Source organism: Myotis myotis, unplaced genomic scaffold (assembly GCF_014108235.1).
Source record: "Myotis myotis isolate mMyoMyo1 unplaced genomic scaffold, mMyoMyo1.p scaffold_m19_p_10, whole genome shotgun sequence".
NCBI lineage: Eukaryota > Metazoa > Chordata > Mammalia > Chiroptera > Vespertilionidae > Myotis > Myotis myotis.
The window spans coordinates 28,218,909-28,282,605 of record NW_023416314.1 but is presented as its reverse complement, the minus strand read 5'-3'; the positions used below and the strand labels follow the sequence as shown (position 1 = coordinate 28,282,605).

Below are 63,697 nucleotides of genomic sequence, written 5' to 3'. Positions count from 1 at the left end.
GGAGTGTCAAGCTGCTGATATGCAGAAGGAATGGGTGATAGTTCTTGCTTTTCATGATGCATGTTTCTGTATGTTAATGATTTGTTGGGTAGTTATTAAGGTCCTCGGATAAATGTGTACAGGGTCCTTTTGTAATAAAACTGGTTATGACTTGAAAAAAAAGATGAGACTTCAGATCCTGAGTTTGAAAATCATACTTTAAATCAGATCCCATTTTGATATACAGTTAGCACATAAGATTTAATCAGAGAGTTAAATGTCTGTCCTACCCAGGACAGTCAGGTATTAGAAGATAAGATAAGAGGAATTTTAAATATCAAAGACAAATCCTGGTTTTGCTACTCATTAGTATAAGTGACCTTGAGCAAGTCACTTAACCTCTCTGGGCCTCTACTTTCTCATCCATTAAATGGGGATAATAAATCCACCTTGGGTTATGGTGCTATATAAGTCGATTGCACATACAGTATTTGTCATAAATTCAATGGCATTCATTTTATTTACCTCTAAAGTGAGAGTATTTGGATTTTTTACTGTATTCAATCTTTTAATAATACCAGCTGTATGGTATTATTATGTAGACACAGCTAAAGTTAGCAGAAGGTATGTCATATTTATGTCAATTATGGGCTATATGCAAAGATGAATTCATAGATGACTCTGCTCAGTCCTTCAATTGTTTCAGGCAAATTATTGGGAAATATCACAATAATCTGTATACCGCAGCGACGGGGAGATGGTTCATGGCAGTGGCTGTGCAGCTTTTAAACGCCACCTTGGTTTCTTCCTGACTTTGGACAAAGGATCTTTTCAGACTCCTTAAAACTTTAAGTAATTCTCAGAGACCCCAATTAAAATCACCAATTAAGTTTGTACAGAAAAACTTTCTTTTTCCCATTGTAATTATAGGGCAGATATTTCAGAATGTATATAGTGATGGTATTTTTTAATAATTTTGTTGAGCCCCTAGGTGGAGTATTTAATCCTGCCCATTCCTTCCAGTTGGGAGTAGAAAAATGGGGAAGGCAGAGTGGAATGACTTCCTCAGCCTTCCTATTTTTCAATAAGGCATTGACCTTTGTCCAAGAAAACACACATACACACGCACATAAACAAGGACTCCCATTTACCTTATTTTCAAATTTAAATTGTAGTATCCGGCCATTCATCTTTGTCAGAGTCCACCAAACAGTTCTGCAAGAACATGCTTCATAAACAAGCTCCCTTTCAGCATCAGCTAGGAAAGTTAAGGTTTAGATCCTGTGTGATAGAAACCCTTTTTGTAATTCTCCCAGAAACAGTCGCTCATCATTAACATCTGTCACCCATTACTAGGCTAAACCTAGACAAAGCTATGTTTTTCTTACACACTCCATCCCAAATTGTTACCAAGTGATTCCTACTCAGACTAATCTTACACAGGGATTGAGAAGGTATTGAGAAGGTATCTTCCTGGACCAAATAGCCCTAGCCCTAGCCCTAGCCCTAGCCCTAGCCCCCCCTGACCCTGGCCCTGGCCCTGGCCCTGGCCCTGTCTTCATGGAAGTCCCACGGGGTATAAATGGCTCCCTCATGCTTTCTCATCCAATGATAGGCTACTATCCTCTCACAGATTGGAAAATTAAAGCTTGACTTCTCTGAACCTTCATCTCCTCACCTCTGAAAGGAGGAAACAACGCTCACCTCTTCGAGTGCCCAAGAGCATCTATGTACATTGCCTGGTGGTAGCAGGAACTTTTCCATGGTCATTTCCTTGTGGCCTGGGTTGAGGACTAGGAAGTGGTAAGAACTCAAACCCTGGTGTCCTGCCCATTAGCTCACACATGTTCAGGGGTGTCACTGGACTGCCAGGCACACCCAGCAGACAAAGGACACCTCATAAGCCCAGCTGAGCTGCCACCATGTTTGCAATGTGAGGCTGGGAGGCATATGTCCCTCACCCTTCAACAGCCACCAACCTCAACAAACCCTGGCCCAGCCTGAAGGGATTCCCTTCCCAACCCGCACACTCCGCCTGCAGGAGCAGAGAGGGGAACCAGCAAGTCCAGGGAAAAAGATTACCCCAAGGAGGCCTCAGCCATGAAATAGATTGGGAGGGGAAACTAATGACAAGTGACGCTAAAAAAAAATATGGTTTTTTAAAAGATGTTTTTACTTGTCTTAAAAAATAAATTACAAAGGCAAATCAGATAACCAAAGAATGCATGGTCTGTGAGGGAGAAAAGTAGGAAATTGAGTTAGAAAAGGGAAGGGGCTGACCAAACAACACTTTGAAAATGGAGATGCTTCTAAATCAATGGGCCCTAAGCACGTGTTTCCTGAGATACTTGTAGCCAAACATACTCCTTTCACTGAGAATCAACTTACAACTGGAACCTTAAAACCTGACTTATTGTTTCCTCTGCAAAAACTCCCTGGCAGACACTTCGTGCCTGGTTCCCGGGTCTATGGGCCGCATTCTGCCTCCCAGGAAGAGGAGGTGAAATGCATGGGCCCACGTTGTGCCCCGCTTCCGTGCCCACCTCGACATAGAGTTTGAAAAAGCAAGTTGCCCAAGATACAGTGCAGGTAAGCCAGATACCCAACGACTCAGGCTCTGAACTGTGTTTTTCCTCAATGTATGTCTGATCCATCCTACACACAGCATTCACAGGTATTTGTTCATGAAGGCGCTCACACTATTTCCCTGCTTCCGTGACTTCCCAGGCCACCCAGGAGGAAACCCACACTCTACCAGGTGCTACGAGGCCCTGCCCGGTCTGTCTCCGAGCCACCTCACCTCACTCATGTTGTGTCACTCTTCACCGTCACTATGCCGCAGCCGTGTTTGCTTTCTGACAGTCTGTAAGTGACATTCTCTTCTGTGGCACCAGCTCACCGTCTATGCAGAGGTTACTCCCTCTGCCTGGGATCTCTTCCCTTGACTCTGCCTAGTGGTGCACAGGCCAAATCTCAGCATCACTGTCTCTTTTTAAAGAGTCCTTCCCTATGTCCCGATCCAAATTAGGTCCACCCCTACTATACACACACAATAGTTCAGTCTTCTCCTATTGACACATTAAAATGCATGGAGTGCCCAGCCAACGTGGCTCAGTGATTGAGGGTCGACCTGTGATCCAGGAGGTCACAGCTCAATTCCCAGTCAGGGCACACGCTCAATCCCCAGTGTGGGTTGTGCAGGACGCAGCTGATCAGTGATTCTCTCTCATCATTGATGTTTCTATCCCTCTCCCTTCCTCTCTGAAATTAATAAATACATATTTTTTTAAAAAAATGTGTGGAGTTAATGTCTATTAGATGGGGGCATTGACCACATCTATTTTATGTGCATTGTATACCAAGAATGTAGCATTGCTCCTGGCTCAGCACAATGAGTGACAAGTGTTTGGAGAATCAATGAATGGCTGGCCTGAAGAGAGCTACCAGATTATTTACTGCAACAGCCAGAGCTGAAAGAGTAAAGGTAACTTCTGATCAAAATCACCTCGCAATGAGATAGCAAATTATTAAAGGTACCTAAGACCAATTGAATTAGAGGCAAATGGTAGGTTATCTTCTCCTTTTGGCCAAGGAACTAAGTTAAAGGGCCACTGGCTTGAAAAGCAAGGAAGAACTTTGAGGAAAAATAAGGTTAACTTTTCAAAACAAGGAAGCCTCTAATCAGAAGTCTCCTGGGGAAGCTGGCCACTCAGATACCTAGTCATACAGTCACTTGTGGAAACGCAGAATTTAAAGTGGACACTTGAAAGGGAAGCAGCTGGACCCTGCAGCCCCTTGCTCACATGGTATAGTGTTTTCCAGTGTTATCCCGAGAAGTGCAGCTGTTCCCATAACTCAAGGCATCTTCCAGTCATTCCTTTGGTTTTCTGCTGATTATCAGATATTCTCATAAAGGCATTGCATGTCAAGCCATGGCCATTTACGAAAGCCAGGACACTTCCAGGAAAGAGTCGACAGAGAAACCCATGACTCATGTCTGTCTCCCTCCGCTGAACCAGCACTGGCAGCGCCTTCAAGGCAGAAACTGGATGCTGCGTGTCCTGTTTCCCTGGAGCCCAGAGCAGTGCTGAGCACAAAGCTGATGAGCAATCAAGGTATTGAATGTACACATGAGTAATTGGTAGAGGAGAGTGTGTAACCTCGCCAAGCCTCGGTTTCCTTATTGCCAAGTGATTCATGGAGTTTTCTTTTCACTAAAATGAAGTTGTCCCTCCAGGCATTCATTTAAGAAGATGCTGTGCTTTTAACCAGACACACCTGTGCTCAGAACTATGGGGACATTCCTTACAATCACCAGAGCCCGGCTCTCTCTCTCTCTCTTTTTCTTTTTAATCCTCACCTGTGGATATTTTTCCATTGATTTTTAGAGAGAGTGGAAAGAGAGAGAAATATCGATGTGAAAGAAGCACATTGGTTGCTTCCTGCATGAGCCCTGACCAGGGCCTGGGCCAGGGAGGAGCCTGCAACTGAGGTACGTGCCCTTGACCGGAATAAAACTTGAGACTCTTTGGTCCGCAGGCTGATGCTCTATCCACTGAGCAAAACCGGCTAGGACAGCCCCACTCTCTTTACTCCCAAATTCTGCTCTATTTACACTCAGCCTATCTCCTTACCTTTGACAATGTCTTCCAGCTGGAGTCTTTCCTCCCGTTGGACAAGGCATTTGTACTCAATTTTCTGCTTCCTAAGAACTAGAACTCAGACTATGTCATTCCGTCTTTGCTGACTTGGATAAGAGTCTGTCTTCAAAGCATCAGCCACTCCAGGTCCACCTGCCTTCCCTCAGCCCAAGACCTCCCTGAGATTATAAAGTGTGAATCCCCTAGAAATTGGCTAAGTCAGTTAGCTGCCACCAGATGGCAATCATGATGTCAGAGGCCCAGCTATTAAACTACTGCCAGGTGCAAATAGCTGAGGAGAGAGGTAAATAGGTAATGCCACTACCTATGTTTTGTTTTGTTTTTTTCTAGAAAGAGTAAAGAAAGAAAACCAAAACAATTTAACCCCAAGGCCGTTTTTCAGAAGTGGATATCTGATATCCAGAAGGTCATCTCCAGGAGTGCTGAGAACGGGTTGGGGATGACACCGGATAGAGAGAGCCAGCAGGATGTTATGGTAGGATGTCCACGGAAAAGGGGGGTGAGGGTTCATAGCGGCTGCAATTTGATGGAAAGAAAAGTTCATATTTGAGAGTTCTAGACTCTAAAATTCCAACTGTTTGGGAAAATGACCAGCAATTGAGTCTGGACTAGAATGTCAAGAGTTTCTGGTTAGAGATGCAGGTTGTGGTGAGAGCTGATGGGATGATCTTGGGCCCTATTTTCCTGGGAGAAAATGGGAAGTATGAGAAGGGAAGTGGACCAGGAGCTGGACCCTGGGGCAGAGGCAGAGAGTGATGGGTCAGCTAGATGGCAAAGAAGAATCAGAGAAGGGGCAGCAGGAAAGTCATGCTGGTGACGCTGAGAGCAGAGAGTTGCAAAAAGGAGCATCATTGCCCGGCTGGTGTGACTCAGTGGTTGAGCTTCAACCCATGAACCAAGAGGTCACTGTTCGATTTCGGTCATGGCACATGCCTGAGTTGCAGGTTCGATCCCCAGTAAGGGACATGCAGGAGGCAGCTGATCAATGATTCTCAGCCATCATTGATGTTTCTATCTCTCTCTCCCTCTCCCTTCCTCTCTGAAATCAATAAAAACATTTTTTTAAGGAGTGCTGTCAGTAAGTGATGTCAATAACATCAGGTGCCTCAGGTTATCTGGTAAATTGAGGTCCAGAAAGCTTCCATTGGATCGGTCAGTTGGAAATACGACTGATGTCAGTCAGCATTGGTGACGTGTATGGGATTAGTTTGAATGGAAGGTGGAGAAGCCAGACTGGAGAGTGTTAAAAGGTGAATGGGAACTGAGGAAGTGGGGTTGTTCTGCATCTGTAGATGCCTTCAAAACATTTCACCACGTTTTTCTTGCTTCTTTTCCCACACACAAATTTCCCAATCATGCAGCATATAATTTTTTTTAAGTGTAATTATATTAAGCCATTTTTGTTCCCACTTTTACAGGAACATCCTTGAAAAAAAGTGCCATCTGGTTATGCTTTCAAAAGCATTTAGAAGCAATCGATTGTTAAAAAGGTTATAATGTGTCAGACACTTGCAGTAGTACCCATCAACAACTTTCCCCTCAAATAGTTTATAATTTTACTTCCACTAAAGCTGAGGATCTATGTTAGTAAACACCTCCAGATGGTTGGAATCCCAGGCTGCCAATCACTCGCTATCTGACTCTAATCTCCCTGAGCTACAATTTCCTTGCAGAGAGAATAATAATAACAACAGTAGCAGCTAAGCATGTATATGGTGTTTACTATTTGCCAGGAACTATTCTCAGTTCTTCACACACATAATAATTTAATTATTTTTACAACTCAGCTAGGGACTCTTATTATCTGCACTTAAGATAAGAAAACTGATGTACAGAGAGTTTAAGATACTTACCTGAGCTCGCAGAGCTAATAAGTGGCAGAGCCAGGATTTGAACACACAAATAAGAAACACATTAAGAGAACCAAGATGGCGGCATAAGGTATATACCTGTACGTGCTGCCCCCACAACCACATTAAAACTACAACTAAAAGACAAAACGGCTATCATCCAGAACCACGGGAAAGCTGGCTTAGTGGAAGTTCTACAACTAGAAGGAAAGAAAAAAAGAGCATTGAGACTGGGTAGGAGGTGCGGAGGTGCAAGAGCAGAGCCTAACGTAACAAACTGCTGTTGGGTCAGAGAGCTCCAAAACTTCCAAACCCCAAACAAAGAGGAGAAATCTGCAGATCTCGCTGTAGCTCCTGCTGGGTGGACTCACACAGTGGCTGACTTTGCACCTCCTTGGAGATCCAGGAGCCACTGTACCCAGTGGTCAGATACCAGATTTCAACTCCTCACATCCATAAGTGACACACTCAAGAGGCAGACTCAGTGGGCACCAAAACCCCACTGAAGCGAGTCCTGCCCCATAAGGGTGTCTCCAGCACAGCAGTTCTTCCACTATAGACACAGTGGGTCCTCGCAGTCAATTGGCCTGGAGGTCATTTCCTCTCAGGGATACCAACAGCAATCAAGGCTTAGCTACAACAAGACTGTGCACCCAACCCACAAAGGGGTGCACCAAGAGTGTCCACCTCAGGTGATTGGGGAGGCTGAGCCACTGGGCCCTATAGGACATCTACCACACAAAGCCACTCTATCAACACAGGAAAGCAGCCAAAATGAGGAGACAAAGAAACATGTCACGAATGACAGAAATGGAGGAAAGCAAACTACTGGATATAGAGTTCAAAACCACAGTTATAAGGTTACTTAAGAATCTTCTACAAACCTCTGAGAAACTTAGTGAGACCTCCAAGGAACTTAGTGAGACCTTCAAGGATCTTAATGAGAATGCCAAAAAAATGGAAAAGGACCAGTCAGAAATTAAGCATACACTGACTGAAATAAAGAATAACATCAGACTAGAGGATCCCAAGAATCAAGTCAAAGATTTGAAATATGAGGAAGCAAAAAACACCCAACTGGAAAAGCAAAAAGAAAAAAGAATCCAAAAATATGAAGATAGTGTAAGGAGCCTCTGGGACAACTTCAAACATACCAACATCCAAATTATGGGGGTGCCAGAAGAAGAGAGAGAGCAAGATACTGAACGCCTATTAGAAGAAATCATGACAGAAAACTTCCCCTACCTGATGAAAGAAATAGACTTACAAGTCCAGGAAGCAAAGAAAACCCCAAATAAGAGGAATCTAAAGAGGACCACACCAAGACACATCATAATTAAAATGCCAAGGGCAAAAGACAAAGAGAGAATCTTAAAAGCAGCAAGAGAAAAGCAGTTAGTTACCTATAAGGGAGTACCCATAAGACTGTCAGCTGATTTCTCAACAGAAACCATGCAGGCTAGAAGAGAGTGGCAAGAAATATTCAAAGTGATGAATACCAAGAACCTACAACCAAGATTACTCTACCCAGCAAAGATATCATGTAGAATTGAAGGTCAGATAAAGAGCTTCACAGACAAGAAAAAACTAAAGGAGTTCATCACCACCAAACCAGTATTATATGAAATGCTGAAAGGTATTCTTTAAGAAGAGGAAGAAGAAGAAAAAGGTAAAGATAAAAATTATGAACAACAAAGTGACAATAAATACATATCTATCGACAAGTGAATCTAAAAAATAAGTCAATAAAAACAATCTGATGAACAGAATAAACTGGTGAATATAATAGAAGCAGGGGCATAGAAATGGAGTGGACTGACAATTCTCAGGGGGAAGGGTGCGTGAGCGGTGCGGGAAGAGATTGGACAAAAATCTTACACCTATGGATGAGGACAGTGGCGGGGGGTAAGGGCATGGGGTGGGGTGGGAACCAGGTGGAGGGGAGCTATGGGGGGAAAAAAGAGGAACATCTGTAATAATCTGAACCGTAAAGATTTATTAAGAAACACATTAAATGGCAACTGATGTTGTTATTAGCACAATTTATTCAATCACTCAGCAAGTATTTATTGAGTACACATTCTAAGGCAGGCATTGTAGAAGGACCTGAGCCTACAATAGAGAATAAAAACCTTGTTTTTGTTCTAAAAATTCTAACCTAATCAGAGAAACAAGCAATTAAAAGGTGAACAAACAGCCCTAGCCAGTTTGGCTCAATGGATAGTGCGTCGGCCTGTGGACTGAAGGGTCGCGGGTTTGATTTTGGTCAAGGGCACATGCCTGGATTGCAGGCTTGATCCCCAGTAGGAATCGTGCAGGATGCAGCCAATCAATGATTCTCTCTCATCATTGATGTTTCTCTCTCTCTCTCTCTCTCTCTCTCTCCCTCTTTCTTCCTCTCTGAAATAAATATATATGTATATATTTTTTAAAAAGGTGAATAAACAAATAAATATATAATTGCCACTTACCACAAGTGCTATGAAGAAAGCAAACAAGATATAGTAATAAAGAATAATGGGAAATTGCTTCATCCTGGGTGGCCTCTCTAAGAAGGTAACATTAGGCTGACATTAGGCTGATAAAAATGACCCAGCCATAGGGGGTGTTAGGAAAACTGTACCAGGCACAAGAATCTGCATTGTGAAGGCCCCAAAGGTGGAAGACCTGGGAGGCTGCTTGGGCAAGGAGAGAACTGAGGTAAACTAAGGTTGGAGATATGGGCAGGTGGCCAGATCATACAAGGTCTTGCAGGCCATGGGAAGGAGTTTGAATTCTATTCAACATGTAATGCAAAGTCCTTGAAAGATTTGAAGCGTAGATTTAGCATGGCTCAGGTTACATTTTTAAAAGATCACACTGGTATGATGTGGAGAGTATATTGGGGGAAGGGCAAGAGTTGGAGATCAATTAGGAAACCTCTGAAGTCGTTCAAATGAGAGACAATGGCACCTTGGATTGAGGGGGTGACTGGGACGATGAGTTCTCCCAGGGCAGAAAGCAAGAACCCCTCAATTGCTGGCTGAAGTTGCACCATGAAGAGCTGGTAGAATCTTGCAAGTAGCTGATCACCACCGAGATGGCTGGAGTAAGAAGAGAGGCCAAGATGACTTGAAATTCTGCACAAGAAATATCTACTACAGCCTGACCTTTATCTCAAGGACGATTTGTATCTAGAAATTCTCTAGCAGACTTCCTTTAAATCTCACTGACCACCCCTCACTGGAGGCCAAGAACGTGAGTACCCAGCAACAGAGCTGAGATGCCAGGATGGCCTTAGACCAATCCTGGTTCCATCCTGGTCTGGGCACGTTGTCCCTGAGCAAAATTAAGGCTCTGTGAACTAAGGAAGAGGCAGGGCATGGCTACTGGCCACAGTCAACACCAGACTGGGGAGCAAAACATCAAGGGTTCTGATTTGGATGTAGTAAGTTTCAAAACGTCTGATTATGGGTGTCAATTAGGCTGTTGAATATATAAGACTGGAATTCAAAAGACAAGTTTGAGCTTGGTGGTTTCTTAAAGTTTAGCATCCTGTTTATGCTGTGCTGAGGACACCCAGATCTGAGAAGCTGTTGGGGATCCGAATGGGGCACAAATAACCATGAAGGCTTTGGTGAGTGTGTCAGGATTCAGTTTTACAACGTGGAGACGTGATTAGCCTCGCAGCCCGTCTATCCCAGAACAGCTGAGAAGGAAGGAGGGAGAGAACATGTGGCCCAGCAGTTGGGAACCATCAATCGCATCAGCCCAGCTGCCTGGGAACACACAAATGCAGAGTGTTTAAGCGGAAAGGCTTGGATCTTACTGAGGGACCAGGGTATCCATGGGAACGTGAAAGGAGTGAGACCAGGATTAAGAAGTTTGGACAAAGGAGAGTACAAGAAAACGCCTCCATCTGGGAAGACAGACAAGTCAGCATGGCGTAGAGAGAGCCGAACACACCCAGGGTTTGATGACGATAGGGCTGGCTCAGAGTTCAACTGACTCTGACCTTGGGACAGCTTCTTACCCTCTTTGAATTCCAGTTCCTTCGTTTCTAAAACCCTGATTATGCCTTCTCTGCAGGTTCATGGTGAGGAAATGGGGGAATGTAAGAAAGGAGACCAGAGGTGTCTCTCAGTAAGGCAAGTATTTGCTTAGAGTTGTAATAATATAATACCCAAAAGATGGGGGAAATTTTGAATGTCCAACAAGACCCACTAAATCACAGAGCAACTGCATAATGAAAGTTTATGTAATGACTTATAATTATGTTGTAAAGAATATAATTAATGGGGAATTATTGACCACACAATGTTATGTGAACAAAGCAGGATATAAAATGCATATAATATGATTTAAAAAAAGAAGATAAAACCCAGCTGGTGTGGCTCAGTGGTTGAGCATTGACCTATGAACTAGGAGGTCACGATTCCTGATCAGGGCACATGCCCAGGTTTCAGGCTCGATCCGCAGTGGGGGTTGTGCAGGAGGCAGCCAATCAAATGATTCTCTCTCATCATTGATGTTTCAATCCCTCTCTCTCTCTCTCTCTCTCTCTCTCTCTCTCTCTCTCTCTCTCTCTTCCTCTCTGAAATCAATAAAAATATATTTAAAAACAATAATAAAAAGAAAAAATATATCAAAATGTTAACAGTAGTTGAGAGATTATAGATTTCAGTTTTCTTTTTACAAAAAACACACAAATTTTTGACATTTTTCTGTGAGAATGAATTGCTTTCATAGAACACAAAAATTTAATTGGAGATAATAAATTAACTGTGATTGCTACCCTTATTAGTGTATTGTTCTTATTTGCTGTCCCTCAAATCCACCTCTGGCTTAGCCCCTGGGAAAATGGCAACACTCCAGGGGAACCCAAAAATGTGTGCCTAGAGGAATTAGAGGGATTTTTCCTAATATAATTCTGCTGGTATTGGCTGACTGGGTGTGTCTCATCGTAACAGGAAGTGTTTGTCACCAGAAAAGAATTTAATTCTTTGCAGCAAAATTTAGTGGAGAGAGAAAAACAGCCATGCGTGTTTCTCACGGATTCTGCTGGATTGTGTCAGACCAGCTCTGCTCAGGGCCACTCTGCACAACGGGGCAGGGATGTGCTACAGGGACCTCCCTTGGTCCCTGAGCGCTAAGCCTGGCTTTTTCCCTTGGAAGAACCTCAGCTTGGCAGCTATAAAGCTTTTGTATCAGCTCTCTCCCCCTAGAGAGGGAGCTCCTCTGGGGCCTGGAACGGAGCCTCCTTCCTTCCTATGGTCATAGGGCCCAGGCTCAATTAATGTCTGTTGACTAAGTGACGAAGTTGTATTAAGTGTCTTTTTTAATGTCCCATCCAGGGTTGGCAATTAAATTTGTGAACAGGGCCCTCCAGGGTGTACTCACACACGGTGTTTTATTTCCAGAGGAAAACAGTCTAAAACAAATATGGGGAAATGTTAAGACAGATAAATCTAGATGATGGGTACCTGAATGGAACCACAGAACATCCCTTTTAATCTCCTTGGTTTTTGCTTGCCTCATCTGCATAATAATATCAATCTCACTGTGTTGTTTTAGGGCCTTGAAAGAGAAGCGGTTTGTAAAGTGCTTAGCACATTTGTCTACTCATTAAATGTCCATTTTCTTTCAGCAAAGGGAGTGAAAGGTAGGCCTCATTAATCGGTCTTTTAATTCTAATGGTAACATTGGACTATTTGATTTAAAGAATCTGACCACAGTCATTCTGGCCGCCATCCCACAGAGGCTGCATCCCACAGTGACGGATTTTTCACTGAAGAAGGGATCGCCTCCCATTAGCACAGACATACCATTGATCTCAGCCAGGATCCCATCCAGTGTTGGAAGCCTTCTAGGGTAATTTATGAAGTGTAATTAACTGCCCGTTCATTTACCGAACACCCACCATGTAGTAGGCATTGTACGAGGCACTGGAAATTCTGGGATGAAAAGACAGTCTCTGACCACAAAGAATTCACTGTCCAGTAGAAGAGACAGAGGCAGAAACAAATTATTACCATATAGTGGGCTGAATACCAGATTAACAGCCCAGGGGAGGAAGTGAAACATCCACCTACACTCAGCCACGAAATATAGCTATTTCATATTAGTAATGAGGCTCCTAGGTCTCATAGACCCCTGAAGTTTAAGAAGATTAAGACCTTGCCCACTGAAAATAAAAAGGCATCACTTTCACAAAGGATGATCTCATTTGTGTAGGAAATACAAGAAAACCAAATATGTAGGTGATATATTCATAGATAGAAATGAAGATAAATGCAGACAGAAAGTTCCAGAAGGTACACCGTTGTTGACAGGTTTTACTTGGGAGGAAGAGAAGGTAATAGGAGGGTGGAAAGAGGAATGTTCTCTTGTTACCCATATATTTCTGTATTGTTTGAAATTTTTAGCATTAAGAATGTAGTCATATATTGCTTATATTATAACTAGAGGCCTGGTGCACGAAATTTGTGCACTGCGGGGGGGGGGGGATCCCTCAGCCTGGCCTGCACCCTCTCACAGTCTGGGACCTCTCGCTCCTTACCGCCCGCCTACTCACTCCTTACCATTCAGCTCGCTGCTCCTTAACTCTGCTGCAGAGGCGGGAGAGGCTCCAGCCACCACTGCTGCACTCACCAGCTGTGAGCCCAGCTTCTAGCTGAGCAGTGCTCCCTCTGTGGGAGCTCACTCACCACCAGGGGGCAGCTCCTACGTTGAGTGTCTGCCCCCTGGTGGTCAGTGTGCATCATAGTGACTGGTCGTTCCGGTTCTTCCACCATAACGGTTGCTTAGGCTTTTATTATAGAGATGGAATTACTTGACAGTCAATGTGCCCCCCTGAGAGGTCCTGGATTGCAAGAGGGAGCAGGCTAGGCTGAGGGACCCCACCAGTGCACGATCGGGGCCGAGGAGGGACATGAGAGGGCTCCAGGGCGTATCCAGTCCATCTCGCTCAGTCCCAATCAGCCAGACCCCAGCAGCATGCTAACCTACCAGTCAGAGCGTCTGCCTCCTGGTGGTCAGTGCACATCATAGCGACTGGTCGACCAGTCAACTGTCTGCCCCCTGGTTGTCAGTGCACATCATAGTGAGCAGTTGAGTGTCCTTAGCATATCATTAGCATATTATGCTTTGATTGGTTGAATGGACAACCGGACACTTAGCATATTAGGCTTTTATTATATAAGAAGATTGCATTATTATATAGGCATGGAAAATGGAAGGCAAGGGCCTTTCATCAGATGTTCCCTCATCTGCCTCAGGTTCAAAGATCACTTTTGTGGGGGGTGGGGAGGGTCCAAAGTGAGTCACCCCAAGATGTGCTGTAGTGGTATCCAGCTAAAGGCAATATTAGCTTCAGGCTCAAGAGAAACTTCTGCCCCCACTGCTTAACTACCTAGAAGAATTTGAATGAAAGGCCTTGCCCATAATAAGAAATTATCAGACATAACTTCTTTTGACCTATCTATAGCGCAGGGCGCAGTTCTATTTACTAAATGTTTGTTCTTCGTATCACCCTGCAATGACCCATTGATGCCCCTAAGGGCTTCCCTACCTCAGGATGTCTTATATCCCTGGATCCTCCTTTCAATATCTGGGCTTCTCGTGTGTGCAGCGTCTCTGATTCTCTCGTGGATATGGGGTTCCCATGCATACGATATTAAATTTGATTTTCCCTTGGCAATCTGCCTCCTGCTGATTTGATTATTCGGCCAGCCTAAAGAACCAGAGGAGGGAGAGGAAAATTGTCCCCCTTCCCCACCCTTTTTAAATATCCTACTTCACAGCCTCACCAGCACTCAATTCTCAGTCCCATTCTCTGGTTTATTTACCTTCAAAGCACTTACCACAATCTGACTGACATTCCCTATATTTTGCTTCTTTTTAAAAATTGCGTGCCTGTCTCCCCCAACTGGAACGCAAGCTCTGGGAGAGCCCAGGTTGGTGTGTGGTGTTTCACAACTAGAAACACATGGCAGGTGCCCCGCAGGCCGACTTCTGACCCCGAGCAGCAATGTGTTGACAGCAATGATTTCCGAATGAAGGTATTACAGATCTTTGTGTTTTCTTCTTTCTGCTACTTGGTATCTGAATCTTTGTCCTGAGCTTATATTGATATTTCCTAAGAAAACAATAAAGCTTTTTTAATAAATAAAATAAAAAAGTTGCCCCAGCTGGTTTACCTCTGTGGTTAGAGTGTTGGCCTGCAGACAAAAGGGTCTCGGGTTCGATTCCCAGTCAAGGGAGCAGAGCATATACTTGGGTTGCAGGTTCAATCTCTACCCATGCGGGAGGCAAACCGATCCATGTGTCTCTCTCACATCAATGTTTCTCTCTCTCTCTCTCTCTCTCTCTCCCTTCCCTCCCTCCCTTCCACTTTCTCCAAAAATCAATGGGAAAAATATCCTGAGGTGAGGATTAACAACAACAACAAAGGTTACCTGGGAGACAAGGAAAGGCGATGCCACTAGAAACCAAGATGGGCCAGAAAGGCCTGGTGGCATCAGACCGGGGAGGAGGGGGACCTCCTGAGACACCTGGCGGGGGAGGACAGAGCCCCTCCCTTAGGACTGTCCCGCTGCCTTGTTCTTTCCAGACACTGGAATAAACACCTGGCCTCGGGGTCACTGGCTCACAAAGGGTCTCCTGCCCTGAGCTCCCCATTCCCCAAACAGCAGGGCCCAGAAACATATCCTCGTCCTTCTATTCAGCAAATGTTTTTGTGTTGTGTTTTTTTTTTTTTTTTTTTAATCTGGTTCCTACTTAGGTTTCAGCCAATTCTTTGCTGAAGCAACTTGGCTTCTTGTTTTCTTTGGGAACCAGACCCTTTTTAAGTCGAAGCTACAAAAGGATGAAATCCATTACCTGATCCTTTTTTATTCAGCTATTCAAACCACGGCACGGACGGAGGCCTGGGTGCCACGCTCTCATTGTGAGTGATGGCATCTAAACTGAACACGTTGCATAAGGCACATGTGAAAGTGAATGCCAAGGGTTTTTTCTATTCTCCTTTCTTTCTCCATTTTTTTTCTCTATTCTGTGTCCAATCTAGAGCCATTGTCTTGAGTGAATGACTATAGGGACAGCTCAGTCCTCATCTCCACAAGCCGCCCTGGGAGCCGTGGGGATGGTGGCCATGTTGGTCCCCAAGTTAAGGCACATGAATTCTCATCATTGCTCTGCCACTAACTGGCCTCATGATCTTAACCAAATCGTGTGAACTCTTTGTGCCTCGGTTTCTTCACCTGCAAAATAAGGGTCTTTAAACTGTTTCTGAAATCCCTGCCCAAATCAGGTTTTGTTTAACCGAGGATCAACAGTGACACCTTGTGGTGCCCCCTGAAAGATCTTCATTTTTTTTAGCCTACAACCTAGGCTTTCATTCTGGGGAACCAACTCTCCCTTCCCCACCCACCTACCCCATCAGCTTCACATCTTGTCAGATTCAGGAAAGTGCTTTTCCCTTTGGTTCACAAGCTGTTTCCCAGCCTCAATCCGGCAGATGCTGCTAAAGTCAAGGTCAAAGTATAGATCACAGACCCCAACATGATCGCTTACCGGGAAGTTTTAGGTTTGATAGGACCATGAGGGTTTTAGCCCCAGGGGTCTTGTGGGGTTGGCAGTGCAGCAGTTCTGGACCTGGGAACAGCTAATGGGGTATGACAGGAGACTTAACGGTCCCTCAGGGTTCCTCCTAATCTGTGAAATAACCTAACTCCAAACTGTCCATCAAATAGCTAATGAGCATCTCCCTAGTGCCAAGTTCTGATCACCTGCCTGTGCCAATGACATAACTTTGAGGAGACATGGTCCCTGCCCTACCCTGTTCTTGTGCAGTGAAGAGACAGGAAAGCCTTCCACTGTCACCCAGGAAGATAAGCCTGAAGGCAAACAATGTGCACACAGAACGCATGGGGCCCAGGGCCGGGCTCTCCCTGGGCCTGGGAAAAGGCCTTCTGATAAAGGACGGGGCCCTTACATCTGCGTCTTATAGAGTGAGAAGAGCTTTGCCAGAAGAGGCACTCGGGGAAGGAGGAACAGGGTGAATATGGACACACGAGCATGAGCCAAGTGCCCCATCTGAAAACCAAACACCAAAACTCTCTCAGGTTCCTATTTTATTTTTATTTTTCAATCACAGTTGGCATTCAGTATTATTTTATAAAGAAAGCAAAATTCTCTTGACCCAACCCCATCTTCTTCTCGGTTTCACCTCATTTCTCGGCTGGCTGTTGCCAAACTTTCTGAAAGAGCAAACTTCACACTCTGTCCTCACTTCCCCAATTCTTCCTCAAACTCCACCCCACTCTGCCTCAGCTGCCGCCTCTCAATGACTCACGAATGTCACCAGAAGGCCGTACCCCAATGAGCCTTTCTTATGGTCATTGTCTTCCTTTCCTTCTCAGCAGCATTCCCTGCAGTGAGGCACTCTTCCTTCTTGGAGCACTTTTCCCCCTGGGTGTCCATGGTCCTAGTCCACCATCTGCTCCCTCTCAGCCCCTGTGTCGGCTCCTCTGACTCTATGCAACATGAAATGTCAATGATCTGTGGCCCTCAGTCCTGGACTTTCTTTTCCCTTTTCTACCTAGAGAAGCTCACTCAGGCCCATGGTTTTAAACATGGTGTATCAGCTACTAAATGGTTTTTGTTCCCTATTCTTTTTTATTTCATCATTTTTCCCCTCTATTCTATGTCCAATCTAGAGCCACCATCCTGAGTGAATGACTGTGGAGACAGCTCAGTCCTCATCTCCAGGAGCCGCCTGGGAGCAGTGGCGAAGGTGGTCATGTTGGTCCCCAAGTGAAGGCACGTGAATTCTCATCATTGCTCTGCCACTAACTGGCTACATGACCTTAACCAAAGCGTGTGACCCCTCTGTGCCTCGGTTTCTTCATCTTCAAAATGAGTGTCTTTAAACTGTTTCTGAAGTCCTGACGTCTCAGCCTTTAGGGTCTCACCCTAAATTCTACCTGAGGGTTGGGTGTCCTTCCCTTCTTTACGTCTGCCTCCTGTTAGACTGAGAGCCTCCTATGGGCAGATCCGCCTTTACTTTCTCCAAACCTGTATGTTTAATGATTAGTACAGTGCCCAGTGGACACTCAAAAAGTATTTGTTGACTGAATGGGATATAAATAATCAAATTGTTTCAAATGACAGAATAAACCCGGGGTTTTGACTTTTTTTTTTTCTTTTTTAAATGCTACCGTCAATCCAGTTCAAGTTCAGCCAAGCAAGCCTCTCAGGGTGTCATATGCTCTGTGTTCCAGGATGTGACCTAATTTTGAATTGTTTCTTGATGCAAAGTTTCACCCTATTCTAGGGACTGGTTCCCACGCACACCGTGCTCCTCTAGTGGGAGACTTCCCCATGGGATCACGCTGATGATCTCGAGCAGAACATTGCATTCTCCTTGATCATTCCGGCTTCACAAACTTCTTTGTCTGTGGCCTTAAGGCACTTGCTATTCTTTCAAGAAATACTGTAGCTGCGGCAAGGCCCTGCTCCATTTCGGTAGGGATTCGTGTTCTGGGTGCTTTTTATCAGAACACACAGTTCCCAAGTGGGCAGGAGCCGGAAGCAGAGTGGTCCAGGCTACGGAAAGGGGAAAGCCACTCCCGCCTGGCCCCGCAACACCCCAGCAAAGGCAAGCTGTGCACCACATGCTCAATGGGAAGAAGCGAGGTAAACCCTCCTGGAGGCAAACTGGAGGCTAAGATCCATTTCAACGTGAGGCCTCCAAGGCACAGAGCAGTTCCCAGCAGCTGAGGAACTGAGAAACGGAACATCCTCATCTCTTTGCAGCAAGAGCCTTGGGCAGAGGGGTGGGGGGATGTCGGTCACCCTGATAACTGAGCGGAGGAAAAAGCCCAAGAGATGTAGATATTTCCCCAAAGAATTTTGTTTTTTCTTGACTTGCTCAACCAAACATGGATGAGTAATTCAGCAGCCTAGATGGGGAGTGAGTCTCTACCGTGGGTTACGGTTTGTGGTTTCCTATATCCCTGCTGTGTGTGTTCCTCTTCAGATCCCTGCATTTAATAGCGTGCCTGGCATATGCCACGTGCACAAAATGTTTGCTGAATTGAATTGGGCTTGACCTGCACCGTCCAATACAGTAGCCGCTGGCCACCTTAAGCTCTTGAAATGTGGCTGGTCTCAGTTCATTGTGCTGTACATGCAACATACACACCAGATTGAAGATTTGCATAAATAAAAATGTAAAATATCTCATTAATCATTTTTATATGGATTACCTGAAATGTAATATACTGTATACACTGTGTTAAATAAAACGTTATCAGGGTTAGTTTCACTTGTTTCCTTATTCTTTCATGTGATTACTAAAACTTTTAAAATTGCATGCATGGCTTATATATTGTATTTCTACTGGACAGAGCTGAACTAGACGATAGGCCACCAACTGGCTGAAAGGTCATTGAATGTATCCCAGCCTCCTCTCTGGGCCTCCTCACTTGCAAAGATGTAAAGCTCTATCCAGCATTTCCAGGCCCCCCCATTGTATGGTTTTCTAAACTTCACTACAGTTTCCTAAGCATGAATACATATTAAATTGCTACTGTGAGCCCTGACCAGTTTGGCTCAGTGTCTAGAGCGTTGGCCTGTGGACTGAAGGGTCCGTGGTTCGATTTCGGTCAAGGGCATGCACCTTGGTTGTGGGCACATCCCCAGTAGGGGCTGTGCAGGAGGCAGCTGATCGATGTTTCTCTCTCATCGATGTTTCTAACTCTCTATCCTTCTCCCTTCCTCTCTGTAAAAAATCAATAAAACATATTTAAAAAAATAAAAATAAAATAAATTGCTACTGTGAGCCCCAAAGTCCTAGATACATTGTCATTTAATTTGCAAATTAAATGTAAGAGAGAAGAATGACGCTCCTCATTTTGAAAAATGAAAAAGAAAAAAAGCTGCACAGGTTAAGAGAACTTTGCCCCTCCTCTCTGGTCTTTTGTGAGAATTTCCAGCAGAAAACGTGACTCGGGAGTCGGTGTGGGTGCTTCGGCTCAGTTGTCCCTAAGATGTGTTTTTCCTGGTTTGGAAGAATTCTATGTCATCGGAATCGCTGGAAACATGTACACGAGAGGCTCCTTGCAGAGGAGAGCAAGCCCGGGGCGCCTGTCAGGTTTGGTAGATCATTGACGCCCAGCAGTAAAGTGTTGGGAGGCTTCTGAGGAGAGAGGATTGAGAGCTGCTGGAGGTTAATTGTTCACCAGTCAGAAGACTGGGCTGGGAGGGTCGCCGGGGAGTGAAACATTGACCAGCTCTGATTTAGATGCAGGAATGTGTTAGGGAGGCACGGAAAGGTCAGGGGAGCAGTCGGCACCTGAGACAGCTCCCATGGGCAAAATTCCTCTCCCAGAGACAGGAGAGGGAAGGGGAATGTGCTCCGAAGGGGAGAGAGGGGCCTCTGGCCTCGGAGTGCACTGCTTTTGGCCAGCTCCTGCAGCCACTTCCAAGGCCTGCTGGAGCGAGAAACACCGGTGAGGTCATGTTTGACTTTTTCAACCCCCCAAAACTCCACTAAATTTTGGAGAGCTGGGAGCAGGCAGGGAGGGGTAGGGAAAACAAAGATGAATAAATGAGATACTGCCCTTGCCTCGGAGCCGAACTGGAAAATGCAGTGACGGGGCCTGAAGGCTCTTGGACTCGAGTTCAAGTGTTGGCTCCACCTAGCCGGGCAATCTAGGCAATTTCGTTCCCCTCTGAGTCTCCGTTTACTCAACTGGAAAAGGAAAGTCATAAAGTCTCCCTCTAAGTATTGTTACAGTAATTATATGATGATGAGAAAACTCCTGACTCCCAGTTCAATCAACCTTGAGTTGGAGAATAGAAAAGACAATACTATAATTTAAAACGGTCCGAGGTGGGGTGGGGAAACACACAACACACCATGCAGATGATGGATAAAAATAAAATAAAAATATATAAATAAAAAATAAAATAAAATGGTCCAAGGGCTTCCTAAGGGAAGGTGCCAGCTCCCTTCCCTCTGTGATCTGGCCCCAGCTCATCTCCCAGCTTCCCTCCCTCCCCCACCTCCCCACCTGCACTCTACCCTGGGTTGCTTCCGATCTGTGACACTTTTAGAACCAACATCCAGGATGCTGAGGTTCAGTGTTTCATCCCTTAGCATTTTCTGCCGCCTTTAAGTCACCCAGGGGAGTTGAACCCCAAGGCCCTCCTTTAGCTCAACCCACCTACCAACCCCCGTTCTTTCCTGGGGTGAGCTCTTGGCCCAGAGGGGCTGTGCTTGGTCAGCGTAGACATCACTTGACAAAGAGCACATTGCATTTCTGTCCATTTTTCTTAAAACACAAAACAAAAGTTTGCTGGCTGGCTGCCCGGTTTCTGTTATGTAGCCCAAGATTAAATTTCTCTTGGGCTAGTTCTCAGAGCCCCTGCACGCTGGACTAAGACGTGATTTACATTTTCTTTTGGCAGGGAGTTACCCAAGTGGGAATTGCCTTGAAAAATAACTGTTTGACTGAAATGTGTGTGTATGTGTGTGTGTGTGTGTGTGTGTGTGTGTGTGTGTGCTCCTGGTCTGGTCAGGCTGATAAACTTCGTCTCATTGCTTGATAAGCTTCAGGAGTAAAAAAATCAAGAGTCAGGAAAAAAGGTTTACAATATGACAACCTTAATGGGAACAGGGTTGCCATGACGACGTTTTAAATTTGATTCTGAACTCCAGGTAAAAAGGGCCAGATAATCAGGCAGGTAGCTCTTATGATCAGAAAGGGGGGTCTTTGGGGGAGTGTCGCGAATAGTACAATGGTGCCTACCACTCACTGAGCCCTCATTCTGCAGCAGGAGCACATTTAGTGCTTCCAACAGCCACACAAATTAGGCTTTTCTTTTATGATTGAGCACATTCAGGCTCCCCGAGGTGATGACTTTTGTCAGCCTTCCCAGCCGGTAGATGTTGGAGCCTGGCCCCAGCTCCTACCCCACGCTGTCTTCCCAGCCTGTGACAGACATGTTTTCACAGCAAATATACTACCTTCCAATGAATGTTTGACCTTCAAGTAGAAATTTCAAGACCTTGGGGTTTGTTTGGTGTCTTGTTCAAACCTGAAATGAGTTGACCGAGCTTTGCCACCTCCCTTCGCTTATGAAAATAAGTAAATAAACAAAACTACACACATATTGAGTTCACCATACCAGGCCCCCTATATTCACTCTCTATGAAATTTCACAACGACTGTGTGACTCAGTGTTCGAATAAAGGAGTGTTGGTTACCAGTAACAGGACCCACATGGAAGGATGAAATAAAGGGGGGCATGTCGTTACAAAGAATGCCATGTATCTGAGAGGACTTGACGGCAAAAAGTGGGGCTGGGCTTCAGAAGAGAGACTAGAAGCAGAAGCTAGGGTGTCAGAGCCCAGATAACTAGAGCTTCTTCTCAGGCGAGATTGTCTCTCAGCTCTGCTTCCCTCTGCGTCTCCGTGTCAGGGTGTTTCCAAGTAAGGGGGCTCCATCAGGCTTACACTCCCAGCCTTTGATGGATGGATGTGGGAAAAGGACCAGGCACTCCTGGCTCAGCCCTTTCTCCTCCCCTTTCTTCTTTGGAGGCTCTCAGAAAGCCCCCAATCTCCCACACATCTATGTGAGGCAGCCGCCAGCTGCTGAGGGCTGCCCCTGGAGAGTCTGTCTCACTAGGGGCTCAGCACTGCCCACTGAGCCATGCTTACAAAAACCCATGTGCTGCTCTTCCTCTCCCATAACCGCGGCCACCCCCAATTCCCTCTGAAGCAAGGCAAAGAAAAGGGGCTCATTGGGCCCCCTCAAACTCCAAAAGAGAGTCACACAGGGCTAGCCAATCAGAGTCTTATCCTACTTCCCGAGTCAAGGAATAACAGAGCCTCTGGGTTCTTTCCCAAATTGTGGTTGAGATTCCAATTGACCCACCTTGGGTCAGTCCCACTTGGATCCATTCAGCTCTGCCAGGAGCCTGGGGTCACAAGTGTGAACAGGGAGAAGAGTTGTTGAAGGAAGAGGATCAGGTGAAGCAGAAGGTGTCCATTCGAGGCAGGTGTTGTCATCTACTTGCCTCTTAGGGAGAAGATGGACTCAGCTAATAGCAGGGCTGCGATTCCTACCCAGGGCTGAGTGAGCCCCAAGGCCACGTTTGTGACCAAATACAGAGCTATGAGACCCCAGGAGCTGACCCTGAGCCAGGCGTTCTCCAGTTGGTTTGAATAGAATACCTGGTATCATGTAAGTGATTCTAACAGTAACACTGAGAGCAAGGCTAAGACTTTACCTTTTGCTTTTCAGTGACATCTCCTTTTCTCTCTCCTTCTGGACCCTCCAAGAAATGTGGGGATGCAGAAACCACATTGTACTTGATGCCAGAAAGAAGTCTCCCCTTATGAGCTGTGTGTCCTAAATCATTTCACCTTAACCTCTTCAAGCATTCAGGTTTTTTTTAGCCATTTAACAAATTATATATAATAAAGAGCTAATATGCTAATTAGGCCAGATGGCAGAATGACCTTCTGGAACGACCAGTGGGCGGAGACACGGAGCCTCCAGCCCACGAGGCAGCTGAGGCTGTGAAGGCCTACTCTTGCATGAATTTCATGCATCAGGCCTCATATACATATGCACAGAACATGATATAAATATATTCTGTATAGATACATAATATATATGTTTATTATTATATCACTAGATATATTGGATATTTCCTATATGCCAACACTGTGCTAAGTGACTAAAAACACCACAAATCCTACCAGATGCACAGTTTCTTAAGTAAGAAATACAAACTAAAACTAACTACTCTCAGGTAATAGTTTTCTGCTCTCAGGTCACCAAATGTCTGAATGTTCTGCAACACATATGGGTGAGGCCAAGGTGAAACAGGTACGTTGCAGGTGGGAATACAAAGGTACAACCCCATGGAGGGCAACTTGCCAAACTTTGTTAAAATGCAAACTCATTTACCCTTTGTAGCAGCAGATTGTTTCTAAGCGATTGTCCTTCAGATGTCCTCACACTCATAAAAAGTCATATATAATGACAGTTATCATTGCAGCCTTGTTTATAAATAGCAAAAGATTAAAAATAGTTGAAGGGGTCAACAGGCCTGAGGGAAGCACTGGGATTCGGTGACAAAGAATGAGGAAGCTCTCTACGTTCTGAAATGGGAAATGGCCAAGACATATTGGTGAGTGGGAAAAGCAAAGTGTGGGAGTGTATTAATGTAATACTAATGATAGTGTAACAATACAGATAGAATTGGTTATTGTGTATGCAAAATATTATATAGGCAACTTTAAAAGTCTAGAAAACAAAATTTTAACCATATAAGGGTATTTGTGTGTGTGTGTGTGTGTGTGTGTGTGTGTGTGTGTGTGTGTGTGTTTAATGTAGTTGGGCTCTGGCCAATGTGCTCAGTGGTTAGAGTGCCAGCCTGTGCACCGACGTGTTGCAGGTTCAGTTCCAGTCAAGGGCACATACCTGGGTTACAGGTTCCATCCCCAGCCTAGTCCAGGTTTGTGTGAGAGGCAACCAATCAATGTGTCTCTATCCCATCCATGTTTCTCTATCTCTCCTTCCCTCCCTTCCACTCTCTCTAAAAATCAGTGGAAAAAATACCCTTTTGTGAGAATTAATAAAAAATATATACATATCGTTGGGAAACCTACATTCGCAAATGGGAACAGGGGTGGGAATAAAACTTTCCACTCTATATCTCTTGAGAATTATTAAATCATGTGACTGTAGAACCTATTCAAATAAATATATGTGATTAAGAAGTAATTAAAACAGTGCAATGACTGTTAAGAAGGAGAAGGCCAGGGTGCTACAGGAACTGGTAACAGGGACCTGACTTGGGTGAGAGGAAGTCCCTGAGGAAGTAACTTTTCAATGGAAACTTGATAGATAAATGGGCACAGCGGCAAAGGGGTGAAGAAGGGCTGCCTGGGAAGAGGGAGCCCAGGCACAGCAGCCCTGGGGAGGGAGGGAGCGTCACCACATGCCAAGAATGGACGGAATCCATTCTGTGGCCGGGACGCAGATACCAGGGTGCAGGGAGACCGGGGGAAGCGGTAGCTGAAACAAAGCGGGGGGTCAAATTGCAGGGGCTATGTTACAAAATGTGGACTTTATCCTAAGGACAGTCGGAAGCCATTAAAAGGGCTTAAGCAGAAAAGTGATGGGATCAAGGTTATGTTTTGGAGAGATTTCTCCGGAGCCTACGAGGAGAAGTGACCGGAGGAAGCGTGCGTGGATGTTGACAACTCATATATCTGATAAACTGCTTTGGAGAACTATTTGGTGGTTTCTTATAAAGTTAAACATACACCTACCCTATGACCCGGCTGTTTCATTCCTAGGTATTTATTCAAGTTAAATGAAAACATATGCTCGCAAAAATATTTGTACAAGAATTTTCCTAGCAGCTGTATTTGTCACAGCAAACATCATGGCCCCCAGAAACCCACAAATTTCTATCAGAAGAATTCATAAGCAAGTTGGGGTGTATTTTCTGGAATGGAATTCTACTCAGCAGTAAAAAGGAAGGCACTCCTAATACAGACAACAGGAAAAGCGGCACAGAAGTGTACACGCTGTGTGTTCCCATTGCTGTGAAATGAACTCCACGTGCGGAAAAAGTAATCTGATGTCTATCGTGGTAGACGTCAGAAAGTAGTTGGCTGGGGGAGGAAGGGAAACTGACTAGAAAGAAAAACGAAGGGATGTTCTGGGGTGTTGGGAATGTTTTCTATCTTGCTGCACATGGCAGCTACACAGCGTGTACAGCTGTCAAAATTCATCCAAGTGAACAACCAAGACCAGTGCTTTTCGTTGTATATTAAATGTACTTCAACAAACAAAAAAGAGAAGAGAAAGCGTGGATATTGAGAAAGGTGGGAGGTGTTTACAATAATCCAGGAGAAAGATGATGGTTGCCTGGTGACGATCCTGGGGATCAAATCAAACAACGGGTATAAAGAGGGCAACCCAGAAAGCTCCGTGCAAACCACAGAGCTGTGCACAAACATGGAAAAGTGAGAACTCAGTCTCATGTAACCTGTATCGAGTGTTGGAGTAAATGTGGACATTCGGGATTGCCCCGAGGCAGTCCTGTTTGTTGGCAGGGAAGGGCTTGGGGTGATTAATCATGATCTTCTTGTTGGTTTGTCACCATTTGGCAGGAAATGGATCCAATGGCTGCTGAGATTCATCAGAGCACTTGATCTTGGGGCAAAAAAAAAAAAAAAAAAAAAAAAAAGGCGGGGTCAGGAGCTGCTTTTGCCAGGGATAGTTTTCTGCTGAAAACCGGCCTTTCCCAAACAAAAAAAGCATTCAGCTGCCGGGCTTGAGTCTTGGATTTATTTTTTTTTGAATAATTAGGGTTTGAAGGATTCAGAAGAAAGGAAGCAGACTGTCAGTTCCTCAGGCAGGGACTGTAATGATCAGTGACACGGCCACCCAGAGTTCGGGAGAGTTTGCTGGGAGCCAAGAGTGTGTGGGAAACACACGTGGGCTGCTTGAAGCATCTGCCTGAGTGCAGACAGGTTTGGAGAAACAGCTGTGCAGCAATCAGCCAAGAGCCATCTGAATAGCTGCTCACTCACCATTTAACATATTCATATTTTTATGTGTGTGTGTTTTTTTCAAAGACAATAAATACCTAATTATTTGCTTTAATTTAATGTTGATTCACAGACACACACACACACATACACACACCCATCATGTTCCATGAGCAGACACAGCTGGATCCTTCCCATCCACACCAATGAGTACTAAACATCTGGGCGCCATTCTTGGGCCCTTTGTCCATCCAGAGGAGGCATCCCCGCACAAGGCAGGCTCTTAGATCCCATGAGCTCCAGAGCAATGAAGGTCTTCTTCTGCGCTGCAGTGGACATTTGTCATAGTTTTATTAGTAACATCTGTCATCCAATCCCTCTTTCTTTTTTTTCCCCTTTTTGTGAGAGAAGCATGTTGGTTGGTTGCCTCCTGCACGCACCCTGACCAGAGCCCAAGCTGAGGTACCTGCCCTTGACCAGAATCGAACCCGAGACCTTTGGGTCTGCAGGCCGAAGCTCTATCCACTGAGCCAAACCGGCTACGGTCCTCTTTATTTTTAAGGGCTGGTTTGTCTCAGTGTGATATAGAACCCAACTTCCACATTGTAAGAGGACAGGATCTCTCTCTCTCTCTCTCTCTCTCTCTCTCTCTCTCTCTCTCACACACACACACACACACACACACACACACACACACACACACACACTCAGCCCTGCCACAGTCTGAGCATCGGCACCGGCCTTGGGCTTAGCCCACCCGGTGGTCTTCCCTGAAACTGGGAGTCTCTGGGGAGCCATCGAAGGACGTGCCTGTAGTGGAGGTTCTCCATGGAGACAGCTGGAAGTCATTTGTTCCAAAGCAGCCGAACGGGCACGCTGGCCAAACTGCTCCTGCCCCGGCACCTTGCTGGGACTCCTCTGGCCCCGCCCTCTGACCTCCCCTTCTGGATGGGAAAACGGAGGGCTCAGACTTGGAAGGACAGGTCCATGTTCACACAACAAATTATCACTGGAGTCCAAACTCAAACCCAGACCTTTTCACTGTCCCCCACTGCTTCCTTCCCAGCACAAGAATCTCCCTAATTCCCATGCACTTCTTAGGCTAGTTCTCTCTATCCTCCAATAGCCCTCCAATAAATTCCCTTTCCTATTAGTGATCTAGAGTCTGTTTTCATTGCTGGCACCCAGGACAGACACAGTCATAAAGGAGTGGTTTCATTTTCTTTTCTTTTTTTTAAAATATATTTTATTGATTTTTACAGAGAGAAAGGGAGAGGGATGGAGAGTTAGAAACATTGATGAGAGAGAAACACCAATCAGCTGCCTCCTGCACACCCGCCACTGGGGATGTGCCCGCAACCAAGTACATGCCCTTGACCGGAATCGAACCTGGGACCCTTCAGTCCACAGGCCGACGCTCTATCCACTGAGCCAAACCAGTCAGGGCAGGAGTGGTTTCATTTTCTACCGAAGCCTTCACAGAAATGCTCCCCCATGGTAGCTCAGCCCCAGGCTTAGCTTTGGGGGCCAGGGAAAGACTCCTAAATGGGTGGGTGTGGGGCTGGGTAAGAGGATGAAAAAGAGGAAGGGAGCAGGGAAAGTGCCGTGTGCTCCCCAGCTGGGACTGAGGATACAGCCATGGTCAGCAGAGGGAGAGACTAAAGGCGCCAGGTGACCTGGTGATGGCACTAAGCTCCTGCCCTTGAGGTAACAACACAGGGAGGGAGGTGTTCCCACTCCAGGAGTGGGAAGAGCGAGGGTAGGGGGTGATGTTGAGACCTGCTGGGGTCACACAGCACATGAGTGGCGGAACTGGTCAGAAGCAGATCTCATTTCTAACCAGACCTGCACCGCCACTCTAATAAATGCACTGACCAATGGGAGCGGGGCAGGGGGGAGGCGGGGGGTGGTCCATGTACCTCTTTTCTTTTCATATGATTTCAGATGTGTACCCTGGGTTCACCAGATGAGTTCACCTGGGCCTAGTGATGGGACGAGGTCATTGGATGATGTATTTATTTATTTTAAAAACACAAGGTAGAAAACTGCACTGAGCCCATGAAAAGCAGAGCTGGGGGCGTGTCGAGGCCTGTTTTGATTTAAGTGGAATGGATCCAGCTTGAGCGTAAATTTGAGACTGTGTCTGCTTGTGTTACACTCTATTTCTTCAAATTACTTTCGCGTGTCCCGTCTCATCGATTCCCCCCACTTCTGGATGAGGAAACTGAGGCCTATGACGTGAAATGACATGTCCATGCTCACAGGACATATGACCCGAACCCAAACCCAAGCCCAGACCTTTCCCAGCCCAGGAATTAGCATCGCGCCGATTGAGTTCAATTTAACAAAGTGACTTGGGTTGAGTTGTCCTGATGATTTGAGTTAGCCTCCCGGCATTATTCAGGTAAATATTAGTCCCTGATATTTACTCCCTATATTACTCCCTATCTCCTTCCAAATACATTCGCTCTCTTCCTCTGTCGTTTTCTTCATCTTTCCCCCCGCGTTCCTCCTCTCCTCCCCCTCCCTCCCTTTCTCCATTAATCTCCTTCTCTTCTTTCCTCCCCTCCTCTCCTCCTCTCACAAACACATTTGTTTTCGTACATGGGGATGGTATCGTGTTGATGGGGTAGGTGAAATGAGAAGTCTCTTTTAAGTCCCTGGAAGCAGAATATTTTCTTATGGATTTTTTGATTGTTTGGACTGTTTTGCCAGGCTAATGACAAAAGGCTCCGAGGTCCCCTTATCTCAGGCCCACCAGAGGATGCCTTCAAGCTTTTGTTTTTGTTTCCAAGCTGGTTCCTTACAAATGCGTCCAGAAGGTCACTCTCAGGTCCCCGAGATAGCGGTGGGTGATCAATCACGTGCAGGACATCAGCATCACAGAAGATAACCCATGAATGGGAGGACTGGGGGAAGGAGAACGGACCCTGGGCCGTGCGGAACTGGGAGCTCGGTGAAGGTGAGTTGATGGATGGCTTCCTCCTCAAGTTCCTGGGACAGTCACAGGCATCTTCTGGCTGCCCATCCCCCCCGATGTTTTACTCCAAATACATAAAGACACACTTACATAACAGCCTTCAACATTCCCAGATAATCTGATCATTGCAACCGAGCAAGATATAAAGACTGTGCTTAAAAGCTCCATGTGGGGTCCCCAGGCAATTCCTTCAAAACAAACAGAGGGGACTCGGGTCCTGGCTTTGCCAAGGACAAGCTTTGTGAGCTCAGCAACTCCCCTGACTTCTCTAGAATAAAATACTGGCCTTCGTGCCAAGTGCTGTGGACAGACAAAGGTGGAAACAATGTGAGCCAGGAGCTCATCGTTAAGATCCTTGCTAGCCCCAGAAGACTGTGTGTATGGCATTTTCATTTGTTTGCTTTTTTTATATATATATATATTTTTCATGTTAATATATTTCATGTTTTCTTGACTAGTTCTTTCCAAATCATCATCATTATCAATCAACCACTACCAATTACTTTATTACATACTACTTAATTGCCCCAACAATTGTAAAAGTTAGACATGATCACCATTTTCCATAGGCAGTCGCTGAAGCTCAGAGAGGTTAAGTAACCTACTCAAGCTCACACAGCTGGGCAGTTACAGAACTGGGATTTGAATCCCCAACTGTCAACTCCAAAGCTCATGCTCCTTCTAGGACATGGTGGGGCTCCAGGTACGTATGTGCTGCCACTCAGGAACCACAACTTAATTTGCAGGACCAATTGCAAAGTAAGAATATGGGGTCTTTTGTTTAAAAAAATGGTTAAAAATTTCAAGACAGCAACAGGAGGACATTCCACAAAGCACGAGGCCTTTCTAAGGATGGGGCCTTCAATGACTGCCCAGGTTGTGCACCCACGACCCCGCCCTGCCAGCCACAATTCACTTTGCAGTGTCATCTCCTGTCAAGGAGCAAAAGCATCCTAGCGATGGGCAGACCACAGGGGCAGGATTTTCCAGTGCTCAGCCTTCAGGGGCAGGTTTCCTGATGCTACCCCAAAGGGGTCAGTGTGGACTTGGCGGAACTCTGGGTGCTGTGAGGCAGCTTTCTCAGAGTAGGAACATTTTTTTTTTAATGTGGAGAAAGGTACACAGTCTTCTGCTCATAAGGGTGCTGACCACACCCTCACCTTTAAGGAGGGGAACAAATGGAGCACAGCTAAATACTGCTTAGCCTCTCTCTCTCTCTCTCTCTCTCTCTCTCTCTCTCTCTCTCTTTTTAAATGTACTTATTGATTTTAGAGAGAGAGGAAGGGAGAAAGATAGAGAGATGGAAACTTCTGATTGGCTGCCTCCTGCGCACGCCTTGCTGGGGATCGAGCCCACAACCCGGGCATGTGTCCTGACCGGGAATTGAACCAATGAACTCTTAGTTCATGGGTCTACACTAAACCACACAGGCCTGACTTAGCCTTTCTTTTTAAACGAAGACCAGACCTGTAGGTGTGCCCTAACCAAAGGCAGTGGAGGCAAAGCAACAGGGCTTTGCAGCTGCTGGTTTATAAGCCTCCCTCCTGAAGGGGGGTGTCAACTCCTGTGGCCCCAGGAGAAGTTCTGACCAAAAGGCCCACCCTTTTGGTCAATGATTCTTAATCAGTGGTATTTAATCATTTGAGGTCATAGACCTATCATCTATGAAAGTATGGACTATCTCCCCAGAGAAAAAGACATGTATGTACATAAAATGCTTTGCATACAATTATAGACTCCCAGTATTGACCCCAAATTTTAAAAAACCCTGTTTGAGATCATAGCTCCCCCAATTATAAAATTCTACAATATTAGACCCAGATAGAAACTTAGAGACCATTTTTGTGAAACCATTTTCTTCCTCAGAGGGTGAAGGCTGAGGTCACCTTGGATAATAAATGGTTCTACACATTTTCAAAGACTGACTCTGCTGATGGTTAACTCTACACTTAAATTAGTTCCTCCACTCCTGATTTGCTCCTTTCAAAACACTGTAGCCATGAGAAGCAACCTAACGCCACAAATGGCGGGTGTCAGGACATCAGTGAACATTTGTGGAGCGCCCAGACAAGCCAAGCACAAGTTCTTGTCCTTGAAAAGCTGGCAGATGTCTAGGGGCGCGACTCAGCAAAACTAGAGAGTAATGTGAATCATGCAGTGGTAGATGTTCAAGCTAGACAGACAGGTGACCTTGAGGAGGGCGTTCTCAGCTCCTCCTGGGGGGAAGACCCCAGGGGAGGAAGCAGTTACACAGGATCTTTCTTTAAAAAAAAATACATTTTTTATTGATTTCAGAGAGGAAGGGAAAGGAAGGGGGGGAACATCAACGATGAGAGAATCATTGATCAGTTGCCTCCTGTACGTGCCCCGCTGGGGATCAAGCCTGCAACCCACGCATGTGCCCTGACCAGGAATTGAACTGCAGCTTTATTCACAGGTCAATGCTCAACCACTGAGCCACACCGGCCGGGCTACACAGGGTCTTGAAAAATGAGCACAGGGCCATGAAGAAAGCAGCCTTCTGGCCGAGGAGACCAGCATGTGCAAAGGCAGAGCAGGGTGAGACCGCAGGAGGTGTACGGGAACTGGAAGTGGTCAGGATTAGCTAGAACCTAGGCTATGCCTGAGGAACTGGTGGGCGGGGAGGCTGGCAGAGGAAGAGGGGGTTGAAGACTGGGACCTTGGATATCACACGGAGGGGTTTGAACCTAAGGAAGAATGTCAGCTCGAGTGATGGATTAAGGAGTCTCTTCCTGAGGATGGTGCAAGGAGGCAGATATCCATCTGTCCCGGATGGCCTTCTGCAGCTGGGGGTGGGGATGAGGACTGAGCAAGCAGGCTCTCTGAGATCCCTATCACTTCTCTCTTTCAAAATCAGCCGCAGCCAAACCCTAGAGAACACAAGAAGGGCCCTGTAAAGCATTCAGAAATGACAGGCAATCAGCCCACAATATATCTCTAAGATGTCAATGAGATTTATTCACCAGAAAAGTACCATTCCTCTCCACTAAGATGGCACCGTGGGACGAGGCCTTCTCGCCAATACAGAGACATTACTTTCATTAAAAATTTTTTTTTAATTTAAAAACTGAACCCAGTTTGATATACTGATGTGTTTCCTCTACGAGGCCTCACATTTTTTTCATTCATTCTTAAAACTGAACCCATTGAGCCTTGCGGGGTGGGCTGGCTCTGAGGAAATATTAATCAAGAAAAGAGAACATGCCCAGAAACACAAAAGGGTTGCTCCTCCCATGTCACCATTCTCAGGATTTCTAGGCACTATGAGCACTAAGTAGTTCTTGGAAGGGGTGTGTTTTCTCTTAAGCAAATGCAAAATAAAAAATTCTAAGTATTATTACCATGACGCATGGAGCCGATTGTTGGTCCTGATGGTGTTTTCCCCTTATTCACCACTAGGTGTCACAAGAAACCCGGTTTAAAAGGAGCAAAGCTTCAATATTGCTGACCTGAAGAAAACAATTCCCCCTAGTGTTCAGATTTTTTTCCAGTTAAAAACATTTTTTTTTTTTTAGAGTAAAAATTGCAAATGTTCAGAACTCATCTCTCCCGTAGCCACATAATGGTTCTAATTCCTCAGACTACCTGCGAATAAGATGGATAGCACAGGATCACACCAAACAGGTTCTTGTTGAAATAGCCACAGTAAACGCACATTGTAACAGGAAATTCCATTGCATTTGCACCATTTATTTAATAAAAATAATCTCTGCGATTATTTGCATTTATTTCTGAAGGAGGATGTTTTTCCTTCCTCAGAATAAGTTCAGGAAATGGGTGAAGTGTTCAGGAAGTTAGCTAAATGCTGATGTAAATCCAAAAGGAAGGTCTGTTGTTTGAAAAAGAGAAAAAAAAAAAAAAAAGGACCAGAAGAGCTAGGAAGTGGTTCTCTCTTTCACTTATGGAAAATGTTATACAGAATTCCTGATTTAAGAGGAAGAGGACTAGGAAAAATGTGTGTGCCCGTGATATCTTTTTCCGTGGATCTGGTTGGGCCGACCAGACTTGCACTGATAACAAAACAGTAGCCGGCAAAGAAAACCGTGTCGAGAAATAAAATCCAGATAGGAGACGTGACTGGGATTAAGTTTGTACTAAAGTAAACCCTAACTATGGAATTTGCATCAGCTAATCTAGGATGTATGCCTTGATAGGAAACTGAGTCCGAAAGAGGTGGTGGGGGTCCCTTTGCACTATATACACAACTAAACAGGAGGGTCTCCTCACAAGCACCCTGTGTCTTCCAGCCACAACAAATGGTGTCCTGCTGACCCAGGGCTGTGAGGGAGAGAGTCTCACTGGGGAGACCCCAGCTCCCCTGGGGCGCTGGGCCAGGGTAGTGATCCGCCCCAGCCCGGTGGCAACGGGCTGTTATTTATCTGTGCTCGCTATGCAGGGAGTGTGCTGTATCAGGTGTACAGAGCAAACACCGGCCGTTCAGAAAGCAAAGATTCAGCTCACTGAGCAGTGCCACAGTTTGTTGTGGTTTCTGGGAAAATCGCTCCCTCCTTCCTGTCTCTCTGCCGTCAGTCACCTTCCTTTAGGCCTTCGTGTCTGAATCCAGACTGGTCTGCCCGCCTCCAGCTGGCCTTCTCTCCAGCCCCCAGGCCACGGCCAGGGAGGGTGAGCTCTGAAAGACACCCACAGGGAGGTGAGCCTTCCTTGCCCTCACACTTGGGCCGGCTTCCCTGTGCCCAGCGCAGGAGAGCACAGCCTCCCAGGCCTTTCATAACTCGGCCCACCTGCTCTCCTCCCACTCCCAGAATCTCCGGTTCCAGTCCCATTGAACGACTCACTGCCCTGCAACTCCCCACAGGCAGTTCTCAGCCAAGGCGATCACCCATTTCTTTCTCTTCCTCTGGGTCAATGAGGCCATGCACTCTGTTTAGCTTCTGTAGAGCGGTCTCTGGATGCACAGAATTGTGACAGGAGAGAAGCAAGAGAACGAGGCCCAGAGGATACAAGGCAGACATCCGGACAGACCCACCTACTCGGTGTAAGTGTTATAAATCAGCATGGGCGTTGGAAAAGACGCCCCCGAGGGGGCAGGTCGCTGATCTGACGATTAAATGCCTCCCATGGCCCAAGAAGAGTAAGTTTAAAATTTTATTTTTTGCATGCTGAATGCAGAGGGTGGTTTTGGTGAGCGGACCAAGTCTTAAGGCACCATGGTCTCTGGGATCCACCCCTTCTCCCTTTTTCCTCTTCCCCACGTCCTCACTACACATTCACCTATTGAGGCAGATGTGTCCTTCCAGGGATCAAATGGTGAGATGACAACTGTCCAGGAAATGTTTTCCCATTGAGTACTCAGAAGCTGTTCTGTCCAAGCTGAACCAACAAAGCCCTGGGACTTCGGTTGGGAAGCAACTGAATGTAAATGTGATAGGACCAGCAGCACTGATCCTTTAGGGCAGTGGTTCTCAACCTGTGGGTCGCGACCCCTTTGGCGGTCGAACGACCCTTTCACAGGGGTCGCCTAAGACCATCCTGCATATCAGATATTTACATTACCATTCATAACAGTAGCAACATTACAGTTATGAAGTAGCAACGAAAATAATTTTATGGTTGGGTCACAACATGAGGAACTGTATTTAAAGGGCCAGAAGGTGAGAACCACTGCTTTAGGGGGTAGGGACATGGGAGGCATGTGGTTTGCTGCCATGAACTTCTGGAGGCAAGGGTTGTGTCTTACTTATCTTGGGGTCCCTTACAGTGCCCGCCCCAGACAGTGGCTGCCACAGGACAGACCCTCATTCAGCTATTCAACAAATATTTACTAAGCCGTAGAGGATTTGTTTTTCCAGGTTTGGAGTTTTAAGCTTGTTAATAACAGCTGAATTCTTTCTCTGTTTTGTCATCTGCACTTTTGGACTCGGAGTTGGACCTTGTCTTTCACGGTTTTTCCAATCATCCCTCTCTCCCTTGCCCAGCCCACTCCCATAGTCTGCATACAGTAGGCTCCCAGTAAGTATTTGTTGGGGAGGAGGAGGAGGAGGAGGTAGAGGAGGAGAAAAAAAGGTGGAAGAGAGACAACTTAACAATAAGCAACACGGCGGGTAGGTAATCATCCTGAAATCCATCTTGGAGGCTAGAGAATTATCTCTGAATTTTGTCCAATCGTGTTTCCAGAAAGTCCTGCCTCTGTCATGGCTCTTGTGGTCACCTTTGGTTTCTTTTCTGTGCTGGCCACATTTGTCACCAAAGCCATCAGCTTCCCCACCTAACAAGGCAAAACTCTTCCTCCCTCCTAACCCACCTTCCTTTCTTCCACAGATATTCCTGAAACTCATGTTCAGAGGGCACACAGGTAGGCACCCTTGGGTGCTCAGAGTGATCCTCGGGGAGCTCAGTGTGGTGGGGGGATAGACCATTACAAACCATGCCATGAAGTCTCCCGGAGTTGAAAACGCAGAGGCGTACACATACCAATGGCAAGAAGGAAGGGAGGCAGGACAGGGCAAGTGGGAGGGTCAGGGAAATCTAGAGAAGATGACCTAAGACTCTAGTCTTGAAGGAAGAATAGACACAACCTATTTGAAGAAAGAGGGAAGGGGTTCCAGGCAAGGAGAAACACATACAAAGGCAAGGGAATGATAGGAAACAATGGAACTAGATTTTCTATGTGCCTTATCAACTCCATCTCTTGCTTTATACTCTACCCATTTACCTCGTAGCAAGTGAAATGATGTAACCCTCAGGCAGTTTAGAAAACTTAGATAGCCAATCATTTAATCTCTTAAAGAGAAAGGCATTGATAACATGGGCTAGCCAAGAGATTAAGCAGGTTCTTGGGTGCTTATGGGAAATGGGAAGCTGATGAAAATCAGGCAATGAATGTGAAATGTACAACATTTTATATTTTATTCTCTCTCCCTGGGAACTTGAGAAGTTGGAATTCTTTGCTGTGTGGGTGGGTGAATCCATGGGTTTTCTTAACAGAAGGATGAGATAGAAGATGAGGACACAGTAATTCTAGGAATTTCAGGTGGGACCAAGGTCTATTCTGAAAGCCTTTGCAGGTCCAACATTTTCAAAACATTTAATGAGATGGTCCTAGTCCTACACCCCAGCTGGGACCATTTTGTTAAGACAACACCCTTCTCTGAGTGTGGTTTATTTCTGTTCACAGAACCTTGGAAGACAGGAGGCCAAACTGACCTCTTTAGTCAAGAGTCAGCTCAACTTTAAAATTATGATTGCATGTGAAAGCTAAAATGGGAAAGAGAAAAAAATCAGTTCTCAGAACAGAAATGCTAAAAACCCTTGGGGCCACATTCCAGTCAAGGTCTTGGCCCTGTGCACAGAGCTCCCCTTGGGGGTGGCTGGGCAGGAGACCAGCCGAGACCAGCTCAAATCAGTTGAGTGTCAGGGGTCATGGGGTTTATTCTAGAGGTGCCCAGTTTACAGATAAAGAAATGTATCAGAGTGATTATGCTACATAATCCTTAAAAACAGAAGCTCATGGCCTGCTAAAGCGCTTACCAATTTCCAATGAACTATGTGCAATGATTAAAGAAATCAGAGGAAAAGAGTGGGTATTAGCTTCCTAGGGCTGCAATAACAAACTGTGTGGCTAGAACACGCAGTTCTGGGGCCTAGAAGTCTGAAATTGAGGTTTGCTAAGGTTGGCTCCTGTTGGAGGCCTCTCCTCTAGCTTCAGGAGGTTGCCGGCAATCCTTGGTGTTTCTTGCCTGGCCTACAGCTACATCACTCCAATCTCTGCCTCTGCCTTCACTTGTGTTTTCTTTGTGCACATGTCCAAATGTCCCTGTTGTTGTAAGGACACCAGTCACTGGGTTAAGGCCTACCCCAATCTAGTACAAGCTTGTCTTAAATTGATGACGTCTGTCTGTAAAGACCCTATTTCAAAATAAGTTCACATTTACAAGCATGGTGGTTAGGACTTCAATATGTCTTTTGGGTGGACACAGTTCAACCCATAATGGATTGTAAGAAAAACAAAAATGAAACCCTGGGCAAGGCCAGAGAAGACCTGGTGTCCAACCTCACACCTCCCATTAGGGTACCCTTGGACTCTCAAAGTTTCTGTCCTCCTCTCTAAAGCAAAGCAGTGCCTGCTCTGCTTACTTTACAGATGCCATGAGAATAAAATAATTTTTAAACAATTATTTTCTATATGGAGAGTATTTCTACAAGTGCAAGGGATTATGAATTCATTTCAGATTGTGTTGACTTTTCCTTAACTTCATAACTACTTGATGAGTAGGTAATAAAATGAGAAACATGGCCTGCTTTACAGGGAAGAGAATTTAAATTACATGCTTCCCTTCGTTTATGTTTTGAGATAAAAGTATAATGGCAATCTACAGAGAACAGTAGTGCAGATCCTTGTGCCCTAGGCTTTTTTTTACTCACACCACAGCAGGGTGGTACTTAGGTGAAACTAATGGGTAGAAAGCAATTAAAAGGCAAACCAAGAGGCCCTGGCTGGTGTGGCTCAGTTGGCTGAGCATTGTCCCATGCAGCAAGAACTCACCAGTTCAATTACTAGTCAGGGCCCAGGCCCAGGTTGCAGGCTTGATCCCCAGTAGAGGGCCTGCAAAAGGCAGCTGATCCATGTTTCTCTTGCTTTCCCTCTCTTGCTAAAATCAATAAAAACATATTTTTTAAAAAAACGCAAACCAAGAGGGTCAATGTTCTCCTCTGGGACATCAGCAGACATCTCCAGTGGTAGTGACTCCTCGTCCCCTCTGTGTGGTCCACGACAATGTCCTGCTAATGGCTTTGAATCTGCTCTGTCTGAAGGTTTTTCTGAATATGGGGACACAGACCACCCAACTTATAAAATTAGCTTAAAAAGTCATTTTCCTGGCTGACTGATGAGACATACATACTCCCATGTCCGCTACACAAAATAGAACCATTGTATAGCCAGAAATAAAATTCTGCAGTCAAAAAAAAAAAAAAAAAAGCCCCTTTCAAGAGGCCTGAAGCTCTAGCAGTGGTAGGGAAACACTGTCAGGCCAGCAGAGTAAGTCAAAGGGACTTGGAAGGTATATAAAAACCTCCACACATACGGGAAGTGCCAAGAAGAGGTGCCATGCAATGACAGCCTGAGAATCATAGTTCTGTCCAAAGCATCATGTGATCACCTGGGTGTTAGTGAGGAGCACAGTCGTGACAAATGCTATTAACCTTGGACCTTGGGGGTTTCCTGACCCAGGAGAAATCCCAGAGGGGAATAACAGCCCCAGCAAAAAGAAACAAAGAGGCTCTCAGAGAGAAGCTCTCCATTGGCCCTGCAAACGGAATTCTCCATTTCTCAGTGCTGGGTGCGTGTGCTTCCCAGGGGTCTCGCACACATTCAGGAATATGCCGATCACACACGAGGTAATAAACAAAAGTTTATTTTCCTTTAATACAAAAATTAAATAGCAAAGTTTATTTATTTATTTTGTACAGCGATAAATTAGAAATTTACAGTACAGACATCAATGCAGACACACGTTTGTACATCCTTAAAAGCGGGGTCCATTTCCTTCGACGGTCAGCGATGCGTTCAGGGCATGTGTAGCCGGGTTTGCCTGGTACCTGTATGTCGAACATCTGAAAGTTTCCAGGTTGGCCTCGAGGTGGCTGGAGCTGCAGGGAGGCACGGGACTCTGGGGAAAGGGCCAGGGAGCACCAGCTTCACTGTGGCGTGAGCAGGTGGAGTCCCATTCATTTTTTCACAGATCCAGCTGGTATTTATTCCACCCTTCCTACAATGGGCTCAAGGGGCCTTCATCCTCAGACCTTTTAAAGTCTTACATTTCTGTGAGGTAGAAAAAAATTCAGAACCACCAAGATGCCCCATGGTGAGAGACCCAGAAAGCAGGCCCGCTCCAGTCAAAGCCCACAGCTGAGTCCGGGCCAGGGCCCATCAGCAGGGCGGGAACGGTGCACACCTGGGAGACCAGATGGGCCCAGCCATCACGGGGCACAGCTGCCCTTGCTCTTGCCCCTCTTTTCAGAAGCCTTCTGGGATGACAGTGGTCATGTACTGAATATCACAGGGGATCAGGGAGCTACAAAAGCTGGAAGGGCAAGGCTCACACAAGACCCCAAACAGGTCCACTACCAATCGCCTGGGTGAATACTGAGAATTTGCTGGTGCAAAGGAGAAGGGAAACAGATAAACCAGAAACAGAAACAAGCTACTCTAGGGCAATGGGGCTTAGAAAAGGCCTGCCGGGGGCATCCGGTCCACCTCCCTCCTGGTAATGTCCCGCGAGCCATTACTGCCCACGGGCAAGGCAAGAGGCAGCAGCAGAAAGCTCTGGCCAGGCCACAGTGAAGCAAAATACATTATTTAAGCCTCTGGTATCTGATCCTAGGTAGGAGCAAAATGCTCTCCTACGAGTTTCCAAGATCTGTAAACTAGGCCCAGAAGAAAAACGATAACCTGGGTCCTTTGCCAGACATGATACAAACCCAGCCGGGGACTCTGAACCCAAATACAATAAAGGAGCAAAAAGAACTGTCAGAGTCCAGTGACTCAACATAATTGTCTGAAACTCTCCCCCAATCTCCTCTATTGCAGATTGAAATTCAGGGTGTAGACTGATTCAGCGGGAAGAGAGGGGGGTGTTTCCAAAGTCTGTGCTCTGTGTCTCTCTTCCCTACCTGCTGCTGAGGTCACCTCACCAGAATCCAAAGCTTGCACCATCCTGGTGAAATCCCTCTCCACTGAGTGCCCCCCGGGGCTGAGTTCCTCTTTTCGACCTCAGGTCCCAGCTTAGCTCCCAACAGAGTAAGCACTGAATTCAGTGGCCAGGAGGCAGAGTGGGGGCAGAGAGGACAGAGCTGGGGGTGCTGGTGAAGTCACAGCTCAAAGCTGGATACAGAAGCTTCCGGAACTCTGGGTTTGGGGGTACAGGTGAGGGAGTGACCCGGGAGAGGAAAGTCAGAGAGCATCTCAGGAGAAACGTGTCACCCCTTCTCAGATTTCAGGCCCCTGAGCAAGCTGCCAGCTCAGAAGCAGCCTCAGAGAGCAGGAAACAGGTCTCCATAGAGGAAAAAGGATATGAATCAACCAAGTAGCTCAACCAGATGGTTCTGGCCACTTCCACCCTATCCCACGTCTCTCTGCCCTGAGACCTGGCCTTAATGAAGGAGGAGAAAGTTTGTCAGAGAGGAGGCTGGACAGGTGCCCGTAGGCTCTGCTGAATAAAATCTCCGGAGGCCAAGGCATGTGTAAGAAGCTACAAGTATACCTATTTATTCTAGACTCCAGAGGAAACAGCAACAGCCCTAACCTTTTTCCTAGCAAGATACTGTCCGCAAATTTCCTGCGCAAGCTTCATGGAACACCCCAGGCCCTGAACTGCCTCCGCCCAGAGCCACATTAGATGTGGGCGCTCACGTGCTTCACCGCCGATTTCATAGTGTTCCTTGGGATTTCCACGAAAACGCTATGAAACAGCGGATGCTTCCTGTCAGAGCCCCCTCATCGATTTGCAGGGAATTCTGGGGAGGGACCAGAGATGCATCAAAGATAGAAAGACCCAGGAGGAGGTTTAGGGGATGAAGACACTGAAAGAGATGGCAATTGAGACACACTCACACCTTCCCAAAACCAATGGCGAAGTTCAGCTGACCCAGGAGCGTCCTGGTCTAGGTCAGTGAGAACAGAGCTTACCCTCTGGGACATCGCCTACGGTGCCTGCCACAGGGCCTTACGCACAGTTGGTGCTCAAGCAATGTGCTAATAATCGACCTTTTTTTTCTTTTCTTTTTAGACAAAACCAATGTAAGAGGGGATGGAATCACTTCAGGGTAATTGGTAACTGACTCCTTAGCCACAAGCTCCTTTCCTGAAACCATGAACACTCTCCATGAGTGTGAAAGGAAAGGCCCTGATACCCTGTGACACTGCCAAGGCCAGGAACCCGGCTGCATCCACAGCCACTTCTGATCACGTACACTGCCCCCCAGGAGGCAAGAGCTTTGCTAGAGAGTCAAGTTGTCAAGGCACAGAACTCAGTGTCCAGGTTCACTCATGTACTCTTAGTGTCATTATTATTATGGCATCATTCACAAATATTGAGCACCTACTCTGCGCCCTCTGCTAGGTGCTGCCTTGGTCACACCATCGCCAACACATGACAAAGAAAATTGCATTACAGACCCCAGCATGCTAACAGCAAGGCCAGTGCCCGGCTGCACGGTCCTTCCCTGGCCTGGGCCACAGGCTCCGAACAAGTCCCAAGACACCAGAGCAGAGCGTGAGTAAGGGCAGGCTCTGCCCCTGGGTGCAGGCTCCAGGGCCCTGGCCAGCTATGGGAACTGTCTGCAAGCAGCCAGGGAGTTCGCGTTGTACATTTCATAGGCCATGTGGTCTCAGACGGAGTTCAGCCGGTCCTCCCAAGGACCCTTTCTCATGCTCCTGAAGCCCTGACCCCAGAGGCCAGCCAAGGTGCTCAGGCTGGGCACACCCAGCAGCCCCCCCCTCCCCCCCATCCTCCCGTGCCTACTTAGTGACTGTCTCCAAAACCTCAAGACTTTTCCCTTCCAGAACCTGCAACAGGCCTGTATATGCAAATTCATCTCGGACTGTGCAAGAACCACACAAAAGCAGCGGGGAGAAGGAAGGAACATGTCGCACCAAGGGCAGAACGCTCCAACAAACAGAAAGCCATGCTTATTTCCAGAGTTTGCCTACCTATTTGGAATTTTGAGTCTCTGGAGATGTTTTTCTATTGAAAAAAGAAGTGGTAAAAGAGCTTTCCTACCTGTTTTTTTTTTTTTTTTTTTAAGTGGGGCATGAATAAATAAGGAGTCATTGCAAAGTAGTCGCTGAAGCAGACAGGTAAGAGTTACAAGGAGAGCAACCTGCGACAGTGTCAACAATTTGTCCCGGAGATCTGGTGATTAGAAGGCCTAAGGCGGGTTAAGAGAAAGGCCAGTTACAATTTTAAAAGAATTGCAACTTTGGAGAGGCTGCTAGGGGGTACCCCCTTGTAAGGAACATAAAGCATAAATTTTAAAAGCTCTGGATACCTCCGCAAAAGGCAATTAAGACCTGTGCTGTTAGAGTTTGCAGTTCATTTCATAGGGTCTACACTTTATTCGCTACAAACCAATCAGCTGCTGGCTAGCATTCTGGAGATTCATTAGGCACCATATAAATACTCCAGGCCACGCTGCCTCCAATGAAATCTTATAAGGAGCCTTTGCCAATTACTGGGAAACAATTATACACCAAGTAGTTGGATTAGCTGTCCTTAGTCCCCTCTACAACACTGAAAAAGTCCCCATTGTGGCAGGTAGACCAGACTTTTCTGATAACATTCTTATGCTAAAAGAAAAAAAAAGGCACTATCATTCCGAGAATGCAAGTTGACCACAGTTTGAAAGTCAGTTCAGTATACTATTATGTCATGGTCCAAGAATGTGCTTTTAATTGTAATTGACACACACAAATTACACAGTTTAATCTGTGTGAATGCAAAGTTGCCAAGAAACTTAACATTTTAGCTCTTCCAGACTGGCGTCTGCATAGATGCAATCACACAAAGTAAAATATATTAAGTCCCCATTGCTCAATGCAATAGGTCTCTGGGGTCGGTAAGGTAAGTCGACTTGGTAAATCTCATTTTCCTCTGAATTAAGTGATTGTCAGAAAGTGAATCACCCTTCCGTCCCCCCTCATTAGGCACGCTGCAGTGCAAAAATTCCTATAAAAATGCCTATTTTGAGTTATGAATGTAAAATGAAAAAAAAAAACCCCAACAACACAAAAACAGCAGCAGCCTCAAACAGACATGTTGAAATTTAAGAAGAGAGAGAGAAGAAAAATCCACTGGATACCTTATGTGTGTTTGTACAGTACTTTTGTTTGTTCAAACAATTCTGTTTTATGACAAAGGCACTGAAAGATTCTGACACCACCTCTTGGGAGAGCAATCCTCAAGTTCTAAACAGCAGACAATGCACCACAGAAAATGTTTATGTTAGATCAGCCAAACTATAAAACTCTTGTAACACGTCTCTGAACCCGGCATTTCCAGTGTTTATAGATTGCTTTGCTATCTGAAAGACCCAGTTAGTATTTTAAATTTTAAAGAGTTAAAAACAAAGTTAATCTTTCTCCCTGCAAGTTACCTACTCACAGCTCAAATCCCACCCCTTAGGGAAAAGCAGCATCGCTGGAATCTAGGCAGGACCTCCACGCTCCAAGTTGCGACCTGCTAAAGTGATCAATGTTATGATTTTTCACAGCTTTGAGAGCCTCTAACTGGCTTTTCCATTTTGGATTATTCCAAAGTCTGCAGCAAAATCATTAGTTTTATGATGCTGGGGTGAGAGGGAGAAGGTAGTGGGTGAAGGGGGTCACCTTAGGGTGGCTAGTTTGTTTAAACTGAGATTCACTGCATGAAACTTTTAGTAGCATTTGCACCGAAATGCTGGCATTTCCCCATCAAAATTTGGAAAGCATGGAGGCTGGCTAGCTTTACACCACAGTTTCATTGCCTTTCCCAGGCTTTACCCAACCATTCCCTCTTTTTTCTCTCTTTACCTTCCCAGAATTCACCAATCTGTTGGAACACTTCTGCCATGTGTGAAGAGTTTTGGCAGACCAAATCCACATGCCCGAAGTGATGCCCACCAGCAAAGACATAAAAATTTTCAACATTTCAACGGCCATATTGGAGTCATCTGCGGAATAGCGGAAAAGCGCCCAGTTGGAGATTTCATAGAAATAGCAGGCAATCACGCAGGTTGCAGGAACCGTGTACAGGACTGAGAAGACCCCGATCTTGACCATGAGCCTTTCCAACTTGTCGGTCTTTGTCCCATCCTTTTGAAGATTTGACCGAATTTTGAACAAGGCCACCAAGCCTGCAGCAATGAACAATGTTCCGATCACCAGGTAAGTGAACAGGGGAGCCACCACGAAGCCGGTGAGAGCATCAAGGTTTTGGTTCCCAACGTAGCACAGGCCCGTGAGTTCATCTGCATCCACCAGTCTCATAATCAAGATGACAATGGTCTTCACCGCGGGGATGGCCCAGGCTGCGATGTGGAAATAGGAGCTGTGCATTTCAATGGCTTCGTGACCCCATTTGAGTCCAGCTGCCAAAAACCAAGTCAGTGTCAGAATAACCCACCAGATGGAGCTGGCCATTCCAAAAAAGTACATCAGCAAGAAAATGATTGCACATCCTGTGTTCTTAAGGCCTTCTTGGATGAGAACAGGTTCTGCTGCCTCTTCAAAATCGCAGGATATCCTTTCCCGGCCTACCGTCAGCCTGACAATATAAGCAATGCTATAAATATTATAGCACATACTGAGAAAGATGATGGGGCGCTCAGGGTAGGAAAACCTGGAGGAATCGATCAGGAAGGTCAGCACGGTGAAGGCGGTGGAGATGAAGCACAGGCTGGCCCACACGGCCATCCAGACGTCGGTGAACTCCTTGGCCGAGCGGCTGTATAAGCCAGCATCGTAGCCGCACTTGAGAACGCAGTTCAGGCTCCTTTTTACCCAGATGTACTGATCGGAGTTGGTCCCCACGGAATGGCACTCTTCCCCAGGCTGGATGGAGTTTTTGTGGGGTAACGGCACCTCCTCGTCCCCTGGCCCTTCCATGCACATGTGGTTGTGGTCGTTCTGGGGGGGGAATTTGCTGCAGTTCAGGCTCTCCGGCCAGGCAAATCCAAACTCCTTCAGGACAGGTTCACAGCGTCTCTTGACAGAAAGACACATGCCTCCGCACGGGCCGATGGGGATGTTGATCTTCTCTGTGCACATTGGTACGTACACGGAACAAAGGAAGAACTGGAAAAGTAATGAAACGAGCAAAGAAAACAGTGACTGGGAAGTATGACCAAAGGCTTGCACAAAGCTGAGTTGTGAATGCTTCCAGGCATAGCACACAACTACTTTTAAACCTGCCTATAGGGAGTCTGGCCATTCATGCTGACCTCAGACAAGGATGCCTAGTAATCCCCTGCACACTTTTCTTCTTTGGGTTCTCGTAATCCTTTCCAGGGCAACATAAATAAATACATGTATAAAAAGGACCCAAAGAATTATATAATCCCCTTTTGTACAATGCTTAATAAGTCTTAAAAGACTTAACGTTGAGTTCTCCCTCCCTTTTCAGCTACTATTTGAAAGAGCTGAACAGACTAATCAAATGATAGTCATTTTGGTGATGGGTGATGTATTTTTCTTTTCTTTTCTTTTTTTTAAAATATTTTTATTGATATCAGAGAGGAAGGGAGAGGGAGAGATAGAAACATCAATGATGAGAGAGAATCGTTGGTCGGCTGCCTCCTGTATGCCCCACACTGGGGATCGAGCCCGAAACCTGGGCATGTGCCCTTGACTGGAATGGAACCCAGGACCCTTCAGTCTGCAGGCCGACGCTCTATCCACTGAGCCAAACCAGCTAGGGCCGGGTGATTTATTTTTCATCCCCATTTCTTTATCACCATAAAAATAAAGGTTAAAAAAAAGCAGACCCACCTCTTCTGTTAATATTCTCTCTTTTCTGTACTTTATCCCTTAAAATTATTGTTCATATCGAAACAGAAAGTATCCTAATTAAGATATTGTTAGACCCAATGATGGGATGCAGGATGGGATGCAGGTTGAGGTCTCTGGTCCCCAGGGGTTTGTTTGGCCAGGTTTCCACTTTGAATAATAATGAAGCACAATAGGAAAATATAAACGTTAAGTCCCTGACACTGCAGCACCAGCAGGGGAGAGTGCAGTTGCTGTCCTCAATTCCTCCAGCATTGATAAACAGCCGGCTTGGCTCCTTACAGATGTTGTCTATGGAGTCTAGAGTTACAAGTAACTATTTTCCAGCATGTAAAGGGATCCAGTCCTGTCCTTCAAAACAGCTTGGCTGCTGCCCCAGGATACATGCAATTAAAAATATATATCCCTGGAAAAGCCGTTTCTCCAACAAAAAAATTGCCACTGATGTCAGGATATGTGCTGTTTCCAAACCGAGGGCTAGCGGGCCATTCCTTAAGCTTTTATAACCTAGTTCTGAAGGTCTGGAACTTCCAAGGGGACACTTCACTAGCAACGGTCTAATCCCAGCCATCTTTCTGAAACCACAATCTAACTTTTAAAATGACCTATATAAAAACATGCACCCTAGTAAGTAAGCTGCCTGCTTGTCTCTTATCTCTCAGAAGTTATAACCAGAACCACTGATTTCTAAAGCTTTTAGCTAGCCTGGATAACGATCCCCTATTTTCACCAATCTCTCCCTTTTCTAAAATTCAAAAGAAAAAAAATCACTAATAGTCTCATCAAACAAAACACAAGTGTGAACACTTTTTAAAAATGTCCTTTCAATCCTTTTTCTTTTCCAATGAATTGGGTGTTTATTTGTTTTTTGGGGGTTTTTTGGGTGTTGTTTTTATAAGATTGTAATCACCTTGTATAGGCAAATTCTTTCTTCACTTACAACTGTAGGATGAACGTTTTCTGTATCATTACATAAGCTTTAAAGATTTGTAATGACTGCAAACAACAACCACAATCTCCCAATATGCAAGCTACCTTCTTCCAATATACAAACTACCTTTCTCCCAAGCTGTGTTTTCTCCCCCTCCAACTACTAAACCTGCCCTCAACCCTGAGCATAAGAATAAACTCAAGCCAACGCAACCATTCCTTTCTGCATGACCTCTACAATCAGGCGGGCTACATGCTTAGGGGCCACTCCGCAGAAAACGGGGCAGTGGTGTTTCACTGAACAAACCACCCAGAAATATGGGGGAGAAATGAGGTCGGTGAGGGAGAAGTTCCCAGCTCCTTATCTCTCCTTCCAAGTCTTAGCTGCAGCTGGCTGCCCCGCCGGGGACTCGCCCACTGAGCAGCGGCGGCCAGAATCCTTGGCAAAGATAACCCTCAGCTCCACTGGGGTTAGGGGCTTGGCCAGACACGGTGGGCAGGGGAGAGAAACGGAAGGGCGGGGTGTAAGAGTGGGTTCTTTCGCAGGCCAGATGACTTACACAACGTTTTGGCTTCCAGTCCCTGAGAAGGGACAGACAAGTGGGGGTGGGGATGGAAATCACTTTTTCAGGATTATACCCTTCACCCTAGAAAGCGGGCAGGGGGGCTCGACTTGGTAAGGGTGCCACCGAGTTAGTTTGGGGCGTCCCCGCCCCAAGGGTCTCGCGGGGGATGGGGGTGGGGGTGGGGGTGGGGGCGCCCACCTGCAGCTGGCTGGAGCAGCCGTACTGGATGAGCGGCGTGAAAGTTGTCAGCTGCAGCTCGGCGTCCGTCTGCAGCTCGTGCCCCACCAGGTTGGGCATCTTGGTCACGTTGTAGCCCAGGTTCTGGCACATGGAGATGCGGATGGGGTCGCAGCGCCGCTCCTCCTCGTCCCCGAAGCCCCAAGCCGGCCCCAAGAGCAGCAGCACCAGCAGCAGCCGCGGACTGAGACCGACGCCCCCGGGCGCCCCCAGGGCGCTCGGCCCTGCGCCCCGCCAGGCCATGGCCAGAGCCGGGGGCAGCGGCGGCGGCGGGGGCTGCTCCAGCAGACACCCCCAGTTTGCCCGGGGGTCGCGCTGCTCCCAGCTCCGGGGCAGGGAGTGTGATAAGGCGCCAAGGGCGACGAGGGTGCAGCGGTCGGCTCTCCAGCAGCTGCGCGCAACTGTGGGGGATATTAGACTCGCCGGGGCGAGGCCGAGAGACAGGCTGCTAGGGTCATGGCTGCAGGCGGCGAGCCTCGGACCCAGCGCCGGCCGCGTCGGCTCGGGGTCTCCGCGAAGCCCGCCAGCGCCCAGCGCCGCGCCGCTCTCACCGCCCGAGCCCTCCCGGGCGCTAGAAGTTCGCTGGGCGGTGGCGGGGCTGGACGGACAGCGCGCCTCTCCAATGGCCGGGCGCTGTGGGCAGCGGGGGGCGGGGCCACCCTGCCGCTGGAGGGCCAGGCCCCGCCCCCCGCTGCCCTCCCCGCCCCCCCTTCCCTCCCCAGAGCGCCCCGCCCCGCTCCCCGGCTCTCACTTTCCTCCCACCCGTTTCGCCGGGTTCGGGGGCGAGGCAGGGATGGAGCCGGGTCACTCCGGCCGGGACAGCCGCCCCCCCCCTCCCAGGTGAGAAGTGCTCCCAGAATGGGTGGGCTCCCGTTCCTTTCCTTTTCTAGCTGTCACCTCGGTACACGGCCACCTCCCCGTCAGGCAGGGAAACTATACAAAGAACACGGGAGGTGGATTTACGGAGATTGCGGCTTTAAATCCCGGCTGTGTGACCTTGAGCAAATTGCACAACCTCTCGGCGCCGTTCTCCTCATCCTTAAAGAGACGCGGGAGGATTAGCGATCAGGCGTAAAAACGCTCAGCACGGTGCCTGGTACAGCCCGCGCGCGCAGCTCTTTCCACTCCCCACTTGCTCGGGTGGGAGCCCGGCCCCCTCTCCCCGCCCCCAGGCTCGGCCGACCTGCGCCCGGGAGCTCCTGCCTCCAGCCGCGAGTGGGGGAGGCGCCCCGGAGCCGCCGAGCGGCCGAGGGTCTCGCGCTCCGATTTCCTCGCCGCATGAAATGAAATTCCACAGGGGGATTCGAAAGGAAATGAAGCCGGGAAGCTCCGTGCTTCTCGGCCCGCCGCCCTTCCTGTCTCGGGGACACGGTTTCTAAATAAGGTTGGGAGGGAGAGAGGGCGGGAGGGGAGAGGCTCGACCTGCTCTAGAGAAGAAAAGGGGGGCGTGTGGGGGAGGGAGATGGGCCAGAAGGCGCACAGCTACAGGGCTCCCCTCTTCCTGGGTCCCAGGCATCCTTGCCTGCAGCCTGTATCTCTTTCTAACTTATTCTGCTTCTGCGTAAGGTTCTGGGGATCTGGGGACCATGCGACCTGGTTTCAATCCAACTTAACCCCTCTCTCATTCTCAGCCCTTCCCCCACCTGCATCCCCCCTCCCCAGAGCTGTGGGCTAGTTGCCCCTCTCAGGTTTCCAAGTGGGCCAGGGAAACCCTCAGCAGGTGGATTCCTAAGCCATGTACTTGTTGCTTTACTGTGGTCAAGTTACTGTGAGTCTCAGCCTCTGTCTGGCCATCCGGGAAGTGGGAAGCTCATGTCTACATCACACAGTTGTTCTAGGAGTTAAATGAGGTAATACCTGTAAGGCATTTAGCTCCCCGTCTGGCTGGCGCAGTGTCTAGTAAGTGCCGAATACCTTAGTTACTGATGTGGGACAGCCTCCTGCTTCCCAGCACCTTGCCAAAGACATCTTCAGCAGCCCAGGTCTGAGGATCTGGATGAAGAGCTTTCTTCTCTTTTTCTGAGACATGCCACTGTTTTCCTGGGGTTGTTGACAGGACCACGCTTTTGTGTGTGTGTGTGTGTGTCCTCCCACATCAGCTAAGTGGGGCATATGGCAGAGCCTGGATGTAAGTTGGGAGGATGTCTTGCCACTAGTGCTCATATTCTGTTTTGTATTTTTAGTTTTCTTTTCTCATATTGGCAACTATTTCCTTGGCTGAAGGAAAGAATGGAATCAACATTTTTGGTGTTTGGCTCTGTACCAGAACTGCGTTGTACACATAGAAGCTGCAACTGTCTCCAGCCATCATCATCATCATCATCATCATCATCATCATCATCATCATCTCCTGGGGAAGGAGACTCCGTTAGCCTCCGAAAGAGATGAAGAAACTTAGGCTAGAACCAAAGTGATAGAAAATGAAAGATCAGTCAAGCCAGGGCCCAAAAGAGGCCTTTCAGAGATGGGGAACAGGGTCATTTCTCCAGAAAATTTCCCAGCTGGAAATCGACGTACTCAGCAGTAGGGTTAAAGCTTCTGAATGCCTGTGCTGAGTAACTCATGAGACCATTGGCCTACATAGATGGATAAATAATTAGATGTATGCATCAAGTAAATAGATGATCCCCACCCTCTAGGACTCACAGGGGACAAAGCATAAACAGACAACTGTAACTCAATGCGATAAATGCACAGGGAGAACTTTGGGTAAATCCAAAGTAGAGGTAGCTACGTGTGGAGGGCTGCTCAAAGGGAGATAATCGCAGGGATTCTGAGCTCTGCAAAGCAGCGTTAGTGAGCAATGGCACTTCTCTTAGGGCAGTGGTCAGCAAACTCATCAGTCAACAGAGCCAAATATCAACAGTACAACTATTGAAATTTCTTTTGAGAGCCAAATTTTTTAAACTTAAACTATATAGGTAGGTACATTGTTATTAACTTAATTAGGGTACTCCTAAGGCTTAGGAAGAGCCACACTCAAGGGGCCAAAGAGCCACATGTGGCTCGCGAGCCGCAGTTTGCCGACCATGGTCCTAGGGTACTTGCAGGGAGGGTAGGAGGGTTTGCTTTGCGCTAAAGATATGCGTACAAGGTTTATTAAACAGTGGCCTCCATGAAGACAAGGAGCAGGTGCTGTCCGTTGCACAGGACCTGGCACATAGAGGGAACATCATTAAGTGCTGGGTGAATGAACACTGTTAACAGATCAATAACAAATAACTCATATAGAACGTATGCCAGATTAAGGGTTAAGTGCTTTACATGCATATTATCTCTTTTATTTTGCACAACAGCTTGAAAAAACTCATGTTCTGGGCGGTTAAGCAATTTGCCCAAGGTTACACAGGAAGTGACAGAAAAGGGCTCCGGTGCATGTCCACCTGGCCCAGGTCTGTGTGCAGTGCATGGCGCTGCTCTCACCAAGGAAACTGGACACTCGGTCTTCTCTATAGTTAGAGGTGACCCTTTTATGTTCTGGGCCTCTTGTACCTGGCCCTGGCATCCCTGCCTCATCTTGCTTGAAGCAACCGTCTCCTTTCAGAACACTCGAAGAAGAAGGCCATCCCCTGTCAGAAGCTTTTCCTGTCAACAGCTTTTCTTTCCCTGCATGGAACTCATCGCAGGTATTTTCCAAAAAAGAAAGCCAGGGGAATCACATTTCAGTCTGAATGTGGAAAGAAAACAAAGACCACAACTTAGAGCTAAGTCTGAATGGCCTGGAGCCCCTCAGCCTCCCTCTCACAGAGTGGTTTACACAGCCGCCCGTCTGCTCCTGGTGACAGGCATGGCATGTTTGTCTTTGTTGCAGAAAACACTTCCAGGCAGAGGGCTATCCACCCCGTGACATGCAAAGCATTTAGGAGAGAAGCAGAAGATAGGGACACATGAATAGGACCTTCCATTAACCTAGAGGGCAGGCCATGGGCCCCTAGTGGCTCTGGCCTGAGTGCCTGGGCAGCTCCCTCTGTCCACTCTCAGTCGTAAAGACACATGCAGCACACTTTGGAGATGCAACAAACATGACTTTGGGGGGCTAGTGGGCAGTTGGAGGGCTCTCCATTTGCATCTAATGAGAGGCCGGGTTCTAATTAACTCCTGTGATGTGTTAATTTTTCAACCTGACATTTTCTGCTCTAATAGATTCTTGTAATGGTTCCTAAATTAAAGGCTGCATTTAAAAACTAGCGTTTAGGTTAAAATCCACCACCTAAGGGGGGTGGCGTGTGTGTGTGTGTGTGTGTGGGGGGGGTGTAAACATCCTTCCCTTCGTAAGGAAAACCTCTCATTTGCAGTTTTTTGCTAACCCAATTAAGTGCTGAAGTAGTCACTCCAGAGCCTGCTTTTCATTTTCTGCGAAACAATCCAACTAATCCATATTCAGTAGCTTCCAAGAAAAGTCTTATTCCAACCACTCACGAAGAAACCAGCTTCTTTGAATCTGGACAGAACATTTAGAACTCACAAAGAGCTGTCTTGATGGAAAATGGGAGAAAGTGGTTCATTATCAACCTGTTTAGTTTTTGAGGGGGAAATTCACTGGAACTAAAACCTCATGGGATTGGCAATTCACTGTGGAAAACAGAAGCATAGGGAGAAGTCATGCCACATCCCATTCATTTATAGATAATCAAGGTGCTACATCTTCTCTGGTACCCAAACTAGCTATAAAATAAGAACGTGCATACTGGGTAAGGTAGAACCCTAACCCTAACCCTAACCCTAACCAGAATCTTGCGTAAAGTGGAAGAATCAGAGGCCCCCAAGAGGTTAAGTAACAGCTCTTGAATGGTAGAGCCAAACCTTCTTATCTATTGCACCACTAGCCAGCAGAGAAGAATCCAGTCACCACAGAGCTCTTGCATGTCAAGGAATCAGAGCCCTGTTCCTCCTACCAAGCATAAGACAGTACATAAGGCATTCTATCTGTTGGTGGTGATGGTTTAATATATAGGTGAGTAACCATGAACCTTTGCAGGAGGCAAAAAATAATGCAAACACATCCACAACTTCATTTCATTTCAATATTTATCAGTCAAGCCACTAGCCAATGTTTAGTGATGGGTTACTGTGGACATGTCCCTGAGAGGTCTTCCCTGAACTCATGTTTCAGCCTCCCTTCGTCACTCACTCCTTAGCACTGCTTTATTTTCTTCACTAGAGGCCCAGTGCACAAATTCATGCACAGGTGGGGTCCCTCAGCCTGGCTGGCAATCGAGGCCTATTGGGGGGCCGGCCGGCCAGGGGGAGGAACCCCAGGAGGTTGGCTGTGGGAGCGCACTGACCATGAGAGTGCAGATCCTGCACTGAGTGTCTGCCCCTGGTGGTCACTGTGCATCATTGTCCCAGTTGTTCCAGTCATTCTAGTCATTCGGTTGTAATGGTCGCTTAGGCTTTTATATATTATATACATACTAGTGGCCCGGTGCATGAAATTCGTGCGGGGGTGGGGGGTTCCCTCAGCCCAGTCTGCACCCTCTCTAATTGGGGACATCCCTCTCACAATCTGGGACTGCTGGCTCCTAACCACTCACCTGCCTGCCAGCCTTATCCCCCTAACTGCTTTCCCCTGCCAGCCTGATCATCCTAACTGCTCTGCCCTGCCAGTCTGATCCCCCTAACTGCTCTCCCCTGCCAGCCTGATTGCCCCTAACAGCCTCTGCCTTGGCCCCACCACCATGGCTTTGTCCAAAAGGACGTCCGGAAGGTCATCTGGAAGTTGTTTGGTCTAATTAGCATATTACCCTTTTATTAGTATAGATTGATGGCACTCACTGATGCCTGTAACTGGCTTGGTGATTTACTTGCTTATTTAATTTTCTCTTTCTCTCACCTGAAAAGAATCTTCACAAGAAGAGGGTCTTAGCGATCTTCTTCACTAACATATACCTGGTGCCTAGGAGGTGCTCAATAAATATTTGTTAAATGAACAAACTTACATAGTACCTGCTGTTGTTCTCCCTGCAGTTGAGGACACAGAGTCTCAGAGAGATTAAGAAACTTGCCTCAGGTCCCACAGTAAATGGCAGAGTTGATATTTCAACACGGGCCCACCTGACTCCTCAGCTTATGCTTTTGACCAGTATGCGTCCTGGTGTAGCTGGCTCCATTGCCTCCACAGTGTCCTCTTGGTGTGAAGTGCCTTATAGGGTGTTGGAGCTGGAATCTATGCTAATCAGCTAGTTCCTTGCTTAGTCATTAAAGTTAATCAGTTAACAGCTATGTATTTACTGAGTCCATATAGTATGCACTGCTAAGGTAACTAAATTGCTCCCCCAATTGGGACAGACATTAAGGACGACTCATTTATCACTTCCTGAGAATTTCCAAATGCCTGCATTTTTATGTGATCTTTCCTCAGTAGCTCTCAAATTTTCAGTTTCAAGAATTTGACTATTTGACTAAATTTTAAGCCTCCTTATCTTAGTTTTTTTCTTTTATCTCTTCAGCCTTCAAGAATCCATACTAGGGTTTCATTTCTAGTCTAAAATGAGAAGAAAGGGCACATTTTAAGAAAAACAATTTTCAGATACATGCAAAGAAACAAGCAGCTGATAGCATCTGTTAGACTACCAGAGACTGGGAAAGAACCTTCCAGATCATTATTACAGAACCTCACTCAAAAGCCAAGACCCAGAGGGTGGAGATGACTTATCTAAGACAGGGTTAGAACTAGATATTCTTTTCCTTGCCTCCAGGACTCTTTCCACCATATCACAATGTTTTCCTTCTACCTCCTTACCTGGGAAACGAGGATTGCTGTGGGAACCAGGTTATGCTAAATAGCAGCAGACCCGTTTATCATACCTGAGGTTTCAGATGCATATACAGGGAGTTAGGTCATAGATTGTTCTGTCTAACCAGGCCCTTTCTCTTACTCGATAACACCGCCACACATTACCACTCTCATGCTAAGAATGACTAGACCTGCCCCACCTGCCAATCCCTCCTCTACCTCAGCCATTCCATTCCTCCTTCCTCCGTGCCCAAACATTGTATTTCAGAAAAGCTGTGTCAGATGACTTTCTAATGTTTGCTTCTGTGACTACCGTAGCCTCCCTTGAGGAATAAGCCAAAGCATCCCTACTAATGAATTCTGAATTATAGCATCCCCATGAGGCTGGAGCAGTGGGAGTTATATGGCTCAGGGGATGTCAGAACTGAAAAATAGTCTTAGAGACCAACGAGTCTACCTCATCACCTCATTTGCAGATAAATGTGGGTATTGAGAGAAAAGGAAATGTTGACTGTACACTTTGATAATGCTAGCTAGACACGAAGCAAGACTAGAAACCAGGCCTTCTGGCTTTGAAGATCAGTACTTATTATATGATGCTGCAGCCTTGGCAGAAGGGACACAGTGAGCCCCAGGGAAAGGGTGTTAACTGATTACAATGTCTTTTCAGCAAGAAAATCAGGGAATTCTGCTTTCTTCTTAGAATTAAGCCCCACCATAGTAACTCTCTACAGGAAAAACAAATGCAATACAATTAAAAAAAAAAAAAAATCATCCTAGCGCCCTAACTGGTTTGGCTCAGTGGATAGATCGTCAGCCTGCGGACTGAAGGGTCCCAGGTTCGATTCCGGTCAAGGGCATGTACCTTGGTTGCGGGCACATCCCCAGTAGGGGGTGTGCGGGAGGCAGCTGATCGATGTTTCTAACTCTCTATCCCTCTCCCTTCCTCTCTGTAAAAAAATCAATAAAATATATTTTAAAAAAAATCATCCTAGGGCTTTTGTGATAATTAAAGAGATACATATATGAGGGTCCTTACCACTTGGCATGGAAAATTCTATTAGTTTTTCTTCACCTGTTTGTTGTGGCATTGAGTTAAACTTGCCTATGTTGTGGTGCTTAAATCCAAGATTTCTCCACTTCTCATTCTACTGGTGTTTTGTTTTTTTTGTGTGTCTCTTAGTACAGGTGAACTTCCTGGGCATAAATTCATCTTATCTATTATAATAAAAGGGTAATATGCTAATTAGACCGATGTCTTCTGGACATCATTCCAGACATCCTTCCTGATGAAGCCAAGGCTGGAGGGAAGCCAGCCCGGGTCCCAGGTCCCGGGTCCCGGGTGCCTGCAGGTAGCCAGAGGGAAGACAGCCTGGGTCCCAGGTGCCTGCCGGCAGCTGGAGGAGGGAAGCCCGGGTCCCAGGTGCTGGAGGGAAGCCAGTGCCGACAGCCAGGGAAAGGAAGGCCTACTCTTGCACAAATTTTCATGCGTCGGGCCTCTAGTCCTATACAGACAGTCCTTGGATTACCTTGGACTTGACACACATCGTTTTATGGTTATGTCGCCATCTCTCATTTATTTATAAAAAAAAAATGTTCCGTCATTTAGACATATGTACATATGTGCTTTATGTTTTTTATTATTTATTTACCACAAGTAAAGGTCAGGAATTGTTATCTTTCTTTTAAATTTTTTTTTACTGTTTCACTTCTTTACTGCTGTATATGTGCTCCATGTGAGTGACATGGGTGCTTATGTAGGTGGGTTCTGACTTATGGTGAAAATCGCGTTACGTTGCACCGTAGGAATGGATCTCTGACGTAACCCGAAGACCTACTGTATAATAAAAGGCTAATATGTAAGTTGACCAAACAGCAGAACTACTGGTTGCTATGACGCACACTGACCACCAGGGGGCAGATGCTCAACAGAGGAGCTTCCCCCTGGTGGTCAGTGCATTCCCACAGGGGGAGCACTGCTCAGCCAGAAGCCAGGCTCATGGCTGGCTAGCGCAGTGGTGGTGGCGGGAGCCTCTCCTGCCTCCGCAGCAGTGCTAAGGATGTCTGATGACTTAGGTGTGCTCCCCAAAGGCTCCCGGACTGCTAGAGGGCGCAGGCCGGCTGAGGGACCCCTCCCCATCCTTCATTCCCCAGTGCATGAATTTTGTGCACCAGGCCTCTAGTATTCTATATGAATAGTGCCCTCTGGAGCTCTACAATATGTATCTCTTTATATTATGGCACTTTAGCAGCAAATAATAGCTAAAGTGCTTTACATATGCTATCTACATTAACATGATACTATAAAAGGTAAGGACTATTCTTATGTCTATTTGTCAGTGACAGAAAAGATGATTTGGAGATCAGAACAAGCAAATTAAGCCAGAGATGTCTGATTAGAAATTCTGAGTTGACAGTTTACTAGCTATGTGATGCTGACCAACTCTATCTTTCTGAGCTTCATTGTCTATATCTTTAACATGGGGATAATAGAAATAATGGCAGACACTGTTAGTTGTTTAGCAATAGCCTCCCCCTACCCTACTTGTCCAATCCCAACCTTTCTTTCTTTCTAACAATAACATGTCAATATCACATGCTTCAGAAGAAGATGAGCTCTTTCATAGTCCTAGGGCATGGGGATAAATCTCTCCCCTTGACAGTGATTGGTTTAGTAATGGGCATATAACATAATTCTAGCCAAGAGATGAAGTAGAAATGGGGCATAGGTTTGAAGGGCTCATCTTTTAGGACATATTCCTTAAGATTTGCTTCTTCTTACTTCAGCTTTTGGATGTTATGACTGAAACTGTTACTGCCTTCTTGCTACCAAAAACTGTATAGGCCAAATTCTGCAGATGAATGTGGGGTCAATTTTCAAAAATTGATGTCTCTCTCTCTCTCTCTCTCTCTCTCTCTCTCTCTCACACACACACACACACACACACACACACACACACACACACAATGAGAGAATGAAAAATGGGAACAATATGGGTTTTTGCAGATATGATTGAGCTACTGAATCAACCCAGTGATCCTTGTGTATAAATGAGATAATGCATTCTTCTTCTTGTTTAAGCCACTTTTTAAAAAAATATATATTTTATTGATTTTTTGCAGAGAGGAAGGGAGAGGGATAGAGAGTTAGAAACATCGATGAGAGAGAAACATCAATCAGCTGCCTCCTGCACACTCCCTACTGGGGATGTGCCCACAACCAAGGTACATGCCCTTGACCGGAATCGAACCTGGGACCCTTGAGTCCTCAGGCCGACGCTCTATCCACTGAGCCAAACCAGTTAGGGCATAAGCCACTTTTAATTGGGTTTCCTATTTCTTGCACTTGAAGGTATCATAACTGACCCAGCAATCAAGCAGGTGGCTTATAAAAATTTACTGGTGGTCAGTAAATATTAGTTCTCTTCTTAGCACCTAAATTATAGAGCAAGACTCTCTCTTTAATATGATAATCCCTTAAATGGTTTAGTCCTTTGTTTGTCACAGAGTGCTTCCTTCCATAGGCATTCTTCTACTACACTGTGAATTTCTTGAAGATTGAGACCACATTCAACTAATTTCTAGCTCAACGGCTGTTGAATGTATCTTAGACCATATCTTTTAACAGATTTCTTCTTCATTGATGCTCACTTGGAAGTAACTACCTAGGAACTGGGCAAAGTGAACTTGACACAACTCTAGCTGTGTACCTCATGATATAGTTGGTAATAGGACACCTTTGATTGGCAAACCTTATATTGAGAGTGATGTGCTTACAAATGAAGTACTATTATCTAGGGCCTATGCTATATTGAAGGCATCATTAACTTAATAATTAACCTATCAGGTGAACATTCCCTGACTGTTAGGATGGCCACTAAGGACAGAATTAGGCTGCTTGGAAGGGCTTGGGTAACCTAGGGCTCTAGAAAGAGCAATACAAAATGCCAGATGTGATTCTAAAAAGTAAACAAGAATTTTAAGGATAGCGATCACCTAGCTGCCTCTGCCTGCTGGAGGATAGGGTCTTCTCTATACTACAGATCAGAACCAAGAAAGGGAGGAGGAGGATCCCTATGAGACATAATTCTGTGTATATATTGGGAGAATGGGGTGTGGAGTGGAAGGAGGTTATCAGGGGAAAGGAAGTCTATGGCTGTTTGCAGCTTTGAGCTTTTTCCAAGAGGAAGAGCCTTTTTAAGGAACATTCAACACTTAACTGAGTCCCATGTAGTCTTTGTGAATGAAGGGAACCCTTGACCAAAAACCCTTCTTTATGGGTTTTCCTCAGCAAGCCTGTGAGGAAGTGATTAATATTATTTCAACAGCTATTCCCTCATTTAACCCCTAGAGATTTCAGAATCTAGAAGACCAGGTGTATGGCTTAGGAAATGCATTTTGCATCTAGTACCCCAAGTAATGGTGTCAGTAATTTTTAGACCCTGCCTTGAGGTATTAGTGCTTAGGAACATTTGAGCTGGGCAACATATTTTGAGGAGAGGCCTGCCGGCTAATTACTTTGATAGGCTTTATCTGTGAGGATAGTTCATGTGGGTGAAAGAAGTTAGGTCTAGAGAGCATGATGCTTAGGTATTCTCTGTAGGAGGTCCTCACTATGGTCCTCTCTGTCTACAAGAGGAACCTTTACCCTAAACAAAGGGGCATGCACAATGTCAGGGCTGCTTCTAGCCCATGTTCTGTGAGAATTAGTAAAATTATCCCCTCTAGGTGGACACCGACCGCAGGGTTCATGGTTAGGTGAGAAAAGTAGAGCTGTATTTCAGCCCACTTGCTCAGAGTGGGGTGCCTTTGTATACTGTACAATCTCCTCAACCATACGGGATTGCCTTCCATTGTATGCAACCCTCCCGTTGGTTTTCACCAAGTGAGAATCATAGTAATCTGAGGACTAATAAAAAAATTAATATGGTTTTTGGAGGGCCCCAATAGAACCCCAACTAAATAGCATTCTTTTTCTGATTGGGTTCAAAATGAATGAATGAATGAATATACATATAAATAAGCTAGCCAAAAATATTACCTTTATTATTGACAGAGGCTACCAATCAGTAGATGCTACTGCTCTTTATTCACTGACTATTCAGATGCTGAATAGACACTATTTTGAAACACACACACCCTCCTCCCAACAACAACTTTGGGAAGTAAATATTATGATCCCTATTTTGTCAATAAGGAAAACTGAGTTTGTATGTTGGAGGAGAATTCAAACCCAGGCCTGACTAGACCCACAGCTCCCCCCATCTTCTTACTTGGCACGGCCACTTCTGGAGACCCAGCTGGAACTTCCACAACCAAAACCTAAGGAAAGCAACCAGCAATTCTTAGGAGATTTCCAAAACTGTCCTCTGGCAGAGTCTTTTCCTTTCCCCAGGGTTCTCCTTTGGCACAAGCTAAAAAGGCCTGGCTCCTCCAGCTGATGTAGAAATGTGTCAAGCCTCAAGTCCTCCGATTCCAGGTTATTTTTCATTGCCCCTGGGAGCATTAGGTCGAATGCCAGCACGGATGTACTATTTTGAAGCTAAATGCATTTCTCAGAAGACTTAGGCATGGTGCCATTCCAAGGTTCTATTTTATATCATCACCCAGGTCTTTGGGCCACGGTGCAATGTTGCTGCCGCACTCCTTCAGCCTGGTCTTTGCTGCTTAGGGAGCCAAGTTGCTTTGTCCAGCGTTTGCCTCTCAAGCATGCTGGGGAGACGACATTCACAAACGCCCACATTCAAGGGCCGTTTTGCCCTCATGGCTTTCCTCATTCCAAAGATACGTTTTTTCCGTCTTAGGTCAGCTTCCTTAGAAGCAGAGCCTGAGATGAGTTGTGTGTAAGTGACTTATTGAGTGTTTGCAAGGAGAAAGAGGATGAGAGAAACAAGGTAGGACAGGGAGAGGGGGCTAAACGAGGTCTAGGCTTCAGCTGGAGCCTGGCTTCAGCAAGATCCCATGGGGAGCTCTGGAGCACAAATTGCACCACAGGGTTAGTCTTGCCTTAAGATCAGGAGGACTGGCCTTTTGTACCCACCCCACCCCCCATGGCAATAATCATTGGCCACTGGCTGTGGAAGCTACATGCATATGCTTCCTGGTCAAGGTGGCTTCCTCTTAGCAATGGGCAATTCTCCAGAGAAGGGTGTAGCTGTGAGTTGTATTAACCAACTCTCCCAATAGCTCGAGTCTGGGTGCACTGGCTGGTAAAAGGGATCTGGACAGGGCACCAACACCAGTTCTGAATCCTAAGACACAAAAACCACTTGGCTCTGAGTGTTGGTTCATTAAGCTCAGAGATTCCAAAGATTATGCCTCACTGCATATTCCTTTCTACACATTTAATTGGTAAGTAAGCCAAGGTAAAAATCACAGAGCAGAATGGTCCTACATTTTCAAGTAGCTGTGACTAAAGATAATGTCAAAGCAGCATTCACCTATTTCGACATTCAGCCAGCCTGCTGAAATACCTAACTCTGACTGCTACAGCATAAATTTCATTTTCTATTCATGACCAACAATACTGCACAGTTTAATCTTACAGTGTGACCAACAGGTGGCACCAGAAACACCCACACTTAGTCTAACAAATTTATGCCTTATATATGTATTTGCTAAAATTTAAATTCTTCTCTACTTAGATTGTTTTCTTGTTAAAAGGCACTCAGAGCTTTAAATCCAACCCCAAACTTGGTAAGTTACAGTTCCTCATTTGCTGTTTGACCTCCTTCTTGTAGGGTTATTTGAGTATAAAAAAAATAGGGTGATAGGGCCAGTGAATTCAGAAAGAAAACATCTATTCATTAGCAAAAGGAAGGAAAAAAGGCCGGAGTCCTGCATCCTTTTCCTTCAAGGTCTCTTGAGTGTATAAATGCTGAAGATTATTAGGAAATATTTGAATAACAGGATAAAAAGTCAAGGATACTGCCTCCAAAACATGAACTTTATTCCCCACTGAAAACAGACTTGGATGGCAACCAACTTGTTCAAGTATTGCCCTGGCCAATATCTGACCACAGGGCTCCACTCCGGGAAAGGTCTCTGAGTCCAATGTTCACCATTTTTAAGTTGGTTTCTTTTGAACTTTGTACTTTATTGTTGGCGAAGGGAAGTAAAGGGGGAGGGGTGCTACATCTTCCAATTTTTTTTCAACAATCAAGCATTGCGCTCTCTTGCTACATCAGGTTATTCCAAGGAGCAGAATGGCTTAGACCAGCGGTTCTCAACCTGTGGGTCGCAACCCCTTTGGCGGTCGAACGACCCTTTCACAGGGGTCGCACCTAAGACCATCCTGCATATCAGATATTTGCATTACGATTCATAACAGTAGCAACATTACAGTTATGAAGTAGCAACGAAAATAATTTTATGGTTGGGTCACAACATGAGGAACTGTATTTAAAGGGCCAGAAGGTTGAGAACCACTGGCTTAAGCGGACAAAATACTGAACTGAGAATTAGGCCATTGTCATTAGTTGATTCTCCAAGTAAACCTGTACGGTTTTATTGACCAGTGTCACCCCAATAGATTCAATAAAAAAAAAAAAAATGTTTTTAACAATGAGGATACTGACTCTTAGGAATATCATTTAGGTCTAGCCAGGCCGCAATCCAGTTTCTCTGACTCCAAGGGCAAGTTAAATCTAGATATTCCATGAGCTCACCATGCAAACTGGGACAAATCATCTCACCCCACTGGGCTTCCGTTTTAGTTATCATGTGAGAGGCTGGACTGCAGGGCCCCAGCACACCTTCCAGTTAGAAATCACCAGATTCTGAATAGTACGTGTGGAGTGCGGTGTCTTGTGTACTGATAGGGACGGGGGGTGTGGTTTGGCCCATGGTCAGTAGGAAGGGAGGGTAAAGCTCACTTTGATAGTGTTCCAAAGTGGAAGGTGACACGGCTATTATACAATGCGTTAAACAGTCTGCTTCTTGTATTGGGGGGTGGGGGGTGGGGAGTAAATACCAGGTCCTGATTAGCCTTTCCTATACCTGTCGGCAGCTTATTATGCTGTAAACATTGTGCCTCTGGGAGCTTCCCTTTCCCGGTGAAATGATCCTGGCATTTGGAATTCCTCCTTTCATGGCATCCTCTTCTGCCTTGCATGCCGCAAATTATTTTCACTGCCCTTCTCTGAACCTTTACTATTTTTGCTCTGCCTTTGGGACAGCAAGGCTGATTAAACGGGGATTTTAAAAAAGTTTTGTTACATAAAGGATAGAGGCAGCAGGACTCTTCAAGGATACATGTGGATTCCTTCCCCAACCCAAGCATATCTCTCCATAATGTGAATGGGAAAAGTCAGGAGAGAGGAAGAAAAGAAACTAGCCTTCATTGAGTCCTAAGTGTGTCAGGCTGTCTGCTAAGTCCATTCGATATATATATATATATATATATATATATATATATATATATATATATTAATTTATCATTATTAATTTCTTGCTCTCTTTTTTAAAAATTCTTTATTATTGTAAGTTTTACATATGTCTATTTTTCCCCATTGACCTCTCCCCGCCTGCTCCTGCCCCCCAGCACATGCCCCCAACCCCTATTGTCTGTGTCCATTGGTCATGCTTATATGAATGGATGCAAGTCCTTTGGTTGATCTCTTTCCTCACCCCTCCCACCCTCCCCTGCCCCATTCAATATCTTATCTCTCTTCATCCTCTCGGATGGGGGGCAGTGCTGTCGTAGAGAGATCTGGCCTCTGATCAAGGCCCTGACACTGCTCACCATGCAACTCTAGGCAATCTATGTAACCTTTGGTTTCCTTAGTGAGACAATGTGCACAAGGTACTCATATTAGCCCAGAGTTAGTGCTCAGGGAATGTTAGCCACTGCCATTGCTACTGCCTCAAAGGGCAGGTCTTACCTATTTCACACCAGATGAAGAAACTAAGGACCTAAGAAATTAAGTAAAAGATTTTCAAACTCATATTGATCTGACACTGTAATGGATATCTGTTGTTTGTTTTCCCAGTACCCACTCTTTCCCTAGGGAGACCATTCTATCCGTCCCCCCTCCCCGCCCCCCGCCAACCCCCAACAATTTGCTAGGACGGACCCGATAGCAGTTAAAGATTGAACTCCAGCCACACAGCCTGATTCAAATCTCAGATCTTATTAGCTATATAACTTTGCACAGGCTCCTTAACCTTTCTGAGCCTTAGTTTCTTTGTCTATCAAGTGGGGATTATAAAAGTTCCTGCAAAGGTTAAATAAACCAATACAAATAAAGTGATTACAGCAGTGCCTGACACTGTGAGTGCCCAAGTGTAAAGTGTTATTTCTTTTTACCTTACCTGTCTCCTACCTACAGGGTTGGGCACATGACTCAGTTTGGCCAATCAGAGTGTCCTGTCTTCTTCTTTACCATGATTGGTCTAGGGTAGGGTCAGCAAAATTTCCCTGTGAAGAGCAGATAGCAGTATTTTAGGCTTTGTGGGCTATATAGTCCCTGTCACCATTACTCAATTCTACCTTTGTAGCAGAAAACAGACATAGTCAATACATAAAGGAACAGGTGTGGTGTGTCCTCTAAAAGTGAAATTTATGGGCACTGTAATTTGAATTTCGTGTACTTTTAAAGTGTTACAAAATATGACCCTCCTTTGGTTCTTCTTTCCCCCCAACCACTTAAAAATGACAAGACCATTCTTATT

The 63,697-nt window shown here is 46.1% G+C and overlaps 1 protein-coding gene across 1 annotated transcript; it reads right to left on the bottom strand.

Moving 5' to 3' along the window:
- Positions 1–38,449: 38,449 nt before the first annotated feature.
- Positions 38,450–47,898, bottom strand: FZD4 (frizzled class receptor 4). Its single transcript, XM_036324736.1, has 2 exons — positions 47,251–47,898; positions 38,450–44,845 (listed from the first exon to the last, which is right to left on the bottom strand). Exons 1-2 carry the CDS (start codon positions 47,530–47,532, stop codon positions 43,517–43,519), a joined length of 1,611 nt encoding a protein of 536 aa, XP_036180629.1. The 5' UTR covers positions 47,533–47,898; the 3' UTR covers positions 38,450–43,516.
- Between the last annotated feature and the right edge of the window lie 15,799 nt (positions 47,899–63,697).

Bases quoted from the DNA above. Each gene is read 5' to 3' on its own strand.
- FZD4 (XM_036324736.1), bottom strand. From the start codon at position 47,532: ATGGCCTGGCGGGGCGCAGGGCCGAGCGCCCTGGGGGCGCCCGGGGGC. The intron at 44,846-47,250 runs GTGGGCGCCCCC...TTACTTTTCCAG, and splicing joins GCTGCTCCAGCCAGCTGCAG to TTCTTCCTTTGTTCCGTGTA.